Source organism: Xyrauchen texanus, chromosome 8, assembly GCF_025860055.1.
Source record: "Xyrauchen texanus isolate HMW12.3.18 chromosome 8, RBS_HiC_50CHRs, whole genome shotgun sequence".
In the NCBI taxonomy this organism is placed as follows: Eukaryota; Metazoa; Chordata; class Actinopteri; order Cypriniformes; family Catostomidae; genus Xyrauchen; species Xyrauchen texanus.
Genome location: NC_068283.1, coordinates 29855345 through 29927433, shown reverse-complemented (window position 1 = coordinate 29927433; position 72089 = coordinate 29855345). Strand labels below are relative to the sequence as shown.

The 72089-nt window shown below is 40.3% G+C and overlaps 1 long non-coding RNA gene across 1 annotated transcript; it reads left to right on the top strand.

Moving 5' to 3' along the window:
- The first annotated feature begins 44105 nt into the window (after positions 1-44105).
- LOC127647877 (uncharacterized) lies at positions 44106-47404 on the top strand. The gene is made up of 2 exons (XR_007971113.1): positions 44106-44272; positions 44569-47404. It is a non-coding gene; the product is annotated as an uncharacterized LOC127647877 (long non-coding RNA).
- Positions 47405-72089: the final 24685 nt, after the last annotated feature.

The window sequence follows — 72089 nt, the reverse complement described above, 5'->3', positions numbered from 1 at the left end:
CATTACTTTGAAATGTGTTTGCTAGTTTCCAATGACAGTCTATGAAAGTAATTTGTGTTTGACTACTTTTAAGCTGGATTTTATAAAATAATCAAAAACACGTTGTTGCCGGGTCATGTGTAATAGTTACACAGAGAGGATACCCAGTGGGGGGTTTTTTGTGCTTTTTTAAATAATCTTTTAAAACAAAATCTGGAGAAGAGCATGTTATGGATTAAACTGTGTCAGCCCTCATTCCCAAATGAACATATAACATCTGTAACAACACCTATATCTGCTCCAAGATAAATTAAAGCTAATAAATGAACGTTATTTAATTTATGTTTTGACTGAAGTCACAGTTAAAGCTAAGGTAAATAAACAGTTCACAACATCAAAATGATTGTGTTATGAGATGTTATAAACAGCTCTGTTCACTTATGCTAATATTATTTGATGTGTAATCGCTATTAATTTATTTTCCAGTGACTGTAATAATCTTTTGCTTTAATACTGATTCACCGTCTCCACAGTTGTTTATCAAATTTCTGTGTAATTGAACCATTTATTTTACAAAAAACTCACTTACAATGTCACTCTTCAAGTGAACATTCATGGACAAATATTATCTATTCCGTTTCTGAGAATATTTAGCCAAAAAACGTGTTGTTCACGTCAACCTCACATTTATTCCAATGGGGAGTTCTGCAGAGCTTGTCAGAGAGAGCAACATTAACTTAGGGGGGCAGAACTTAGCAAAGGGTCAATTTAATGTCTTTAATTGGCCTAACATGACGTAATTGTTAAGATCATAAGGCCAAATATAACTATATTTAGCACGTATTACCCATATAAAAAAATATATATAGAAATAAATAAAATTATAAACAATATAATCATAAGATTGAAATGGTCCATCACAACCATATTCTTGCTATACTTCCTCCATTACTGAGAAACAAAAGCAATACAGTTTCAGAGTAATTAAAATTACAGCCTTAAAGCAAATTACAAAGACAAAAATCCCCACGATGGAGTGGAGAGAAATAATATCAAGGAGGAAAATAAGGATGGATTAAAAGGAAATATATTAGATACACCTAAAATTTGACACAGATGGGATTGCTGAAGTAATATTATATAATATTAAAAGATGACTATTCTTTCTGTATAACTTTTCTCTTTGGCAATGTAATAATCATTGATATGCCCTGCAAAGTCAATGGTGCGAATTGTAAAAAAAAAATGCCCTATGATAACGGAGCGGACAGAATCTTACGGGAGCGGAACTGAAAAATATGCGCAGACCTCTGCTTGTAGGCTTTTGCGGGCGGGGGCGGGACAAAACACGAAAGTTGTGAGTGGGATCGGTACATGACATCAGGCCCGGATTACCCAATGGGCATTATGGGCACGGGCCCAGGGGCCCATGCGCACTTGGGGCCCAAGCGAGGGGAAGATTTATTTATTTTTTTTTATTTATTTTTTTTTTCATTTCCGAAAACGGAGCGTATATTTGCACTACGTGCTGGCCCGGTGCCTGTCTTTTTAGCAAAAAGACGCTCGACACAAAATAATTACTGTAGCGTAAGGCGTGAGGTGCATGATGGCTTTTGACGCGTTCGGCCAGAGTTCGAATCCGCCTTTTGCCGAACTCGCTCTTCTCCCTTTTCCCAACACATGCAGGTACTTACTGCTGGTGGTGACATACGCGTGCATTTGAGCAACACTGGCAACAAAACTAGCACTAGTGTAATTGCTAAATAAGTTAATGGCCATTATGCAACGTTTTAGAAAAGTATGAATTAGCAGAATATCCAGTGTTATGAAAACAGTAGGTCAACATAACTACAATGCATTCTTTAATTCCCTGTCTTATTCTGCCCTCTGGCATATTGAAATTAATACAAACCTTAACATAAAGAGACGGACAGTGTTATTAACAGACAGTAAAAATCATACTAATAATACTATGTAAAAAAATCTGATGAGCCCAGAATATAAACTCAACGTGTTTAATTACACGTTATAAGCATTGCCGAATACACTCAAATGAGATCGACTCAGAAAAGACGTCAATAAATGCACGCGTCACCTGCTACATCCTCTTTGTTGCATGCGCAAATTATGATCACTAATACAAAATACAACATTTTATTCACAAAAATGTCTCTATTTGTAGAAATTGCTGCACATTCGTGCACTGTCACTGATGGCCATTGAATCTCAGCTGGTCATGGACTTGGATTTTGATGACATTGTAACTGAGTTTGCTAACAGGAAAGCCAGGAAGAAGTCTTTTTAAGGGCAGCCGGAGAGAGGAGAGGAGGAGAGACAGACAGACAGACAAAAAAGTGAGGAGAGGAGGAGAAAGACAGACAGACAGACAAAAAAGTGAGGAAAGGAGGAGAAAGACAGACAGACAGACAGACCCTGAGGAGAGGAGGAGAAAGACAGACAGACAGACAGCCCCTGAGGAGAGGAGGAGAGCATGAGACAGACAGACAGCCCCTGAGGAGAGGAGGAGAGGATGAGACAGACAGCGCCTGAGGAGAGGAGGAGAAAGACAGACAGACAGACAGCCCCTGAGGAGAGGAGGAGAGCATGAGACAGACAGACAGACCCTGAGGAGAGGAGGAGAGGATGAGACAGACAGCCCCTGAGGAGAGGAGGAGAGGATGAGACAGACAGCCCCTGAGGAGAGGAGGAGAAAGACAGACCCTGAGACTGAGGAGAGGAGGAGAAAGACAGACAGATAGACAGACAGCCCCTGAGGAGAGGAGTAGAGCATGAGACAGACAGACAGACCCTGAGGAGAGGAGGAGGTATTGTGTGGGTGTGTGGGTGTGTGTGTGTGTGTGTGTGTGTGCGTGTGTGTGTGTGTGTGTGTGTGTGTGTGTGTGTGTGTGTGTGTGTGTGTGTGTGTGTGTGTGTGTGTGTGTGTGTGAGAGAGAGAGAGAACAACTTACATGAAATATAGTATTATCAAAAAAAAAAAAAAACAAGCTGCTTTATTTTACATTTGATTTACATTTACATTTAGGGCATTTGGCAGATGCTTTTATCCAAAGCGACTTACATGTAGTACATTTGTCAATAGTTGGACAGGTCATACACCAGCAATTGTAATTTGTATTGTAAGCAACCAATATTATACCATAATACTTACAGCATCTTGTAATGTGTCTACTACCATTTCACTATCATTCAATCATCAAACAAAGTGCCATTAGGGGCCATGAATAATAAAGTGCTAAATACATAAGTGCAGAATTTTTTTAGTATAAAGAAGAGAGAGTATAGAGAAGAGTAAAAAAGTTGAGTTAAGATGACCTATACTGTTTGCATCCTTTTCATCACAGGAAGAGGAGAGGGGGAGAGAGACAAAGAGCGGCAGCCCCTGTAGAGCCGAGGACTAGAGGACAGGAGAGGAAGAGAGAGACAGACAGGAAAGCTACATTAATGGGTGTGTGTACGTGTTTGTGTGTTAATTATGGAAGAATTTGATTCATATAACTGGACTGGTAAAGGTGAGGCACTATGTGCTTGCATATGCCAGCTAGTTGCTCGCTATGTGTTACCAGCAAATAGTATCCAAAAATTCAAAAGCTTGATTGTGTGGGTGGGGTGGGGTGGGGTGGGGGGCCCTACAAGACATTGTGCCCAGGGGCCTCTGAATTCTTAATCCGGGCCTGCATTACATGACATATTTTTTGCGGAACAGGACAGGATCTCGTGGGTCTGAAAAATCCATCCCGTGCAGACCTCTAGGCTACATTATAATTCAGGTCCAGTATTTCACGAACACCCGCAGCTTGAATTTGGGGGGCTGATTTGGAGGGAGATGGAGATATTTGATAAGAGAGAGCCTGTTGTACATTAATAGTGGCCATATGGTCACTGCTAGAGACTCCACCAGGCTTCTTTATGGGCACTAAAAACCTATAAATTGCACAAAAATATATATCTTCTTACCGTTCTCGCTCACGTGCTTGAGTGTGTTGTTGCAATGACGAAAATAGAAAACACTACACATTTCTGGTAGGCCTAATGTTTTGTGATTTGTTGGGTGGTCTACAATCCACCCTCAATGTTTGCAATACACAACCTGCCCCCATATTGCTTTTAACCAATGCAGAAATTGGAAAAAATTTAATCATTTTAGTTAAAACCGTGTTTCCCAAATGTTTAATTGGGTGGGCAAGACTCACGTTTGGGTGGGCACAGCCCACCCTTGCCCATGCCTACACTCGGCCCCGCATTGAAAATTATGAGTGTATTGTTTTCCATGTTAAAGGGGTCAGGACATGAGGAATACAATTTTCCTTGATCTTTTGACATTTAAGAGGTCATTGTTCTATAAAAACTTACTGTAAGTTTCAGAACTCAAAACGTCTTCTCTGCAAAAAAAGCATTTGTAGAAACCAATCTGCCAAAACACTCATTCTCTACTTCCTCCACATTGTGATGTCACACGGTGGTATACGTTTGCATCTGACCTCCTCCACAACAACACATCAATGCTTACTTTACATTATCACTTCAGTAGCCTGCCCAGATGCCAAGAAGAGAGAAGGTCAGTCAAGAGCAGAGAGCCAATCATAACAGTGGGTGTTTACTGTAAAGTCTTAAACGAGAAGCAGCACTAAAACTAAAAGAGTGTTTCTGACAGAGGGTCAGAATGAGGGTGGAAAATGTTTCAAAAATATTGTGCAAAAAACTTAAATTATTGAAATTAACCTACAAAGTTATTTGTAGGTTAATTTCACCTAAAAGTGTAAAACTGTGGTCCTGTGGTGCTATCAAACATTCCTTGGTTTGTTTGAGAGGCCTATCCATCCCAACAATTCAACTTTGACTTGACCAATGTTTTGAGTTTGGGGTGGGAATATCTATTTGGGCAACCAATGGTAGATGGAGAAAATAACTGATATTTTTGCTATTCGGTTTGTTGACGCTAGTGGCACAGAGATTACACACAAATAAATAACTTGACTTGCTTGAACTATCCCTTTAAGCAGCAATAGCAATGTGCACCTGTAGCAATAGCATTTGGAAAGTGCAGGATTTTAAACTGTGTGCTTCCTGACAGAGGCGGACCAGCCATTGGTAGAAACATGATGATAAGCTGAAGGGAGCCACAAAATGGTGTCGTGATATGCAGAAGGTGACAGTTAAACTTTTCCTGAGGTGGCATTACTGTGGGTCTTAGTAAAAGGGTCAATTATGCCTCTTTTCTAGTATATGAAAATGCTTCTACAGCTGATTTGAAAGAAGTTTACTTGAAGAGTTTATGAGAGGTCAATCACATTAGCCTTCCCTTTAGTTACGAGTATATGCTAAGAGAAAAACAGTACATTAATAGCAACCAAGCATAGCAAAAATGTAGAGCTGCCTTTCCTGAACCGGTAATGAAAGCAAGAGATGAGAAGCCTTAATTAAAGGTGTAGTAATTGAAATGAGGGTGAACCAGAGACAGCACTTTAAAATGCTTCGTTTACAATTTTAAAGAAGAGGTTGCTCTTTTATAATTGCACAGTTAATGGATCTGAGATTATTAACATGCGAATAATGCCAAAGGGAACCATATTTATAGTAAATAATAATAAACTACAAAATACCATGTCTTAATGTTTAAGTCAGGAGGGAATGAGGGCGATAGACACTGGAGTTTCCAAATGCATGTCTGTGAATAATCTGCCACAGAATGTCATCCATTCCTGCATGGCACACTGCCTGTGCGAGTGAGATGTTGATGTGATTTGATTATCTGCACATGTAGGAAACAGCGGGGGCTGGATGAAAAAGTTGGAAATGAAATATTGGCTGCTTCCACATACATGGCACAGGTCGTGATCCAATCAGAGGTAAGACAGAAAAATGCTTTTTGTTGGTCACACTGTTCCTTGCTTTAGAAAGGAAGGAATCTGTTAGCTTGTTGCTAATTCAACTTTCAAAAACTAGGAAGAATTTGTGACTTCTTGTGACTTGGGGTCATTTTTGACCTGTTTGTGTAAAATACAGTATACACTTTAAATGCCATATGATTTGTGGCACTTAAGCAAAACTTTGTATCATTTCCTTTAAACTTATTTACATTTTTTATAGAATTCTTTATAGATATAAACTTTATACTTTATACTTTTTTTAAAGCCAAGTTACATCAGTTAACATATGTATACATAAAACATGATATTAGATATAATTGTGATATGCATAATATAACTGATATTATTATAGAATATATATACATTATATTATATACATTTTAATTATATATATTTATATACATTTAGTTTTGCCCCTTATACAAAATGTTCTCTTAGTGTCTTTTAATGTTCTATTAAAATCTTAATACCTTAATTAAATTGGTTTATTTTTTTAAATCCCTTGTTTTTAAAAGAGAAGAGTTGAGAAAATATGAAAATGGCGGAAACAATAACAGATCTGTTTAAAAATGCACCAAACTTGGTAATGTATGATGACTATATTTGCCCTTTTGCTTCGTTATTATTCTATGTGTGATAAACCCACATTTTTTAAGCATGTTTTACATCAGCTAAATCTTACCATAACTGAATAAACATGTTACAGCAATGGATTACTGCAGCATGCATATAGTATGTGAAAGGCCAAAAGGTTTAGAGTAGTCTGCTACAGCAAATTTAATGTTTGTGCTTACGTAGCCTCTGTATAGGCTATTAAAATGCAAGGCTTTTCATTAAAATTCCTCTGCTCCCCCAGTGTTACCTGAAACAGTCATCAGGGATTTCAGTCGAAGGATTGGCCCTTGTTTGCTAGGGAAAGTCTATGAGCTAATTTTAACTGTAGCAACAATTTACGAATCTCAATTTTCAAGCTTAGCTTGTGAAAAAGGACACACAATGACTGCCTCTGAGTGTCCACATATGGTACTACCATTTCACAGTATGCAATTAGCTCATGCCCTCGGCTAATTAATAGTCAAATTGAGTTGAAATCAAGTACATCTTACTGTTTAAGTACTTTCCATCTGCCTTTCTTCCAGTTTGTAATAGTTGGAATATCTATTATGATGTTGTGGTTATTGTCATGTAGACATTTTCTCACAGCATATCATAGAATTAATGTGGTAAATGGAAAAGATAAGAAAAAATTAATGACATGATGAATGGATAAAATATAAATGCAACTTAAAAGAGAGAAAAGGTAAAGACAAACCAACCACCGACCGACACAACTTCAAATAGAGTTCAATCTTAATCTCTTTAAGTAGGCAAGGGAATTGTATTAATATAGCACATTTCATGTTAAATGTGCTTTACATAAGCATAATAATGAAAAAAGAAAAGTTTCATGTGATCTAAGAACACACAAATTCAATAATACAAGAAATTAAGTAAAATTAAAATAGGAAATCAGTTTAATTTCAAAATGGATTAAAACAAATAATGAGGAAATGAATAATAAAAGTACGTACATAAAAATAAATAAATGTAGTACAGGAGACCGGGACCTGGGTTGCTCACCGAGTATTGATGCTGACTACCACACCTGGAGTTGTGTGTTTGAATCCACGGTGTGCTTAGTAACTCCAGCCAGGTCTCCTTAGCAACCAAATTTACCCCGTTGCTAGGGAGGGTAGAGTCACATGGGGTAACATCCTCGTGGTCGCGATTAGTGGTTCTTGCTCTCAAGGGGGCATGTGAAAAGTTGTGTGTGGATCGCGTAGAGTAGCATAATCCTCCACATGCTGGGAGTATCCGCGGTGTCATGCACAACGAGCCACGTGATAAGATAAGCGGATTGACTGTCTCAGAAGCAGAGGCAACTGAGATTTGTCCTCCGCCATCCAGATTGAGGTGAGTAACCATGCCACTACGAGGACCTACTAAATAGTGCGAATTGGGCATTCCAAATTGGGGAGGAACAAAATATAATAATAATAATAATAATGCTGGAGCTGCTGCCCCCGTGACCCGACTTTGGATAAGCGGTTGAAGATGGATGGATAATTATAATAATAATAAATAAATTAATACATTTAGTTCAATAAAAGTTAAGTAGAACAGTGCTTAGTCAGAAAATATAGCAAATTTAATGGATCAGTTCAAACATCTGTTTTTGCTTTAATCTGCTTATACAGTATTACTCCAGCAAATATCCAGCATCCTGCATTTTTCAATATATTTCTGAGACTGACAGTGCTGATAAGGTGTGACTGTGACAGCCTTTTGCCTTTACACCTAGCTAACTCAAACCTGACAATGTGCCATGACTCAACCAGCTCTATATTTCTTTGTGAAGGATATTGTAGTGTTTCCTTTGCACCAATGCAGCAGCCAGTTGACTCCTAATATTTTTTGATTCTGACCTTGACATTTCACAATAACAGATTCTAAGATTTTGCCAGAGGGCAAAAGTTAGATAAGGATGTGTGCTAGGTGAATGGGGTCAAGAGTGATTTTACCAGCTCTTTTTGTTACTCTGGATGTGTGCGGTTCTAGTAGGTTTGGTAGGGGAGTGCCAATAATCCTCTCAACAGTCCAAACTATCCTTTGAAGAGGCAACTGAGACTTGTCCTCTGCCACCCGGATTGAGGTGAGTAACCATGCCACCACGAGTACCTTGCAAGTAGTGGGATTTGGGCATGCCAAATTGGGGAGAAAAGGGGATAAAGCAGGCAACTTCACTCTGCTCCAGTGATCTGTTGTAGATCTGTGTAAAGATGGGGGCCAGCACAGGATTTTAGACAAACGGGGGAAACACCATCTGGGTCCTGTGCTTTCCTTGTCTTCCAGAAGACCTGGAACACATCCTCTTCACAGATCCAAAGTGCAGGTTGAGTAGCAGGAGAGGGGTGGAGAGGGGTGGCAGGAGGTGTAAATGTTTGTGATACAGTATGTGAATGGAGGAGCAGGTGTCGGTTGTGAGACCAGGCTTGTCATATCTACAGTTAAATACATTCAGATCATCAGCCAGTTGTTGATTCCTTACAGAGTTGGGGGATAGTGTCTTGTAGTTGGTAATGTCCTTCAGGATTCTCCACACTGATGCAGGGTCGTTAGCTAAGAACTTGTTTTTCAGCTTTTCAGAATAGCTTCTTTTAGCCACTCTAATCTCCTTTGTCAATCTGTTTTTGGCCTGATTGTACAAGATTTTATCCTCACTTCCGTAAGCATCCTCTTTGGCCTGACAAAGCTGCCTGAGTCCTTATGTAAACCATGGTTTGTCATTGTTATATGTTAAATAAGTCCTTGTAGGAATGCACATAACCTCACAGAAACTGATGTATGATGTCAGAGTATCTGTAAGAGTAACAGAGTAACTGATGTAAGATTCAGGTCGGAAGAAGATGAACCAGACAGTGATGAGAGTCCTAAATCTACTCGAGGGACAGAGCAATATGCATCCTTTATCGTTGTGTAGCAGTGATCCGTGTATTGCTGTCTCTGTTGGGACATGTGTTGCGCTGTCTGTATTTGGGCAGTTCACGTGTGAGATTTGCCTTATTAAAATCTCCAAGAATAATAATAAGAGAGTCCGGGTGTTTTTGCTCCGTATCTGTGATCTGATCAGCCATCTGTTGCAGCACTGCACTCACAAACAAGAGGACACCTACTACTAATAGTACTACTAATAGTAATTGTAGGACTACTAATATTAGCTAATACAACTCTTGATTTAAAAATGTATTAGTAAATGTTGAAATTAACATTAATTAAGATAAAAAAAATGCTTAATAAGTATTGTTCAGTGTTAGTTAATGTTAATTCATTTTGTTAACTGTTAACAAATGAAACCTTATTGTAAATAGTCACTGTATTTATTAAGTTTCAAATTATGTTTAACTTGACACAGCGCCCAAAAAATGCTGTTTATGAGACAATGCTAACAAAGTGTAAACAGATGTGTTCTTAGAAATGCCCTTATAATATCAAGCAAATTTAATTTAATACAAAGAACAGCATCTCGCCTAAAAAGGTTGCAGACACCTGCTATACATCATTTAATTATTATTTTAATGTATTTGCAATGTAAACATAATAAAGTATGTACATGCATACACATTATTAATAGCAAAAACACAACATCAGTAAATTTGATGCAGTGTTAAACAGCGGGTCCCTGCTCTGTCTCTCTATCCATATTGGCCTGTAAAAGGTTCAAAACTACTGATATAAATGCATTTGTTTTTTCAAAATTTTTATAGGTGAGTTTAATAAGCCTTCCAGTGTCCAGTACAGTGAGACAATTGATCTTTTCCTGGAGTGACAGTGAGCAATCTTTCTTTCTCATCTGAATGTGGAGCTGATCAGCAATTATCAGCTACACTCATTTTCAACTCTGATTGCCATGTTTTCATGCAAGTGATTTGCTGTTGCAGATTACAGCGTTAATCATGTAGGTAAAGGTGACCTGGCTTTCAATGAACTGTTAAAAAAGAGTTCCCTGGTGGGACAGCGGTTAAGATTTTAAATTGAACAGCAAGAAAGTCCCATATAGAACCTTATATTTCTGCTAAATCATGAATTACTTAATAATGTCATAGCCGGCAAACCTTAATGCAAGTCATGTGATGACCCTATCATCTGATTTTCATTTCTTTTATGGATATTAAGTCCACAGTCACCATTATTCACTATTATGTTCATCATTCACATTCAATACATCCCAATAGTCCCATTTCAGTAATTTATGTCCCGCCTCTATTTCAACGTACTGACATCGCCCGACACGCTCCGCAGAACACAGCTGACCCCTGTCACTTTGTTCTGCAGATTACAATAGAGGATGGATGATTTGACTTCAAAGTAGCTCTGAGAAAGCAGAATGATGGCTAAGACATTTATTTATTTTGCTTGGTGTGCAAGTAAACACAAGGGTCTTAGAAGCTACTCATTCAGAAATTTCTCTGTACTATATATATATATATTTTTTTTTTATTTTTTTTATTTTTTTATTTTTTTTATTTTAGATATAAAACGTTTGGATAGGACTTTTAAAAATATTTTTAAAAGTATGAACCATGATTTTGTACTTGCTTCATGGATGCATGTGGTATTAGTGGAGAGGTCATTCTCCTTCTAGACACCATTTGACTGAGCAAAAATCTGTTTAGTGCAATATGTGTCATCAAGATTTCTGGTTCAATTTTCTCAGAAAAAAAAAGTCTGTAAACTTTAAATGTGTATATCTCCTAAAGGTTAATTAATTCAACTTTCAAGAGTATACTAGAATATATATATGGCTTTAGAGGTAATAAACATGGACAATAAGCATGGACCAAATCCCCATTGCTGCAAAGAATATTGCACCTGAAAGAACCATTTACCGGATCATCAAGAACTTCAAGGAGAGAGGTTCTACTGCAGTGAAGAAGGCTTCAGGATGTCCCAGAGTGTCCAGCAAGCGCCAGGACCATCTCCTCCTCAGGAGTCAGTTACGAAATCGTGTCACCACCAGTGCAGAGCTTTCTCAATATTGGCAGCAGATTGGTGTGAGTGCATCTGCACGCACAGTGAGGCAAAGACTTTTGGACAATAACCTGGTGTCAAGAAGGGCAGCAAAGAAGCCACTTATCTCCAAGAAAAACTTCAAAGACAGACTGAAATTCTACAGGAAGTACAAGGATTGGACAGCAGAAGATTGGTGCATAGTTATTTTCTCTGATGAAGCCCCCTTCCGACTGTTTGGGACATCTGGAAAATCGATAGTCCAGAGAAGAAAAGGTGAACACTACCATGAGTCCTGTGTTGTGCCAACAGTGAAGCATCCTGAGACCATCCATGTGTGGGGTTGCTTTTAATCCAAGGGAGTGGGCTCTCTCACAATTCTGCCCAAAAACACTGACATGAATAAAGAATGGTATCAAAAAGTCCTGCAAGAGCAATGTCTCCCAAAGATCCGGGAGCAATTTGGTGATGATCCGTGCATTTTCCAGCATGATGGAGCACCATGTCTCAAGACAAGATTGATAATGAAGTGGCTTGGAGATCATTACATTGAAATTTTGGATCTGTGTCCAGGCAACTCCCCGGATCTTAATCCCATAGAGAACCTGTGGTCAGTCCTCAAAAGGCGAGTGGACAAGCAGAAGCCCATAAATTGTGATCAACTCTAAGCACCAAAAAGGCAAGAATGGCTCGCCATCAGTCAGGATTTGGCCCAGAAGCTGATATCCAGCATGCCAGCGCGAATTGCAGAGGTTATGAAGAACAAGGGTCAACACTGTAAATATTGACTCTTTGCATAAATTGAATGTTTTTGCCAATAAAAGCCTTTAAAACTCATGAAATGCTTATCATTGTTTTCCAGTATACCATAGAAACATGTGAAAAAATTATCTACAAATACTGAAGCAGCAAACTTTGCAAAACACAAAATTTATGTCGCTGCCAATTATTTTTGGCCACAGCTGTAGAAGTTCATGTGTCCGCTTTAATCTAAAATATCACGCCTCATAGGTGGAGCCATTAAATAGAAATAATCCATTTGTATATCACTGACCTCTGGCAGTATGTTTCATAGTAGAGAAATCACTGTAAAGCCATGACTGTATGTATGTACAACTGTTTAAAGCTTATGATTAATTCCTTAAATTAATGGTTGAGCATAATATTTGTCACTATCAAAACAATGACGTCGCTACAGAAACTATCGGTATAACTTTTGTAGTGACAAATTTAGCTAATTTTTAGATTAACTCAAAAATGATAGCCAGCACATGGCTGGCAAATACAGCTATAAACAGTTGTAGCCTACCTACATACAATAATATTTTAGATTAAACCCCATAAGTTGATTAAGTTGATTTGATTGCAGATAATATGTGTTTAGTAGTGACAATTCTTACATTTACACACTGATTTTCAGACTTTGGAGCATATTTTTTCAAAATTATGGGATCTAACTACTCACTATACGACCTTTGTGGACAGAGATGCTATACGACCTTTGTGGACAGAGATGCAGTCTCACTTCCTGGTCAGAAATACAGGGTTGTGGTTAAAGTCAGGTTCAGGCAATGGACACATTTTGTGTTACAGTAGTGAGATGAAGATTTGGGACAGTGTTTTACAATAACATTTAATTATTAATCACTTAAACACAATAGAATTTTCCGTTCACTTTAAAATCTTTAAAAAAAAAAAAAACGCTGAAATAAAAAACTTTAATTAAGTACTACTTAATAAATTGAGATTTAGGGGTTAGAGTTTGGTTCACTATTATTAATTAAAATTAAAAGTTCACTATAAATTATGATTTTGTATATATTAATTTATATCTCAATGCCTTGGGTTTAAATAGATTATAACATATTCTAATGAAATATCCAATATCTGAATACTTGGTTGTTTTTTAATAGTTCTTTTTATTGCGTGACCACAGTTTGAGCTAATTTGGTAGCATGGTCCTATATTCTTAAAGTGCCAATCTATCAATTACTATGTAATGGTAAGCAGGTATCTGGCATGGTATATATAGTTCATTTTAGCACAGCTGGAATGTCATATAAACCAATTAGCATCCAGGACCACAAATAAACAGGCACCAAGACCGAAGCAGCCGAACCCCAGCACAACATGACAACGAATGTTGTGCAGCATAATCGGGCACAACGTGAAGCGCGCCCGAGGTCGCAAGAGACAAACAAAAAATATTTACACAACTGTATGCTGCAAGAATGACATAAGCAATGAGCAATGCACTTATGCCAATAAACAAGTCAAGAGAATGCATGACAGCACCAAAAGGACAAGCCATGCAATCTCACATAGACTAGACAAGACACTAAACAAGAGTGTCAGAGTCCAGCTACAAAGACAACAAAACACAATTAACATAAGTATCTGGCCTCTGACAGCAACACACATGTAACAATAATAGGCTACTGTGTTTCAGCACAGACAGATATAAGGTGAGATGATGTCAGTTTTTACAGTAATGTGACTGTAGGGGAGAAGAGATCCACATTAAGGTGCACTGAATTAAAGCTGCCAGATGTTGTAATTAGCATTGCACTGTGCAATCACTGTTTCGCTCAGCTCAGCAAATTTCATTTTGTTTTCCCTTTTACTCACTCCCTTTGTATTATTGTGTTAGACACAGAATCTTTGCTGCAGTTCGCTCACAGCTGTGGTCTCATTTCGGAAGCTTTCCACTGCTTAGACCCTGAAGAATAAGACTGAACTGAAGCTAATCTGATTTGCTATTCCTGAAGCTGGGATTCAACAACAGCTGTTTTATTGTCTGGCTGCATGCTGGGATTGATTGACGTTCATGAGCCTGTCTAGCATGTCATTTAGCTTTCATTTTGTTTCGTGTCAGATGTGAGGCTATACAGGCTTTTGATTAATTTAATGTGTCTGGTCTTTCTATTGAGCTCATAACAGAAGTTTGATTCCCACAGCTAGCAACTGAATGTGTAACATGCTTTTGTATTACTTTATGAAACACTCTGGACTCATGGTTTAATGTTTAAACGTATTAAAATTAGCAAACACATTAAGATTAGGAGTCAAGGCTTCGCTTGATCACTGGAATGCAAAATAATATTGATGTTCCTGTTCCTGTATGCCTATGTGATCTTAAAGATTGCTGTCTCCCCCCCAATATTTCTAACAGTACAGTACAGAGTTGTTGTTTTTTAAAGCAGAGGGCATGGGCTATATTTTAAAGTCTTCATTTTGTCCCAGTGTCTAAAGGGAGTTCACAAACAAGTGCCAGACTCTCATTGTTACGTAAGTGATTGTATTTTCAGCCGTCCAATAGAGGCTTTTTATGTTCAAGCTAGCAGTTCTTGGTAAACATAATTGAATTCCTGGTTTTATGTCATTTAGTGGCTCCAAATAATAATGGACACTTTTAGACCCTTATTGTAAGACCAAACTTAAAATGTATGAATTTAAATGTGTCATCTACATTTAAATGAATCTAGACATTTTCTCAGAACTAACTTTTCTGAACCATTTTTGCAATTACTTTTAAAAGAATGTTCCAGATTCAATAAAAGTTAAGCTCAATCAACAGCATTTGTGGCATAATACTGATTATACAACAAAAATACATTTTGACTTGCCCCTCCTTTTCTTTTAAAGAAAAGAAATCTTGTTTACAGTTAGGCACTTACAATGGAAGTGAATGGGGACCAATGTTTGAATGTTAAATTAAATTTTTTTTTTAAGTATAGCCATAAGACCTAAACATTATATGTATAAACATGATTTTAGTGTCAAAAAATGACTTACTAACTTTGTTGCTATGACGATGTAATGTCAACCTAAAATGACTGTAAAATTACAATTTAACAATTTTACAGCTCAAATAATACATGAGTTTTAACAGAAGAATTAATGTAAGTGCTTTTATAAAATTGCCACCCCAATTCAGAAAAAGTTGGGACAGTATGAAAAATGCTTATAAAAAGAAACATGGGTGATTTGTAAATTATATTCACCCTTTGCTGAATTGAAAGCACTAAAACTACACATAATTTCAAGTCAGATTATTGCAACACACTCCAAAAAATTTTGTTCCCAGTCAAAAAGCTACACTTTGATGCTGCGCTGATTTAGCGCTTTGGAAACAACTTTAGGTGTGACCAGCTGTGAATATGTGTGCAAGACATCAATTAAATTTACCAGAATTTATAGCCTCTGCTGGTGACATCATTGGATGCACCTGTAGCAGGGCGAAAAATAGATGCGTCACAGGTGTATCGTCAGATCTTTTGTCTTCAGATCATTCTGTGTGTGTTGTGCTTCTTGACTGTTAGAACTTTCTACTTTCCTCTGTTAGGAGTTAGAATTGTTAGGCAGTGCGCGGAAACCTTTCTCTTTCTCTTTTCTTTAAAAAAAAGAAGAAGAAAAAGAATGACAGAATGAAAGCAAGCGGTGTGTTTTCCCATGTTTACGCTCTATGGCTGTAATGGACACACATCAGTTTTGTTTTGTGTGTTTGGGGGAAGAGCTTCGTCGAGCCACTGATCTGTCTCTCTGCCTGATCAAGCAGACGGCCCACGCCATTGGCCTATGTCTGGTCTATGTCTGTGTAAAACTCTCCGCGAAGGATGACACTGGCAACAGGGTTTCCAATTCAAAGGTAAGACTTTTAATTAACACTTTTAGCCTTTATACAGCTTTATATACAGTGTACAGCTTTAGTATGGCTTTTCTTCCTTGCTGACTCTCTCTCTCCACTGGAGGTTCTGCGGCTGCTTTTATGCTCACTGAAATTAGAGACAGGTGTTAGACATAATTTAGCTCAGCTTACCGCTTTCTCTCCCGGACGGGCGCTTGACCACGCCCCCGCTGCCACAGTCTGCTTTAGTCAACACGGAGAGACACTTATGGCTCAACCTGTCGGGCATCGGAGACAAGGACCAAGTTTTCCTTTTCAATGTCCCAGTTTCGCCTTCTGGCTTATTAGGTGATGCTATGAATGTAGTTATCACCAGGTTCCAGGAGGCAAAGAGTCTCGAGGTAGCCTTTGGGCATTTCCTTCCTCGCCGCACTCAGGGGGATGGGCCATCGGCCACCCAGCCCCGCCCCGGTCCTTCTAGACGAGGCGAGTCGTGCTCCCCCTCGTAGAGACTGGGGGCCGGCTCGTCGCCCTCAGCAGCCCCCGAAGCAAGACCTCAGGGCAGTCATTTCTAAGAAGATAAAAACCCTGATGGTCTTGCGCCAAGCCTTGGTGGGGTAGCTCCCCTCGGGTCGGGGCGCGTGAAGCATTCACCTGTACCTTCCCGATACCCCCACGAAACCTCTTCATTCCCGCCGCCTCTGGTGTTTCGGGATTTAGAGGTTTCAATTCGATTGCCATCCAGCATTTTCATTAATGCTATGAATAAGTGTGTCTTTTTCCATCAGGTCTTTCTCAGTTCAGACACTTTTTCATTTAAATTATTGTTGTCTTTTAGGAGATTTTTTATTTTCATCTCCAGCAGACCTATTGTGGTGTGGTATTCTTCTTTGAAAGCCTTTTACTCCTCTCTTAGATGTTGAGAAGAGTCAGTTTCTTGGAGTTTGCTTTCTTTGAATTCAGTGAGTTCCATTTCCAGTTGGAAAAGGCACTCCCGAATGCACTGAATAGAAACTGTTGATCTGGGCATGTGTGGGTAGAGAGGGGCAGTTTGTGTGTGTGATGGTGAAGCTGTGACCTCCTCTGCTGCTGTTGTTGGGGGGATTTTCCTTCTCAACTAGGACTTTTAGTCCAGCAAAGTCTCTCTCAAATTGCTCAAGTCTGTCCTCTGAGCCTTGGACCATTACATTGCCATTGTGATACAGGTTGATGATGAACTTTGGCATAGTGTCCAGATACAGTTGTCTCATGGCTCTATTTCCACCCATTTTTAGGTCTTTAAAATTGGAGCAGAGTGCCAGGCATTGTGGTACTCTGTATAAAAGAGCAGGTCTGTTTTTACTCTTCTGTCATTTATTTCCATGAAATCTGCTCTGAGAGTTTCTTGGAATTCTCTGATTAATTTAGTTTTTTTTTTTCATTTTATACATTTTACTCTCTCTCTCCCCCTCTCTCTCTTTCTATCCTCCAATCTCTGTCACTCAGGTAGTATGAATACTGGTTTTGTATACATATTTCATACATCCAATTTGTAACTATTTTATCTAAATTGTAACCATCTGATGTAACCTTATAAGACTTTACTGTTATTAAACATGTTCAACTTAATCTATGTCTAATTTCTAGCACTCTGTAAACTATATACTTTTGAGTGCTCCATAATGCATAATAATATGGTCATAGTACGGTTCTAAACAATGCTCTCCCACATTATAAGCTATTATGACTGTGCTTATTTCTGTCATTGGTATAAGAAGCAGAAGATAGTAATAGACAAGGATTGCAGTTTAATTCCATCTTGATATTAACATTTCTTCAGTCTCCTCTGCATTCCTACAGCTTGAACCACTGTAGTTGAAAAAAGCCACCTTACACAGTGCTATCTGCTCAATATCGTCCATGTCAAATGACTAAAGTGATGGAATATGCTGGAGCTGAATCGATATCACTGGTTTGTTGAGTGGCAATGTTTGATGCCATTTTTGTGGCTCTGTCTTTGATACTTTTTGCTGAGAGAGGCATATCTTTAATTTTCAAAATAATTTCATTTTTATTTTTAAAGTCTGCAAACATCTGCTCTGATTCTTTCACGAATCTTTCATATACTCCCCGTCCGTGAACTGCTTTCCGTGCTTTATTATATACCGAGCTGCAATGAAATTTGAAGCAGTAGTTGAATTTGAACTACCTCTACTCTGCTCTTCATTGTATTTATGCAAATGCTCTATTCCTGTCATCCCCGGTCAGATTCATGTCAGCAAATGTGGAGTGTCTGCTCTCAAAATGTCTTTTGACATTGCATTTTTTGTTGTTTGAGCATTTTTCAGCACAGTTCAAGCATACTGGCAAGCTAACAGCACTAACTGTGAAAGCATATAAATCTGTGCATGCAGGATTAAAATCTCATAATTAATAGTTAAGTGAACTGCACTAGCTGTCATTTTCTGCCAAATTCAACAATTTCAAACAGGTGCCAATTGGCAATGCATCCTAGCAATTACTAATGTACATTTTAAAAGTCAAAATATTTTCTCATTTTTGTTTTGTTTGGTTGAACGTACATGATTATATGAATGAGAAATTACTACATTATTACAAATTACAAAATGTAAATAATGATTATAATTTTACTAATTTGGTGTGAAAGACTGGAGAGCTACTATGGAGGAGTCAAAGAGCAACATGTGGCTCTCAATGAGAGAAAGTTGTCATGGTCAAACTCTGAAACATTTGATATCTCTTCAAAGCCGAAGGAGTCCTCTTAAAATATCCCTAGATTTACTTTACTTTAGTGGTATGTATGGACTAAGAGAAACATAAATAGCAAAAGTCATATACAAAAATGAATTGCTGGATCTCAGGAGGATGATGACCTTTAAAATCAAATCACAGAATTTTCCTACTGTTATTTCAAATGTCAGGCTTTATAGGGTTACTATTTTTATCAGACGTTTGTACACAAAAATTATAATGTGATACTTTCCAGAATAAACGCTCTTAAACAGACATCTTGGAGGTGTGTGCCCTATCTGGATTTAGTCTTAATTTTGAACAATGTAGATTTTGTTTATAATTTCAAGCACAAGAAACATCTTTTTGTGAAATGTTTTTATGAAGTGTGTTTGTGCTATATTTCTTTACAATAAATGCCCCTTGGTTTGATGTTTTGTGTCCAAATACTCAATGGACACATACATATTCTTTCCAATTGTATTTTTGTGACCATTACAATTGTTTTGAATTAAATTAATAAAAGAAAGGAAATGAGAGTTTCATAAACTTTCTAATGCTTCTTAGAAGTTGGTAAACTGTCTTTCAGCAAAAATAGAAATACTGCATATTGTAGTTTTGCATCACTGATTCCATAGCTGCTTACTCTTTAAAGTTGGTTACCTCATTAACTAAATTCGTTTTATTGCTTCATTAGAGTACAGCTTATTTTTCTTATCTCACATTAGATCTAATCAAGCAGGTAAAGAACATCACTAAATAAGAGAAATTACTTTGAAAAGCATAACCTCTACAGACATCCTTCAGGTCACCAGATTTAGTACTGTATATTATAGTATGGTAAAACTGCTTCCAGTTAATAATATTTTAAAGATCATGTATCATCTATGCCTCATTGCACTAATTTACATGGCAGTCTATTAGACTAACACTTACTTTTCTAATTGAGAGTTTCAGAGCCATATTCACTTCCATACAGCTACCACCATCTAATAACTCAAGAAAACGTTTCATAATGAAGACGCTGCAGCCAACACAGACTTATTTGTGCAAAATAAGTCATACATAATTTTGAGATCACCTTTTTGAAGTGAATCATTAAAGGCCCTCTAACAGGGAAATTCTCCCAGTGTGACTCTCTGATCTTTGTGAGTTTTCTCTGTAATTGGATGGGCCAAATAAAATCCACCACCACCCTGGAGATAATGAGCGCTGCGAAAACAAACATCATATGTGAAGCCTCATCAGCAAGTCTTCTAGTTCTCCTGAAAAATATTTGGAGTCAATTAAGTTCCTGGGATTTTGCTCTTCACCAGAAACATTGCTTTTTTCATGCAGTTAACACAGAGGTACAGAAATATACGACCAGTTTCCTGTTTGTGGAAAATGGGACAGTCTCCTCCCAGCAAAAATGAAATTGACGCATCCTTAACTAGGCGAGGATCAATGCGAAGTAGAGGGTGCCTACTCATCTGTAACGTCCAGGACGTAAGTTTACTTCCATAACCTCTGTTCCCTGATGGAGGTGTCAATGTAGTGACACTAGGAGTCACCCTTGGGAGCCCGAGACACCTCTGATCTTCAATAAAAGGCCAATGGGATTTGGCGAGTGGTATTTGCATGCCACTCTCCTGGACATACGTGTATAAAGGAGGGGGCGTGCATACCGCTCATTCAGGTTTTGTGCTGAGGAGCTGAGAATAAGGTCCCGGCCATTTCAGCGGGTAGTTTAGCGTTGTGGCAGGACCACCTGATCCCTGAATGGGGTCGTGGGAACCTTGGGCACATAGCCCGGTCGGGGTTTCAGGATCACATGTGAGTAACCTGGACTGAACTCCAGGCACGTTTCTTTTTAAACTGTTTTGAAGGAGTTCCCATCTATATTCTTGGCACTTAGTGGCTTCTTTTCTTAATTATTCAGTCATACATTTCAAAATCATTTGTTTGAAATTTTTCATTTTGGAATTAAATAAATGTATATGTTGGTACAATTATAGTTCCCCGTCTGTCGTTCACTTCGACGTTGTGTCAAAGAAGCGACACTAGGGGTTTCTCTTGAGAGCCTTGCGCATCTCTGAACTTGAGAAAAAGCCAATGAGAAATTGGCAGACAGAATTTGCATGTCCCGCCCCAGGACATACGGGTACAAAGGGAGGGAAATGCGTCTGTTCATTCAGAAATTTTCTTGATGTTCATCTCATCTCTCAGACCATATGCTGTTGGATCCGCGCATATCAGCGGCTTTCTCCTTCTCTGCATGGCAGTGCAGCTTTGCCCCTGGGCGCTTTGACAGCGCTCTCTAAGAGAGAATTTTTGTAAAAGAGTTGAATTCTCTAAAAGAGCAATACCCCGCGGCGTTGAACGTCCTTTTTAGGACGTATCTTTATAAAGATGCCCTTCCACCCTTGTGTAGTTCCTGGATGCGGTCGAGTGCTCTCCGCTCCTGGTGGTCACAGGCGCTGCCTCGTGTGTCTGGGCCGCGATCACAATGAGGCAGCATTTGTGCATGGTTCGTGTTCACACTGCGAGAATCTTACCATGGCAACGTTGCGATCGCGGCTTTCCTTCCTAAAAAGGAACGCCACTCCAGCCGCCCCGTGTCGCTCCTTCTTCCCACGGGATTGAGGATGACCCGGCTGGCGATGGAGGCGATTTGGGTATGGCAGCAGGCTCGGTTTCGCCAGGTATATCCCCACAAAACACGCGGCTAACGCGGAAGACTCGACTGGGCTGCCACCCTCGTGTCAGCACGCCCAGTCAGAGGCTGACGCCCAGATGGCCGACATGCTTGCCCGGGCTGCCGTCAGCGTGGGGTTGGATTGGAACCCTCCGTCCTCCCACAGCCTTCGCGGCTGGATGATTGGTTCCTCGGGTCTGCGCGCCACTCACAGCCACGCCCCACCTGGTTCCTTTCTTCCCGTAAGTGCATGATGAGCTGACAAGGTCGTGGAGGGCACCTTTTACTGCCCGTAATCGAACACCTCACTCATCCGCTTTCACTACAGAGTTGCGATCCACCTGTGTCCCGAGTCTTTGGGTAAGCACGACTTGGTTATCAGGTTCCTTAGAGGCACCCGGAGGTTGAACCCTTCCCGGCCAAGCCTGTTCCCCTCCTGGGATCACTCAGTGGTCCTCTCGGGCCTTCAGAGACCCCTTTCGAGCCACTAGAATCAGTTGAACTCAAGGCCCTTTCGCTGAAGATGGCCCTCCTGATCACGCTGGCCTCCATCAAGAGGGTCGAGGACCTGCAAGCATACTCTGTCAGCGACACCTGCCTGGAGTTCGGTCCGGCAGACACTCGTGTCATCCTAAGACTGCGACCGGGATACGTGCCCAAGGTTCCTCCCTTCAGAGACCAGGTAGTGAACCTGCAAGCACTGCCCCTTTGTTTCTGTGTCCGGTACGTGCTTTGCATATCTATTTGGACTGCACACAGAGCTTTAGACGTTCTGAGCTGCTGTTTGTCTGCTTTGGCGGACAGCGGAAAGGGAACGCTGTCTCCAAACAAAGGCTTTCCCACTGGGTGTTTGATGCCATAGCATTGGCCTATCAGACCCAACGCACACTCGACGAGAAGTGTCAAAGTGCCAAAGGCACCTCCTTAGCAGACATATGCAGAGCAGCAGGGTAGGCAACACCCAACACCTTTACGAGATTTTACAATCTCAGGGATGAGTCGGTTTCATCCAATGTTTTCTCAGGTCTGAGCCGGTAGAACGCGGTAACTCGGTAACAACTGACCGGGTGTACCGCTTGCACATAGATTTCAGATCAAAAGGTTTTTAAGATCATGAGAAGCATTTCAGCCAAGTGAACCCAAACTTTTGAACGGTAGTGTACATGCACGCTTCCTTGACATTTTTCCAGCCACAGTTTCATCTATATGCTCTTTCTGACTCTTCAATCAGTTCACTAACTGGACGTCTATTGATAGGGGATTGCAAATGGATAGTTTAATCCAGTCATGTACTTCAAATAACAAGGGGCATGATTTGTAGTTTTATCCTTGGCTACCTTTGATTAGAATACTTATGTGACTGAGAAAACCGCTTAGGCGAAATTTTAGGAGAGGGTAAATACGGGACAAAACACAATTCTTTTCAGAATAAGTGGGGACACTAGAAAAAGTGCTTGAATAAGGGACTGTCCCGGGAAAAACAGGACATCTGGCAACCCTATGTATGATGAATGATGCAAGATTCAGCAAACTACAGGTTATAGATTTATTCAGGGAATAATGTGATTGTAATGAGTTCATGTGGCTCAACTGGTAGAGCATGGCACTATATTTGTCATGGATATATGATGGTCACAAGCAAATATAAACTTAGCCCTAGGCAAAGAACATGAAACCTGGACTTAAACTGAGGATTTGAGATCAGAACCTTCCATCCATATGCTGACTTTGTCCGCAAGCACAGTGAAAAAAATCACAATTAGAAAGAATGGATGGAATTCCTAATGAAGGTTGATGCACACTCATTGAAAAACTGTTGGCACCTCTGGCTAAAAATGTGCTCCCTGTCCTTTTCCACATATGCCCTGACTGACATCAGCTAAACATCAGCCTAAATTGTTTTAGAAAGCTGTCTCAACACCACAGTGGACAGCACTAAATTAGAAAAAAACTGCAGTCCATGACACAGCTGCACCCTTAATAGGCCTTGAGGCAATTCAAGCCGAAAGGTTCTTAATCTTTTATTTTATTTTTCACTAAATACAAAGTAAACTGTACCACAAAGGTGTAATCATAATGCATTTTTCATCAGCTCCGCTATTTACTGGAGTGGAAAATTAACAACACAAAACCCGGTTAGAGTTAGAACAAAAATAACCTAATTTATATGCATTTCATACATGTAGAACTGTATTTCAAATCCTCTTCTTTTGACTGTACCACTCTGATTATCTTCATTATTCTCAGGGGGTCCAGAACTAAAGAATAAATGTAATATTTCCAGAACCTACTTAGCTCCGTTAATAAGAATGTCCATGTTATTCCAAGCAGGTACTGTATGGAACCAAATATTCAAGATTGCCAGGACCAAATGTAAAAGTTTGATAATCAAAACTGTAAAAACTCATATTGGTCAATCACTATTCTGAATATTGGGATTAAGTTTAATGTGAGGAAGACACAACATTTAATTAATGAAAAATTTAATTAATGAAATTCTAATTGTGTTATTCAAATGTATTGTATTCAGTACAGGAATATTCTCATGTAATATCAGAACTTCTGATTCAGAAGTCATCCCAAAGGACAGTCATTATGAAGCTTGACTCAGGCCCGCCATCAGGGGGATCAAAGGGTAAAGGCCCAGGGGGGCCATGCAAAGGTCTATAGTTGACCCTTAATGGGATCAAGTACAACAATTTACTTACTGACTTATATCACCGAAAATAGAATGCATATGTATTTACATGATAAATAAATTACATTTTTATCATTAAAACACAGTTAATCTTGTCATCTGATTCTGATACCCCATCCCCCCGCTGTTATTGTGAAAATGGTTCGGTCGAAACACCTGGCCAATCAGATGTGCGGAACAAACACGATGTGCATTGTGTAAAGCGGGGACTGACTAGAGAGTCAAAATGGCTCACCAAAGGCTAAAATCAGGGGAACAAATAAGAAATGCGAGCAAAGAGAGCAAAAGTGAACGAAAGAAGCTGAGAGGCGATGGCCAAATTTCTTGCCAAGCATGAAATACTAGGTATGACAGGCGAAGCTGAACATGGCAAAAGCAAGGAGCTAGTGTAGACTAGCAAATACAACTGCAGCTAGCTAGCTTAACCTTTAAATAACATTAGCATGTTCACTTAACTAGATAAGATATCAATGTAATAGATAGATATAAATGCCATTATAAGTAGGGATAGGTACCAAAAAACCCAACTAAAACAGGCCCAGGTGCTAAATTATTAATGACAGTAGCTCCGACATTACGGTTCTTTTTAACATTTTGGTGTAATTTATAATCACGCTGCTGCAGCCTCTCTGCTCTGTTTCGGAGCTGCGCTACACACAAACACACACACACACTCTCTCTCTCTCTCTCTCTCTTCTCTCTCTCTCTCTCTCTCTCTCTCTGGGTGACAAGATCCCAACAAAACAATTGTGGGACACGTTACCAATGCTGAGAAGTAAATAAACATCGCACTTTTCCCCAGCGCTATGTAGGCAGCACCTGCACTCTCCCACCTGCACTTGACCCACATCTGCACAGTTTGTTTGACCTCAAACACAGGCTGATGACAGCCTTCCCTGCTTTCTTCACAGCCATTGGATACAATTATTTTATTGACATTGCTGTTGTAAACATTACTGTTGCTACTCTAACATTCTTTTAAAAAATTATATATTTTTATCAATTATTGAATAATTGATAAAAAACAAACCAATAAGGAGTATCAATCAGAGTAATAGTATTGATAAAATCCTAACGATAACCATCCCTACTTATGAGGCAATTATATTGCAACCTGCTGGAATTACTAAAGCTTGCAATTAGCTCATTTTTAGGCCTGAAGTCAGCAAGAAACTAATCAGACTATTCCTATGATGTTACCCTCAGAAACAGAGGGAGAGACGAGCATCCCTACCATGCAGAGCCGGTCAACTGAGGGTGAGACTAGCATCCCTAAACAGTGAGCAGAGGCGGAGCCAGAGGTGTGTCCGGGGTGGCACTAGACACCCCTAACATCTGATTGGCCACCCCAACTTTTTATTCACTACTGGCAGTTGCTGATGCTGATTGACATCTCATTTAACCGCTTGTCAAAAGAAGAGTTTTTTTTTTTTTTTTTTCATTCGCCGGCAGCGCTCGCAGTTTTCAAATGGAGAACGAGCCGAGGACAAGAGAATATAGTTTCAAGATACAGAAGAATAAGAAAACGTCATATTTGACGTAAGTTAAGGTTTAGCATCATGTTTGTTTGCTGAATACATTTTATGAGATGCTGTGTGAGTTAATAAGGCTCCAATAGGCTACAGGTTAATCAGATTAGAGAGATCGTTTTGCAATTTAGCATAACAATCCTTACGATTACATCTGCGCTAGTAATACATGCATATATCGTGCAGTATGGAAGTTACAGTATACAAATGTTTAGCTAATGTGGGGAAGTAGGATACAGCTTCAGCGAGTAAACATTTAGCAGTTTGAAATCGATTAGCTAGTTCAGTTACTTCAGTTCAGAGGAGGGCTAGCAATGATCAAACTGGTAATTTAGACAGGTAGTTGATTTAATGTACAGTTTTGAAAATGAGGATTTGTAATTAAGAAAACATTTTGGTAATTGGATGATTAGATGTAACCATAGGCTGTCATATTTTTGCACAGGATCAATTAAACATGAAAAGAAAGGGAGAGATATATTTTTAAAGGGAGAGTTCTTTTTAAAGAAGCACAAACAGGCAGATCAGGTACAAACAGACCCCAGCCCTTGCATCACCACTGGACCCCAGAGCAGCTCCCTAGCTGAGGCTAGTCAGAGTCAGTGTGGTCAGACTTCAGGACCACCAACAGGTCAGAGCATCTACCAGACACAGGCAGTCAGTCACATTCCAAGTTCAGGAATTTACGTTGAGATGATTTTGTCAGATTAAAAAGATAGTTCACCCAAAAATAATATAATAATCGTTTACTCACCCTCATGCCATTCCAAACCTGTATGACCTTCTTCTGCAGAACACAAAAGAAGATATTTTGAAGCATGTTGGTAACCAAATAGTTTTGGGTTCCCGTCGACTTCCATTGTATTTTTTTTTTTCTATATTATGGAAGTGATTGGGAACCAAAACTGTTTGGTTACCAGCATGCTTCAAAATATAATATTTTGTGTTCAGCAGAAGAAAGTCAGTCATACAGGTTTGGACGTTTAAAATGTTGGTTCATGTGTGTTCTTGTTGTTGATGGCTGTGGCATTTATATTGTGATTATACACATTGTTCTTGTGTTATAAAAGATGTAACAAGGGATGACACAGAGACCTCTTGTTCTGAGAAAGACAGTGTGCCAGAGCCGCCAGGAGATGTTCAACACTTATAAACACTTGTAAATTCTTTCCTCTCTGTAAGTACTGTGTAAAATTATTTTATGTCTTTTTTTTGTAAATGTGAGTTTTTTTGTAACTAATCTTATCTTGTCTCCTTGGTACTTACGCTTTATTTTCTGAAAATATTTAGGATGTTTAACACTTGTAGACACAAACAGAGTGACCCAATACTTTCCTCTATGTGAGTAGAGAGTGTGTGTGTGTGTGTGTGTGTGTTATTACTGTATTATACCAGAAAAACAGCTTGTAAATAATACATACCACATTTTTGTACATTTAGATATTTAAGTGATGGATAGGTTTAGGGGATAGAAAATACAGTTTGTACAGTATAAAAATCATTATGGAAATTCCCCCAAAAAACAACATTGCGTGTGTGCGTGCGTGCCTGTGTGTGGACCCCCGAAAGTAGCAGTGGCCACCCCAAATATAAAACTCTAGTTCTGTCACTGACAGTGAGTGAGTGAGTAACACAAGGATGGGTGGGTGGTGGTGGACGATGCTGGAGTGGGTGTAGAGTTGGAGGTAAGTAGGGGTTGCTGTTTTTTTTTTTTTTTTTTATAAATAAAACAAAAATAAGTAAGAGTAAGAAAACGGTCTTTATTAGAATATTAGTTTTTCATATTCAGGTTGGCAATGAGCATTTACAAGCAGCGTACAAGCACTCCGCACAGTCAAAGTTGGGATGGGGGGCCCAATTTGGAAAATGTTGTCCCCCTGTCCATAAATCCTGGCTTGACTACAGAGCATTAAACTTACATCATGATTACACCAACACTGTATAAACTACAATGTTTCTCAAATGCCCTCTGAATAACCTCCCAGATGTAACTTAAATTATCTAGAGTTTGCTGGATGTTGAATGGTACAGGAATGGAGCTGTTCAGGTTGTAGTCCAAAAACCCAGAAGAGAATTGGCATTTTTGAGCCATGTGTTCCTTCTGGATTTTCCTTATTTTTATTTCTTTTTTCTTTTTTGGACAATTTTGGATTTCCGAGTAAAATAAGGTCTGTGGTAACATTTCTTGCAGATACTTGGAATGTATATCTTGAAGCCGCTTTAACAACGATTTCGCTGAGATGCAGGTGCGATAATCACACAGACATGTCATCACCCAGGGAGATTTACTCAATGATAAACATTCACTTTTATGAAATAATATCCGTTAATGTGTCAAAGTTTATAAAAGGTTGTTTAACAAATGTATGCAGAAACAGGTGTTCAAACACAGTACACACTCTTTAGCACCTGTAGCACAAATGCTAGCATTGCAGCACTGTTTATCAATTGAGATGCTAGGAGACGTCTCTGGTGACTGTTGAACCTCTGCTAAGCTAACAGGAGCATTGCAGTTTTGTTACCTTACATGTCATCTTCCAAGCATCTGGCAATGGAATATCTTTATGGTCGGACGGAGATCGAAGATATGAATTAGGAAAATTCCACATCCGACTTTAAATGGAAACCAACATTAGCTTTGCTTCAGACAATGTGTTCATTAAATCCCTAAAGGTAAAGTGTGCAATTTGTGTGATGTTAAAATAATTTGGATAGGCAACTATACTCACAAAGTTCAAACAGTCAGTGTTTGGGATTGACAGACAACTGAATTTAATTACAGGTGTGAGTCTCAAAATGCCCTGTTCTTTTATTTTATTTATTTTTATTTATATATTTAAACAGGAAAAGTTTAAAGAAAATCGGGCCTGACTCAGTATAAAACTGATTTTCAGCAGGTTCCTGTTCTGCAACAGCTTACAGTAGCAGCTCAATTACTGTCTGTATGAATGAGCAACCAAAGTCTAGCACGTGTTCTAACAACTGTAACAAAAGTGAATCAAAGGTGGGGGAGTCAATACCACCAGAAAGTCTTATCACAATTGACAATGCATTATTAAATAAACAAGTCTAATCGATGCGTGTGTTCATGCGTCACATCACAATTAACCGACAGCAGCTTTGAATTATTTTTAAGTGAGTGTAGAGCAAAGCATTTGAGTTGCACGCCTTGCACCAATACCATAAAATTGATGAGCTCTGGTGGAATACAGAGGTTGGATCTTTGGATGACACACAGTTTATTTCTCTGTCTTTGTGAATGAATTCCCACATGAAAAAACACTAGACAAGCATGTGTACAGTGCACTGTGGCTTTCACATTTGATGCTACTGATAACAGTTGTCAAGTATGGTTCTATTCACACAGCATAGTTTTTCAGAAAATGCGGTTGTGGGTCCTGAAAATTTCTCAGACGTGTGTTACAGTGTGTTAACCAAAGTTATTATCGTAAACCAAAACGAAACCTAATAGTTAAAAAAAAAAATTCATTAACTGAGATAAAAATTTAAATAAACATAATTAGAAAAACTGAAATTAAACAAAAATACAATTTCATGGCTCTGAAAAAAACTAAATTAAAAATCGTTAAAAATATTTTGTTTTCATTTTTGTTGCAATAGGTTTTTTAATCACTATGACCTTAACATGAAGATACCACTAGGTGGCGATAGCACTGATAAAAAAAATATTTAGCTGCTTTTTGACCCCCTTAGCGAGTAAAAAGCCATTTTTTGTAGTCTGCTTTATCAACATTCTTCCACATCTGGCAACATAAAAAAAACATCAGCTCTATCGTGAATGATGTCTCATTTTTCTCTGTGTTCTAGCTCCCCCCTTGTTTCAATAAATATGACTGACCAGCGTACCATTAGGAGTTCAATTTAAGCGCATAGGATGTTCTATAAATCGAATGACTGATGAGTTTACGTGTTGTTGGTATTTGTTGCAACAATCTCAACCTCAATTCACATTCCTGCTCTCTGTTTAGAAAAGAAAAGTCAGCTTAAAGTAATAGAGAGTATTGAGAAATTATTTAGAAGGGTCGAGAGAAAGAGAGAGAATGGAATGGATATGAACCCCTGATCTATAATAAAGTGTAGAGATAAGTGATATGAACAGATGTTTTCACTGTCAAAAATGTATTGTGACAAAGTAACAATGGCACATGTAATACACACTGATGGTTCAGCATCACACAACAGATATGTTAAAAAAAATAAGATATTACATATTATCTCCAAAACAGCGCCACTTGAGGCATTATAAGGCATATTGATGTTTAAAAATAAATAAATAAAAACATCCCCAACACTACACCGCTGCCTACCAGTGGTTGCTATTGCTAGGATAATTTTGGACTTTAACATTGTTCAATAATGCAGTTTAATTACAAAACAAAAGAAAGAAAGAAAAATCCCCCACTTGTATGTTTTACCAGTTCGATTTGTGTTAGCTAAATGATTAATTGTTAAATACTAACTGTTAAATCATTAGTTCAATAAAAAAGGTTTTTAAACAAAAACTTGGTTCTACATATTTAAAGAATTGCCATAGCTCTTTCCACCAATTAATTTACATGTGCATTTGACGCCATAAGTAATCACATCATCACGTGATTGAGCTACTTTTAGCGGCATTTCAGCGAGCCTTTGGCAACTTCCCATGAGAAATAGTTGGCAACACTGATTACATTAACAAAGACAGAGTGGGAGGGAATCACGACAGTACATAATGGAAAGAAGCAAAGCAGGTAGAAAGCAGGGTGACCAGAAGTCTGTCATAGTTTTATGAGGTGTGTTCCGGTGTCCCGTCCTTTCTCTAAAAAATTGTATAATGTTTTTTTATTTTGTATTAAATATCATCATTATCCTTCTTGGTGTCATGTCTGGTATCGATTGCAGGGAACAGAAGATATTTTATTGCAATGCACGATGATTTGACTATACTTTCGTTCTATCAATCGGCAGCAATCTGCTCAGACAATCTGCTTTTTCACATCTGTTTTACCATGACAACGATTCACACTTGGCGCTCTCTTTCTCTGTCATCATCCAATGCAAATTAGAAATGCCCAAATGAAAATGCGTGTTCAACAAGCTGAAAGAAGCCAATCTATTTCTTTGCACAACACATGGAAATGGAATTGAAATGTTTTGCTGTCACTGTAAATGTTAACTTTCCCATGGTCACAGTGTTAAATAAGTGATTGCAAGTCATATTCATTCAGCAGTATTTAAATATAAATATATTAGTACAAGCATTTTAATGTAGACATGTGGAATTGTAATTTAAATTTTAAGTTCCAATGATGCAAATTTTGTGTAAAAATGTTTTCATTTCAAGCACTTACAAGACAATATCATTATTACACATGCAATATGACATCATATGGATAGAACAGGCTATATGGAATTTGTAAAATTGTACAAATATGAATTATTGAACTGTCTTCCAAGTTAGATATTTCTCCCTGGAGACTGTGGGGCTTCAAGATGAAAGGCATGTAAATGGAAGCAGAACTGAAACCAGGACAGGTGTGTTCCTCCGTGAGCTTCAACAAGCTGCTAGAGCCACTTGGTGTTTTCTTTTTTCTTTTTCCATGCACGTCGAAAGTTTGTGATGACTGTGACAGTGAGTAACATAGAAGGATGGTTTGTCAACATCTTATCATGTTCAGCCCGGAAAATTATCTGGGTTGTATAGATTCATTTCAGTAAGTAGAATCACTTGTCCTTTGAAGCAGCACATGCTTATGATAGAGGAAATTTGAACTCTTCTACAGCTGAGAGCTCATGCTATCTAACATATTATATGGGGTTGATATCCGCTCAGTCCTTTACCAGCTCTTCTAGCTATAGGAGGTAAAAAAAAAGGGGGAAAACTGCCATCATCATACATCAAATAGAAAGGAAATATGTTAAATCAACGCATGTGAAGATTATCCAGTTAAGTCAAAAGATAATTTAAAGCAAAAGAGTGTAATTTTTGTGCCAATAGCAGCACAAAACAGAATTGCAAAAATAATGATTGTTTCCACTCTTGCCACCCCTTAAGCCCCATGTTTGGACAATCAAGTCAATTCCCCTTTAAATAGTGTTTTACAGACAGTACTGCCCCAAACTTAACCCATTAGTTGAGCCAGAAGTTGAAATATTGGACTGCTCAAACAGAGCACGTTTTTTAAACTGCCAAAGATCTTCAAGGAAGTCAACTTACAAAATGGCTTACTTAGTTGTCCACAGTATAAAAAGTGTTAACCTTCAATTGCTACAGTATGAAGCTCTGCCTGATATAACCTTTGAAAAACATTTTGTTGGTGTTACTCAATATAATCAGGTTGATCCAGTGATGTTAAATAATATTTCTGACTTGATTCAAAGCATATATTGATGGCAAATATTTTTAGATTATTACATTGTCAGTTCAGATTAGATAACCAAAAAATTTATACAGTGTATTTTACTGTATATTCTGCTGTGTGTTCTGTTTTCTTAATGTTGAATTAATCTTAGTGCGTTATTGGCTGTGTGCTGAAACAGCACTATGACATGACTGGACCATTTCTATGAGCTGCCCTTCAAAACCAATAATCAAATCAGTCAAGCTAATCTTTTCTAAAAATCCAGCATAGCATGTGTGAATACAGGGTCTCTGGGTTTTAAATAGGTTAGATGCCCTCATGTGATCCAGTCAGTTCATCAGCTTTTTGAGGAACAGTTCCACAGATTTACATATCACTGTGGCTAGAAGATAAACAGCACAGGTGAACAAGACTATCAAACTGAATGACTCTGTATGTGATGCCAAATGTCAAATATGGGAATGTATTGTATATGTAATAGAATGATTGAAAATTTAAGATTATTCACCCTTTTGTCTGTTTTCCTCAGTATTCTCAGCCTTGAACCCAATGCCACTACCACATTGCCTTCAAACACTGAAAAAAACAGCAGATAAATCAAACAAAGTGGGCATAAAAAAATCTGAAATGAAAAAAGGAAAAATGAAAGAAAGCAGGGAACACCTCAAGCCCACAAATGTCAATTAAATGTCAGCAAAAACACTAGTCTGTGCAAATCTGCTTGTAGAAATAGCAGAGATATGGAGCAAAATGTGTTAGAAGAACAGCAACAGTCATGTCAGGTAATCTAGAGAAACATATATACACAAGTATAGCTCTGTGCTGGGGTTGTTGTATTTTTGGGGGTGCTTCAAATTCAAAAGCACAGTTGGCCTGTAGGCTGAATTGCAAAATAGATTAGTATCTATGTTTATCAGCACATAACCAAGCAGGTTCACATGACGTTGCCATGGAACAGCAACCTGGGGTTTGCATCTTATGTTGCTACATTTTGGTTTCCAGCCAAGATCTAATTTGCAACACCGCTGAATCCTATCACTTATGGTGAGGTCTGTGCACAGGCACTAAAGGGAAGCATCATGGCTTATATTAAGATGTACACTCTCTTTGGTCAGTGAGTTAGCTATGTTGAGAGCAACAGCCCTATAAGTCCACATCTTGAGACTTCATAGTACACAACATTTAAACCAAGTTCAGCTAATGCAGTCTGACCCCATTGTTAGCTGACCTTTATACATGTATGAAACAACATTGTCATAATTTAAATATGAAAACATGTAGTATGACATATGATTACTAAGTACATAGCTATCTTCCCTCTAAACCTTACCCAAATGATCTTTGTATGACTAATTCTCTTTGACATTATTGGAATGTTTAATTATTCAGAGGCCATAGAGTATGGATAAGTAACGATTGGCATTTGGCTGAACACTGATGACAGGATATCCCACTACCCTATAAACAGGGGTGGACTGGACATCGGGAGAACTGGGACTTTTCCTGAAGGGCCGACTGTGAAACGGGGCCGAATGGGCTGCTGCGCTATGCAGAACACTCCACAAAATCCCAGACCGATTTCACTTCCCAGTCCACCCCTGCCTATAAACCTGTGGTGACATCTAAACTCAGCCTCCATTTTCTAGGCTGCATACAGTAGCAATGTACATTGCCCTGAATAGGAATTAACCAGCATAATGCAGCTTGGACCATGCTGGTCTAAGCTGGTCTTTTCAGCACATTATATACAAACTGTTGTATTGACTGTCAGTGACAAAGTCAAACAATTATGGCACAGAGAATAGAGAGATGATCCTTTTGACACATAGTGAGTGTCAAGTTCCTAATCCACCCTTTAAACAAATGCATGAGAAATCAATCTTGGTAGAATAACTGACAGAATATTTATTATTTGAGGTCTGTGAGACCAGGTTGTTTAAATTCTATATGTGTTCTCACAGAACCTTTTTCTGCATCTTCAGCTCTTTTTGAATTGATGGACTGAGCCAATTTTTAATAGCTTCACTCTTTCTTCAGTCACATAATAAGTTGAAAGGAAAGGTAGAAGCTATATTAGCCCTGAGAGGTCTGTTAACCACAGCACTGCTCCTAAAAGTTCCTGAATCATCATTTACAACTACGTACCATGCACTCAAGAGATTACTTTGGAAACTTAATTTCACTATGAGAACTGTAGGATGACAATCAGTGTAAACAAACTGAATAAAACAACTGGATTATCAAGTTTCATTGGAATTAAAAGGAGATATAAATTTGCCATTTTTCTTAGTGTGTTTAAAGCTAAAGTGTACAACTTCTGTGCCACTAAAAGTAAAACAAATATAATTACTGTTCTCAGACAGGTGACCCTAACACTCAGATAGTCCCATCCCAAATTCTTTATCCGTTGTTTTTCTAAGAAAAGGCTAGACGGACATATTTATTTTGTTTTTTCAGCATCTCGTGCACATTTTTTAGATGTATTTCAGGTAAAAAATAGCATAAACTTTTAAAAGAGCATCTCAGAACACCTGCAATCTTGTATATGCATAGTGCTTTGTCTAGCTTTTTTGTGCAGGAACACATTCGGTCTGAATGGACCCTTATATTTATCTCTGCACATTCACCTTGGATAGAAAAGTATTTTTATATTACAGGCCAAACACTTCAGCTTTAACTTTTTGACATCGATTTTGGGGATTTTTATACAGTCTTACATAATAAGTTTATCTTTGCACTTGCAGCACTATTTTGTGGAGTCAATGGTGTTGTAGCATAGCCTAAGGGATACAATGTTGTTTGCTCTTGCATTTGTACTTGTATTTGAATGGTTTTTAGTTGCCATGATTACCTCAACTTCAAAAACATGTTTTCATTTTTAATCATGCTTTTAAATGGGCATACATCACATTCTCTTGCTCTTGAATTCTCTCTTCCTCCACTCAACCATTTTTAAAGTAATGAAAGATGATTACTCATCTCTCTTTTTACATTCTCTTGTTATGTTTTCAAGAAAACTGGTTCTATAATCCCACTTATGTCTCCAATCTTTTAAAACATTTATCTACATCAAAAGTTTCAGGCTATACAATGCTTTACTTATAAGAGGTAATTCATTTCATAGAAAAATCATCATGGTTACTGTTGTAACCTCCATTCACCGAGGGAAGGAACGAGACGTTGTGTCAAATGAAGTGACACAAGGGGTCTTCCTGGGATTCCAAACGTACCTTTGAACCAGAGAAAAGGCCAATATCAAGTTGGCAGACAGAATTTGCATGCCCCCCCTGGATACGGGTATAAAGGGAAGCGGGGCAGCAAGTGCCAATCAGGATTTTGCACTGAGAAGCCGAAAATGGTCTAGTGCTGTGGCAGGAGGGACACAATGTCTCGTTCCTTCCCTCGGGGAACGGAGGTTACAACAGTAACATGACATTCCCCTTCTGTCACTCACTCAACGTTGTGTCGAATGAAGTGACACAAGGGGTCCCATATAAAAACGGCACGCACTGACCGTGTTACGTGAACTGCCTAGACAGGTGCAAGCAGGCTACTGTGTGCTAGAGGCAACTGTGTCGGCTGCATGTAGCTCTCCCCAATGCCCCCAAAGAAGGGAACAGGCGCTACATGACTAGCATGGGAGCAAGCCCGGCAGCCGCGCCTTTTCTCTCACTATGTCTCTCACATAGGATGTGAAGCTTAACGTTATGAAATGCATCGGGGAAGGCGGTCTTTCCCGGTCCTATTCTTTCAGGGGGAAAAGACCCTGCGGAGGCTACATCCTGCCCAGTCTAGGGGAGGTAACATGTGGCAAATACAACACGAGGTTTGTGAAGCCGTACGTGGGAAATGGCGCAGTGGTAGGTCCAGCCTAATGAGTGGGGACTCTACAAGTATGGTGACCGGGGCAGCAGGGCTGCCCAAGGGAAATGCGGGTCCGCCAACAGGGCGACTGTACCACAGGGAATACATCACGGGGAGTTTGCCTGATGAGGGAACTAAGCCTGGGAGCTCGACCCCAGTACATAGCACCTGTGACTCGTAGTGGGTCTGGTTGCGAATTTCTCCGTTGCCAGCCAAAAGGCTAGGGAGGAGAACATCCAGGGAGCGACACTTAGTGTCTAACCTGGGATAGAAGGTGCACTGGATCAACTTGGTGAAGGGTGCTGTGTGCAAGCGGAACAGTGACGCATTACCGAGTTCTACCGGCTCGGACCTGACAAAACACAGGACGAGACCGACTCAACCCTGAGATTGTAAAATCTGGCAAAGGTATTGGGTGTTGCCTAGCCCGCTGCTCTGCAGATGTCTGCTAAGGAGGTGCCATGAGCCAGAGCCCACGAGGATACCACACTTCTCGTAGAGTATGCTCAAACCTGCAAGGGGGCGGGCACGACCTGTGTGTGATAAGCTAAGGAAATAGCATCAACGACCGAGTGAGATAACCTCTGTTTGGAGACAGCGTTCCCTTTCCGCCCCGAAGCAGACAAAGAACTGCTCAGAACATCTAGAGCTCTGCGTGCGGTCAAATAGATACACAAAGCACGTTCCGGACACAGGAATGAGAAGGCTGGCTCACGACCTGGTCCCTGAAGGGGGTCATAGGTACACTGGGCACGTTGCCCGGTCGCGGTCTCAGGATAACGTGAGAATGTGCCAGACCGAACTCCAGGAAGGTGTCGCTGACAGAGAATGCATGTAGGTCCTTGATGGAGGCTAACATGATCAGGAGGGCCGTCTTTAGAGAGAGGGCCTTGAGCTCAACTGAATCAAGCGGCTCAAAGGGGGGGTCTCTGAAGGCCGAGAGGACCACAGAGAGGTCCCAGGAGGGGAATAGGCTTGGCCGGGGAGGGTTCAGTCTCCGGGTGCCTTTCAGGAACCTGATAATCAAGTCGTGCTTACCTTGGGACTTGCCATCTACTGCGTCGTGGTGGGCTGCGATAGCAGCTACATACACCTTCAAGGTGGTGGGGGACAGCCTCCCCTCCAGCCTCTCCTGCAGGAATGAAAGCACTGACCGAACTGCGCACCTCTACGGGCCTTCGGCTCGAGAAGAACACCAATTTGAGAACAAGCGCCACTTTAGGGCATAAATTTGCCTAGTGGAGGGAGCTCTGGCTTGGTTGTTCGTGTATATGACTGCAGGTGGTAGATCCACTAGATCTTCCACATCCCATCCAGGGGCAAGACGTGGAGGTTCCAGAGGTCTGGGTGCAGGTGCCAGAGGGTTCCCCATCCCTGAGAAAGAAGGTCATTACTCAGGGGAATTTTCCAGGGAGGTGCTGTCATGAGGAGCATAAGATCCGAGAACCAGGCCCGGGTGGGCCAGTAAGGGGCCACCAGGATGACCTGTTCCTCGTCCTCCCTGATCTTGCACAGCACCGGTGCAAGAAGGCTCACTGGGGGAAATGCGTATTTGCACAGCCCCCGGGGCCAGCTGTGTGCAAGCGCGTCTGTCCTGAGAGGAGCGCCTGTCAGGGAGTACCAGAACGGGCTGTGGGAGTTGTCTTGGGAGGCAAAGAGATCTATCAGTGCCTTGCCGAATTGGTCCCAAATCAGCTGGACCACCTAGGGGTGGAGCCTCCACTCTCTGCTGGGCGAAACATGCCACGATAGCACATCCACAGTCATGTTGCGGTTGCCAGGGATGTGAGTGGTGCGCAGCAACCTGAGTCCCAGCTAAGATGATGGCGGGCGAGTTGTGACATATAACGAGTGCACACGCCACCTTGGTGATTTATGTACGCTAACGTCGCAGTGCTGTCTGAATGGATCAAGACGTGCTTGCCCCGGATTAGTGGGAGAAACCTCCGTAGGGCAAGAGATTCAGCCAACAACTCTAGGCAGTTGATGTGCCAACACTGCCGGGGTCCTGTCCAGAGGCCTGCGGCAGCGTGCCCGTTGCACACGGCAACCCAACCCTGTCAAGAGGCATCTGTGTTCACCACGACACGTCTGGACACCTGCTGCAAGGGGACTCCAGACTCGAGTCTGTAGCCAGTGCTGAAGCGGTCTCATATGCATCAACCCGAGTGATGCAGCTGCCGCTGAGGATGCCATATGCCCCAGGAGCCTCTGGAATTGTTTTTTAGAGGAACCGCTTTGCTGGGCTCGAAGAGAGCGAGGCACCTGAGCACTCACTGAGCACGCTCTTTGGTGAGACGTGCTGTCATTGAGGCATGCCGAGAAAAGAGATGCTCTGAACCGGGACGAGCTTGCTCTTTTCCCAGTTGACCTGAAGCCCTAAAGGGCTGAGGTGCCTGAGCACCACAGTAACTCTCGAGAGTGAGCCAGGATGAGCCAGTCGTCGAGGTAGTCAAGTATGTGGATGCCGGCTTCCCTTAGCGGGGCAAGAGCTGCCTCTGTGATCTTCGTGAAGACGCGAGGGGTTAGGGATAGGCCGAAGGGGAGGACCTTTTACTGATACGCCTGGAGTCGAACGCGAACCGTACGAAGGATCGGTGTCGAGGCAGAATGGAGACGTGGAAGTACACGTCCTTCAAGTCTACCGCCGTGAACCAATCTAACTGTCAAACGCAGATAAGAATCTATTTCTGCGTGAGCATTTTGAACGGGAGTCTGTGTAAGGCCCGGTTGAGAACTTGCTGGTCCAAGATTGGTCGCAACCCGCCGTTTTTTTTTGGGTACGATGAAGTAAGGGCTGTAGAAACCCTTCTCCATCTCTGCTCATAAGGCTCTGTCTTTCTCGCCGCGCACGGAAGTGGAGCGAACACTGCTGAAACGAGGCGGGAGCCGGGCAAACTGAATTACCTTTCTCCGCGCACCCGGCAGGGGGTGGGTTAGAGGCTGAGGAAGAGGTCCTAGAGAGGCGTCTTCGGAACTCGTCAGCACTGGCCTGCCGGGGAAGCCGGGACTGTAGAGTTTTGGGGCCTGGGTGCCGTGAGAACGTCTGACTGCCTGGGGCATGCAAATTCTGTCTGCCAACTTGACTTTGGCGTTTTCTCAGGTTCAGAGGTACGTTTGGCATCCCAGGAAGACCCCTTGTGTCACTTCATTCAACACAATGTCGAGTGAGTGACAGAAAGGGAACTAATCTATACATACTCTAATTAGTTTAAAATGTTCCAAATGTCAGTTTATATAAAACAGAAGCACAATCAAATTATAATAAAGTTCTTTAAAGTAGCCACCCAGTTTCTGTTTTCCTATTATACCCTCTTTGCCCTTATTGGCCTCTAAATGAAACATGAGATGTATAAATGATATAATGGAAAAGTATAACAAAGCAACATCAGCCGACACAGTCATTGACAGTTATTTAGCCCTAACAATATTTCATTAACATGCCATAAATATACCATCACACTTCCCAAAATGTGTTGTAGGCTCCTTAAATACCATATTAATCCAGTCTCTTTAAAAGATTATAGACCAAATTCTCTATTGCGAATCTGACTCCATATTTGATGGCAGGATAGCTGTTCTGATCAGGTGTAACTTGCTTTCCTAACAGTGGTTGGTACAAGCTGGTCTCACTCACATGGAGGCGGTGGACTGAATCTCTTAGACTGTCCAGAGCTTTTGCTCAGTGATATGCGCCCTCCCCTCCATCTCCAAACGCTCTCTAGCTCTCATTCTCTCTCCTATACAGACTGTATTTCCCTGCTGTGTGGAGATAAGACAACCCAAGTAAACAGCAATGCATTGGAGTGTGTGGGTGGTGAAGTTATTCACTTTTGAAATGTCCTTCAGATTTGCAGTTCCATCATCTATTTACAGACTCTACCTACATTCTTTGCCACAAAAAAGCTTTGAACATGTTCAACATTCTTGCCCAAGAAAAAAAAGTTACAGTTCACTGTACACATGTTGAACTTTTGTGACAACATGTGATAGTAACGGGGCATTTTGCCATACTAAGTTGTCACAATGGAAGTTGTCACAATGGAATTTACCACTAAAGCAGTGGCGTAGGTTTAATGTGAACATTACGGAGTGACTGGGAAACATAATGGAAAATTGTTTTGGCCAACAAATAATGTAATTAATACATTTTATAAATGTATGACATTTAAAACACATGTTACAACCTGCCCTGATAAAAATGGTACAGAATTCCCTGAACTGACTTACAAGTAAAATACCTTTGTCCTAAGAACACATTTTAACCTTTCTGTAAAATCATCTTTCATCATATAGTTGATCCTTGCCTTAATATATGCCAGTGAGGTTTAATTATGTTTGTTTGTTTAACCAAGAGCTATTAAAAAATAGATGATAGTGAAAATGTAATTTGTAGGAAAAAAAAATCTAATTAAAGGATAAAACTAGTTGTTTTTTTTACTGAGATATAGCCTTTGTGACAACTTCCCTGTGTGACATCTAGCCCATACAGCATACAGTATATAGAGCTACAGTAATGGACAGAAATTCCAAAACCATGAGTGAAGCTTAAATATGTCCAAGCCTAGGCCTTTACCGTTTGATGTCTTCTTTAGCTGGATGAGATTATCTGATTCTGCTTTAGAAGGGACATCCTACGATCAATATCCTGATTGACGTGTCCACATTTGAGAAAGAGAACAATATTCAAGGCTCTGCTGGCTGGGATTACCCTATCTGCAAGCCTCTAAATCAGGCAGCGATAGGGGAGGAAGCCATGTTACCCCCATAACGAGAAGGCCAGTAGAAATAATGAGAAGACTTTGTGCCAAAGGTGCTACTGAGACCCAATCAGGCAATTCATATCACTCCCAGAGATGACAAATGAGGTCTTAACCCCTGCTGTAGCAATTGTAATCCTGAGTTGTTGTTTTTTATATCAAAGCAAATATATGAAGAGTAATGTTTGGGCCATAACTCAATTAAATGTCTGTGGTGAGTTTATCTCAGTTCCAAGTGCCAGTGGCTATAGATGTTTTTGTTTTTTTAATATGCAGAGGTTTTAATGTTCCTGTGAATACAAAGAGAGTTAGAAATGGAACAGAGCTTATATACAGCAATTTTAATATATGTGGTTTAATTTTAGGGTCTGACAGCCTTAGTCTCCATTCACTTTCATTTTATGGACAAATATGTAATTAACATGAATTGTGACTGAGGCTACCGTTCTGTCTTAAATTTCCTTTTGTGTTCCATGAAAGAAAGAAAATCATATGAGCTTGTAACAACATGGGGTGAGAAAATTATGACAGAGTTTTCATTTTGCATGAACTATCCCTTTAAAACACTAATTATTACATAAATAATTTGTGTCTGCTCTCTGAATAAAATTCAGCTCTCTTTATGAACTAACCGCTATCAAAACATTTGCAGTTTCCATTAAACTGATAAAGAATAGCAATAATTATTATCAATAAAAAGTGCTGCTGCACAAATGCATACTAGCTGGACATTCTCAATTGCATTAGAACAGCCAATACATTTGTAATGGATTTTTAAATTGTATTATTATGGTAGATTTAAAATGTCTGAATGAAAGATGGCTCTCATTCATGCAAGAGAGTCTTAAAAATGTCATTTTTTTAAAGGTTTTCAAAGCAAAATACCAAAGGCTGATGCTTGAAACAGCAAGTAAAATCAGCACTGTTAAATTGGAATGAAACTTTTAAAGGAATAATGAATTTTGAAGTTGTTTAATACTGCTGACTGATCCATGGAAATGGTTTTTGTAGAGAAACCGGTTTTAGGTTTCTGAGCCATCTCCTCCTATGTGCATTTAGGCCAGTTTTGTCAGTTCATCATACAGCTATCATTGCAAAACTGATAAAATAAAATAAAAAGCTTATTTCGAATGAAAAGTAAGAACATGTGGCATAATATACTTGATACACCAGAGAACAACAGAGTTGTTAATGCACATGTAACCCATGTTAAAATATGACATAAATATGGAGTTAATTTTGTGCCATAATTAAACAAGCAAATGCAGCATTTTGCAAACAAACTCAATCTGCTTTGCAAAGGAAAAACCGACTCGCAAACAAACGCGATCTGCTTTGCAAAGGAAAACTCGACTCGCAAACAAACAGAAAGCAATGTGCAAATACAAAGGTCAATTTGAGTGAAAATGAGCAGAGGAGTAACAAATATGTATAGTGTTTTACAAATATAAATAAACGAGCCAAGATCATATTTTACAAATAAATACAAACCATCCTACAAATTGCTTGTAACCTTTAAACAAATACCAAACCTATTGCATACAAATGCATACCTGTCTGTTACGACTGTGCAGATGGCTTTTTATGAGATCCCTCGGCTCGATTTTCTCACAAATGCATCCAGGCAGATTTTCTCACAAATGCATCCAGGCAGATTTTCTCACAAATGCAGTAGATCCTCTTCAAAAACAGTAGATGGCGCTAAGCTATGCGATTAATTTAGAGTTAGTCTCCGGGTATGGAAGCATATGGGTAGCAATATTTAATTTGACATTTAATATGCAAAATGACAATGCAATATGTAAAATGGCAATGCATTCTGTATTTAAATTTACATTTTACATTACCATTCTAGCAACATTTGGTGCAAAATGAAAATGAAATTACATAATTTACATTTGCCATTTCATACACTCGTTTTAATATGCATTATTGAAACGCTTTATAAGTTGCAAAATTAAAATGAAAATGTATTACAGAAATGATTAGATATGTGTAACATGTTCAAGCAAAAACTGTGGCAAAATGATCATTCAAATGTTATTTTTCTTAATTGCATTTACACTCACAGTCAAGACACTTGCGATTGCTTTTTCATTAAATGTCCGCAATGAATGTAGCAAAATTCAATGTGCACATTGAAAATGCATTCGAGCGATCACGCCCCTGCCCGCCCTCTCCGCCCTGTCAATCACTGCATCAAGACGGGGCTCGGCAACAGGTAAACATAACATGTTATGGCTATGTTACGTGTTTTGAGCTTACAGTGGGAGAGGGCGGGAGGGAGCGGGCAGGGCGTGATCGGCTTGGAATGCATTTTCAATGTGCACATTGAATTTTGCTACATTCATTGCGGACATTTAATGAAAAGCAATCGCAAGTGTCTTGACTGTGAGTGTAAATGCAATTAAGAAAATAAAATTTGAATGATCATTTTGCCACAGTTTTTGCTTGAACATGTTACACATATCTAATCATTTCTGTAATACATTTTCATTTTAATTTTGCAACTTATAAAGCGTTTCAATAATGCATATTAAAACGAGTGTATGAAATGGCAAATGTAAATTATGTAATTTCATTTTCATTTTGCACCAAACGTTGCTAGAATGGTAATGTAAAATGTAAATTTAAATACAGAATGCATTGCCATTTTACATATTGCATTGTCATTTTGCACATTAAATGTCAAATTGAATATTGCTACCCATATGCTTCCATACCCAGAGACTAACAGTAAATTAATCGCATAGCTTAGCGCCATCTACTGTTTTGGAAGAGGATCTACTGCATTTGTGAGAAAATCTGCCTGGACGCATTTGTGAGAAAATCTGCCTGGATGCATTTGTGAGAAAATCTGCCTGGATGCATTTGTGAGAAAATCGAGCCGAGGGATCTCATAAAAAGCCATCTGCACAGTCATAACAGACAGGTATGCATTTGTATGCAATAGGTTTGGTATTTGTTTAAAGGTTACAAGCAATTTGTAGGATGGTTTGTATTTATTTGTAAAATATGATCTTGGCTCATTTATTTATATTTGTAAAACACTATACATATTTGTTACTCCTCTGCTCATTTTCAATCAAATTGACCTTTGTATTTGCACATTGCTTTCTGTTTGTTTGCGAGTCGAGTTTTCCTTTGCAAAGCAGATCGCGTTTGTTTGCGAGTCGGTTTTTCCTTTGCAAAGCAGATTGAGTTTGTTTGCAAAATGCTACATTTGTTTGTTTAATTATGGCACAAATTTAACTCCATATAAATAGTTTAAAAAGATGCATAAATAAGTTTGGAAGTTAAGTGATTCATTTAATGTAAGTTAATTCGTCAGAGTTAATTAAAAATGTCAATACAACAATTTAATGTTTAAGATTAAAAGTATGCTGAGGAAAATTTACGTCACTGCCCTTTAAGGGATTAGTGACGTCAGACTCAGCACGTCAGTGACGTTGTTAGCAAAGACATGAGGGAGAGAGCAGAGGAGTAAACGAGCTGTGTTTATAATAAGCAGAGAAAAGAGTGAAAAGTTGATTTTGCAGTTGAAAGAAAACATAATTTGCCTGGTCGGGAACTGACGGGGATTTTATGAGAACGAAGTCACACCGGTTTTGGTGAGTTTGTGTATTTTTCTTTCCTTCTTTAGTGGAGAGCTAACACTGAAACGTAGCTGTTTACAAGGAAATACTTAGTATTAAACTGTTTACCAGTTAATATTTTGGGTTCATGTAAACTGTGAATGTTATAAAAGTGAATGTATGCTTTGTAAATGAAAGATGGCGCGCCGCCGCCATTTTGAGGTGGAAAAACATCGTAGCAGTAACGTTACAACTCAGAGACTGTGAAACATTTATTTGTGTAATTTGAGGATTTAAAAAAAGATTTTTTGTGTTTATAACCTGTTGTACAGGTCAGGTTTTTTTGCTTGGTTTGAAGCTTGGTCGGAGCGAAGATTGGTCTGCAGTGTGCAGGCCCGCACGTGCACAGACGAGATTCAAGATGGCGAGCCAGACCCAGATTTTCAACTCATCCTTTACATCGCGTCAGTGAGGAAATCTCCTGCGTATGGTGACTTGCTGCCAGAGTGGTAGGAGTATCAGGAATTGGTTTTGAACTGAACTGGAAATCCATTGAACTATTATTTTGGACTGAATTGAATCTTTCCATTGAACTGAATCTCTTCATTGAACTGAGCAATTTAACTCACATTTGGCCTTGAATTTGAGGTGTTATATTTTTATTTTCATATTGAGTTCATATGTTTGAATGTGATTTGAAATGTTGTGGTCCACTTTGATTTGGTTGTGTAAGTTGATGGTATTTTCTTACCTGTAAAAGAAAGGAAAAGATTTAACTCAGGGAGATAAATAGGAATCCTAAAATAGGTGCAACCTAGGAAAAGACTGGTCTAACTTAGATTAGTTGACTAAAATAATTTAGGTGAACTAAAGAACAAAAAGTGAGAGAAATATCTTTTCATTTATTATACTTACCTCAATATTAAGAACCTGCAGGTAATATTTTTCTTGTTTTTGTTTCTTGAACTGTATGTTATACACTCACCTAAAGGATTATTAGGAACACCTGTTCAGTTTCTCATTAATGCAATTATCTAATCAACCAATCACTTGGCAGTTGCTTTAATGCATTTAGGGGTGTGGTCCTGGTAAAGACAATATCCTGAACTCCAAACTGAATGTCAGAATGGGAAAGAAAGGTGATTTAAGCAATTTTGAGCGTGGCATGGTTGTTGGTGCCAGACGGATCGGTCTGAGTATTTCACAATCTGCTCAGTTACTGGGATTTTCACGCACAACCATTTCTAGGGTTTACAAAGAATGGTGTGAAAAGGGAAAAACATCCAGTATGCGGCAGTCCTGTGGGCGAAAATACCTTGTTGATGCTAGAGGTCAGAGGAGAATGAGCCGACTGATTCAAGCTGATAGAAGAGCAACTTTGACTGAAATAACCACTCGTTACAACCGAGGTATGCGGCAAAGCATTTGTGAAGCCACAACACGCGCAACCTTGAGGCGGATGGGCTACATCAAAAGAAGACCCCACCGGGTACCCATCCTCTGATGGCTACTTCCAGCAGGATAATGCACCATGTCACAAAGCTTGAATCATTTCAAATTGGTTTCTTGAACATGACAATGAGTTCACTGTACTAAAATGCCCCCCACAGTCACCAGATCTCAACCCAATAGAGCATCTTTGGGATGTGGTGGAACAGGAGCTTCGTGCCCTGGATGTGCATCCCACAAATCTCCATCAACTGCAAGATGCTATCCTATCAATATGGGCCAACATTTCATATGCTTTCAGCACATTGTTGAATCAATTAAGGCAGTTCTGAAGGCGAAAGTGGTTCAAACACAGTATTAGTATGGTGTTCCTAATAATCCTTTAGGTGAGTGTATGTGTGTTTTGCATTCAGTAAATTCCCGGCCTTTTATATACAAAGAAACGGTCTCTGGTGTAATAATTGTTTTGGTTTTTTTTGCTCCCCACTCCTTAGAACCTAGAACTGGTCCAGTGGCGCAGTAAGTGGTGTGATACCGGTGATACACACATCCAAGACCAGTCTGAAACAATGTTTCCTAATGGCCCTGAACTAGTAAATAATTGTATGCACGTTATACATTGTAGAACTGTGTTTGTGTTTCGTCACTTAAACAAACTCCTCAGTCTTTCCAGAGTTTGTCATAGAGTTCTTCAGTTAGCCATGGGTTTCCTTAAGAATTTGAAAATGTTTTTTAGAATAATGATTTTCAATTTATGAGTACAATTATGAGTCTTTGTTTAACGTTACTTGAAGAGACTTAAAGCATAAATTAAACACAGTCCCACCTAAAGCATTAATTTTTTTAACGTGTTACTCCAGTCAGGTCTCCTAAGCAATCAAACTGTCCTGGCTGATAGGGAGGGAAGAGTCACATAGGGTAACCTCCTCGTGGCCGCTATAATATGGTTTGCTCTCGGTGGGACACGTAGTGAGTTGTGCATGGATGCAGCGGAGAATAGCGTGAAGCCTCCACTTGCAACAAGTCTTTGCGGTAAAGCGCTCGACAAGACACGTGACGGTCTCAGATTCAGAGGCAACTGAGATTCGTCCTCCGCCACCCAGATTGAGTTGAGTCACTATGCCACCACAAGGATTTAGAGCGCATTGGGATTTGGGTATTCCAAATTGGGGAGAAAATAGGACTACAAATACTACAAGGATGTGAATTTGCATGCTTAACAAATTGGAACTGTTGTCTCTGGAAGTAACTTGGTATTCTATTATTTCATTTGAAACATATTTACCATTTAGTTCATTCATCCAGACCATATTGGAAAGAGTGCCCTTCTGTTGCTGGAGCAGTATTTTGTTTTAATGTGTGTCGTTAATTTTCATGATTGTGTCAATTTTCATTAAAATGTTAAATGATGTTGATAATGATGATGTGGACATTTATGAATGTAAATCATGTTGAACCTTATCTAAAGTGAGTGCAAACAACTGATATATAATATATAACTGGATTGCTCATGACATCAAAAAAGTGATGCCACAGTGCCATATTGCTATACCCAAATATTTCAATGTCCCTATTGACTTAACAGGAAATCATCTAATTTCAGCAAGTGAACATTAGTCATTCAATCACTTTTTTTATCTGAAATCTGCATGTACATCCCTGCAATGCAAACATCCTACACATGTAATTATTTATTTAAAGTCTGGAATTTGTCCTGTTCCTTGAAATCCAGAGTGAGTTATGTATATCTATATCAAACAGTCTTCACCACTAACAAAAATCAGTGACAAACAGATCAGCTGACTGTAAACACGTTCACTGAAACTGAGGTAAGATACAAACAGACATTTTCAGACCTATTTATTGTGAGCATAGAAGTGTTTGTTCAGAGTAACTTGTTTTATGTTTTTGTCAAAAAGAGCACTCTCTCTCTCTCTTTCTCACTATCACACGTGCAGCGGGCATGCAAAGCAAAGGTGGTTAAAATTAAACTGATACGCAAGGCTTAAATGGCAAACAAACACGTATTTATGACATCTATTAATGTATGACTACAGAGAGCACCCGGGCATTTTAGGTGACTTATAAATCCCAGTCTGAAAGGGTAAGCAGGTATTACTGTACTGTTGGTGTAAGTGGCTGTGTCTCATTTCAAAGGCTGTATGCTAGGTAGGACACGTCCTTTGAAGGTTGCAGTATACCTAGCATCCTTTAAACGAGGCGGCCTTCGTAGGATGAACAGAAACAGAACGTAACCGGGTTGCTATGACAGCACGCCACACTTTTAACAGGCGTGGGCGCTTTGAGTGAGATGGGAACAAAGTCCCTTTAGAAAGGAATGGATGAGGTAAATTTTTGAGAGTTATAAAAATGTAAAGAGAAAAGAAAATAGATTTTACAGGTGTACATTTAGTCTAATACATATTTTTTTTATTATATATTAATATAATTGTACATATTAGGCTACTCTACACCCCTCTACTGAAGTACTTCAACTTGGGAATTAGCATTACTTTCGTTTGAACATCATATTTAGTATATTTATAAGTAACCTGTTGGAAAAAAATAAATAAATCTGTCCGCTCGGTTTATAAACTATACTCACGAATTCTCAAACTGTTCCCTCGGTTTAACAAATCGTGCTCACGGATTAATAAACCGTACCCACGAGTTCCTAATCCGCGCTCTCAGATTTGTAAACCGTGCCTTCAGTTTTTGCAATCTGTACCCACAAATTCATAAACCGTGCCCACGCTTTCGCAATCCGTTCCCACGGGTTTGTAAACTGCACTCACGGATTTGTGGCTCCTCCCCCAGTCTGTGCCGACACATTCAACCAGGCCATCTGTTACGGTGCGGGATACATAGTACGGTGTTTATAAACTATATTTTTTTAAAATTGATAATTTTCTAAAAAGCGAAAGGGAGTTGGATGACGCGACTGTGTCAGCGTTTCGAGAGGAGAAGGTAAAAAGCAATACAAAACGAAGAATGACATTCCTTTGCTCTCTGCTGAATGTTAGGGCTATAGGCCTAGTTATTTAATAATTACATAGGATAAGTTAAGCCAGTTACATGCATCTAACCCTGACATTTTGTTGGTGTGACCTAATGAAGTCAGCTTATTTATGACATATTAAGTAACCTTTTTTTTTTTTTTTTAATAAAACCCATTAATTAAAATTTCACATGAAGCAAACTTAGGTTGTCACTTTTTCAGTGGAAACATGCAGTATATTCCTTAATGTCATTTTGATTAAGGACCATACACAGTACACAAGACAGTTCAGCTTCACATTGTAAAGATATTAATAAAAATGTTTTAGTGGCAGAAAATACATATTAATAATTTATGATAATATCCACAAGGAAGCTTGAAAAGCAGGATTCAAAGCGAAATTCCTAATGGTTCTGTTTTCTGTTCCCATATCTGCTCTCAGGATTCGAGGACAGCCACCAAGACTTCTTACTGTCTCAAGGAAGTAACCCCCTATGGCTATAGGGTCACTGCTTGTGCATTGTGCATTCAACCATAGTATTCTCCTTGCAAATCCAACAAAATAAATATCAGTAACAATATAAACGTTATTGTTCATTTCAATTTATCCAAATCAAAAGATTTCACTACACATTATATGATGTTTTACATTGTGAATTTACATTGCCCATACAGACACTGGCTTTTGGACCTGACGCTAATAACAGTTTGGATGGCCCTTTTCTTCTTTTTTTCTTTGTTGCTTTGTTTTTCAATAACGTTTTGAAATGTGGACTTTCAGACCAAAAAACACAGTTCCGCTGTTCTACTTTCCTTTTAAGATGATACAGAGCCCAGAGAAGTCGGCAGTGCTTTTGGAAGTGTTGATTTAGGGCTTCTGCTTTGCATAGTAAACTTGCATCAGTGGATGCATCAGCAAGTGGTGTTGACTAACAAAGGTTTAAAAAAGTAATCCCAAGCCCATGTTCGTGATATCATTACAGATAAATGCTGTTTTTTAAGTCAGTAACACCTGAGGGATCAGAGATCACTCACATTCAGAAGTGTTTTTCATCTTGCCCTTTACGCACCAAGATTTGACCAGATTCCTTGAAACTTTTAACTATATTGTGCACTGTAGAGGATGAAATGCCCAAAATCCTTCCAATTTGTCTTTGGGGAACATTGTTCTCAAAGTGCTGGATTATTTGCTGAAGCATCTGTTGGCAAATTGACAAGTCTTAAATGATCCTTGCTCTTGAAAGAATAGGCTGATTTTGGAGGATCCCTATATACTATGACACGATTGCCTAACCTGTTTAACATCTCTTGTTTCACATCACCTTGTTATTTCAACTGAAATTGTTATTAGTCTTAAATTGCCCCTGTCTCAAATTCTTTTGAGCTTGGAGCGTGCAATCATCTGATTTGAAATTCACAAGGTAAAACATCATATAATGAGTAGTTGTAGTGCTTTCAATATAGCAACGGGTGAAGATAATTTACAAATCACTCTTTTATGTTTTTATTAGCATTTTTGATACTGTCCCACCTTTTTCGGAATTGGGATTATATACATTTTTACAGGTTTTACAGTAAGCAAGAAAGCAAACAAGCAAGAAAGAAAGAAAGGAGAGAGCATCTTAAAGCAGATTAAGGGGCTTGTGTGTAAATTTTGAGAGCTGAAGTTTGAAATTACAAAAATTTTAAAACAGATTTATTGCTCATTTAAACATTCTGTCAATGCAATGTCGTCTACGGGATTTTTGTACACTTTGCAGATGTTAGAATGATAATGGTTGCCCTTGATAGTCATAATCCACCCCTGAGCCAGGTACATTCGAAATGTTTACTGAAACATGTAGAAATGTGAAATGTAGTTAAAGATAATTAAAGAGTTGCTTAAAATTTTTTATTAGAAACAGGAAGGCAAATGGGTCCTATAAGAGGGCTGGGGCCCTCATAGTCACAGGGCCCTGTTGAGGGTGCCTTTTATAAGCTCTAGTGCCCACACATTTAAGCATATATAAAAACAAATTTTAAGGTTGATGTGACACAAGATCTTGCAGCCCATGGCCCCTGGTAGTAAAGGGCCCATGGGCACTGGCCCCATTGGCCCGGTCCGTAATTCACCAATGACTTGGCTACAATGGCTGATAGGATGAATTAAAAATTCTGATTTATAATCAGTTTTATGTAATTTTTTAAGCAAAGTGGGACCCGGGTTGGTCGGTTGCTTGGGGCCTCAGAAATCGTAAACCTGCCCCTGTTGATAAGGACGATCGAAGGCAATAATGGCAGAACAATACTGTGTCTTATAATGGTGTTAGTGCTGAAACTGCAGACAGCAAAAGTTAGATTAAATTATGAAAATATTAAATAATGCATGTTTAATTCAAGGTTGAGGTACATCATATTCTTTCAAATAAAGTCTGACTTAACATGTAATGTAACAAACATTTGATGTAACATTTTTGGAGTTTACTACAAAATTGTAATCAATGCTTTAACTATCAAACATGTTCTAACAGGTAATGAAGGTGGCCATTATTCACGCATCAATTCATATGACTTCAGTCATAGTTAAGGTTAGCTCTTCAGTAGTTCTTGATTAGGCCATGCCTTAACTCATCATTAATTCATGCTCAAGTAAGTATTAATTTAGGTATTCATGATTATTCATGTACCCTTATTGTAAAATGTTACCATTAACTTAGTAACTTATGTTTTTAAAGCACACAATGGTTTTAAAATTCACATTTGAGGTATGACTGTGTTTAATTTATGTTGTAGAACAAAATGGAAAAGTCTCTTTTAGTAATGTTAGCCAAAGACCATATTTTACTCATAAATCGAAAACAATTATTCTAAAAACCTACTGTAAATAAGCCTTTCAGATTGGCCTACAAATTGTCTTCATGACTGACCAGCTCTATAGTGAGGAGAGGCAGGCATGTGGAAGGGCAACAGCCAATTATATTTACTGACATTGGGTTTGCCCTGGGCAAATTGCACTCTGGCCTCTCTCTTTCTTAGCTCTGGCAACAGACTCATTCCCTGCAGGTGCTGTGAAAGGGCAACATGTCCCTTTCACGTCACTCTTTGCTATCCCAAATATCTGTCATCATCCTTATTCTGATGTCTCAGAGCTCACACATTCTCTTCTGAGTTATGTGGCAAAGTAGAGCACTCAGCCCAGAATGTCCGATCACTAGTCTAGAATCTGATTGGCTGGTCTGGTGAATCTGATACGTAACATTTTTGAATAGCCCACCTGAAAACAAAGTTGTATTTAAAAGGTACTGGGTTGATTCAGCAAGTGCTGGGAAGAAGAACCAATCCCTGAATTTACCAAAGTTTGCCAGGTTGGATGTATACATTTTTTGAAAGATATTTAGAATTTAGTTTGAGGCACATTATAGCTGAACTGCATAATCTGCTTCCTTTTTTTTTTTTTTGCAATGAGAAGAAACCAGAGAGAAGGAGGCTAATCAAGTGGCCAAGATCTAATGATGCATGGAGCAGATCTGTGCTCCACCTTGGAGAATGCCCTTACTGGGTGGAGGCCAAGCTTAATATGTTTAGTGATATTGTGTATAAAGAATGCATAGGTAGATTTGGTGAAACAGTAGTAAGGAAAAGTGGTCCCAGGGAGATGGGTCGGAGAGAGAGAGATACTTCAGCTTTTGAAAGAGTGGCGGCAGAGGAGAGGAGGATGAGGGCTTGAAGGTATTGTGTGATGGCATAAGGGCTAGGTTAGCGGTTTTGATAGGGTAGGGTAGAGAGAGTCCGACAGTGAAGAAAAAAGGAGCATGAAAGGGCGAAATTCATCAAGGATCCTTTTAAGTTTGCCAGACACCTGCTGGAAGAAAAGAGGAGTGGGAAGCTGGTGACGGCAACTAGAGGAACACAAGGAACAGTAACTTGGTGACCCCTACAAAGACAGCCACGCCTTAGACTGCAACATGCCATGTCACAGCCACGCCTCAGACTGCTCCATGCCATGTCATAGCCACGCCTCAGACTGCTCCATGCCATGTCATAAGCAAGCCACTGCTCCACGGTCCAGGCCCGCCTCATGAAACAAGACTCCGCCTTGATCCCTCCTGTGATATGACATGTTTGGATGTGTTTTTGTTCATGTCTTGATTCCATGTCGTTTATTTTGAAAAGTTTAGCTCTTGTTCATGTCATGTGTTCCCCTTGTCATGTGATGTTCTTTTTTTCCCTCCATTTTCATTTGTCTTGTTTTCATTGGTTTATTGTTTAATTAGCTTGTTTGGAGTTGTGTTTTATCATTGGTTTATGTTACCCCATGTACTGTATTTGAGCCCTCATGTTTGCCATTGTCCCTTGTCGTGTATTGCTAATGTAACACTGTTGTTTTGTTCAAGTCATATTCAAGTCATATTCACGTTTTAGTCTATTCATGTTTTGTCCAGTCAAGCCAAGTTTTGTCAAGTCAAGTTTATGTTCATTGTTCATGTTAATGTTTTATTTAGTTCACGTTTAATATTAGGTTTACTTGATATCACGTTTGGAAAAATAAACTGCACTTGGGTTCTACACTTCATGTCATCGTCTTCATCCTTGACAGCAACGTTACACCTGCACCAGCTGACTTCATGACAGTTTCTTCCCCCAAGCAATCTGACTTTTGAACTCTTGAATGCTCACGATACATACATCAGCACTGCACTTTATTAGCCTCAGACTGGACTCACATTTTAGACTTTTCTTAATAACGCACTGGCAACTGACTATCAAATGACAGCTGAATGTCAAAACAATGCTTCATTTATTTCCACTGATTACATGGGGGTGGGGATACAGTGTATTTACATTTTTATTGTATACTGTATATTGTATATTATTAGGTGTATATTGTGTTGTGTAACAATTTCTGTAAACTGTGTTATGTGTAAATCAGATGTTTATTGTAATTGTCATACTGCGATGTTGCTTGGAACTGCACCCAAGACATTAATCACAGTTGCACATGTGTATATGGTTGTGTCAATAAAGGGATTTGATTTGAATTAAATTTTATATGCAAATCTATTATTGTGGTTACTGTCGTCATGATACCACAATTACAGTAGTTGGTACTGATACCTGTGAAATGTCAGTTCTCGATACCAATTTCACTGCAAAATATGCTAACATGGTAATGTGACATTGAACACACTCCTTTAGCCTATTGAAAAAGTTACATTTCAATGTAAATAACAAATAAAAAAAATGTATATTTCCTTCATTGTTTATCAATTTAGTGTTGCTTTAATGTTTTTAAGTAGGGTCCTACTGAAATCTGTTTTTTTTTCTATTAAAGTTTAATTTAAATTAAACTAAATTAAAGTGTCTAATCAAATTAATTCTTAAAACTTTTAACAAGTGAAAATGGAACGATTACTTTTCATCGTTCCATTGCATATGTTTAACAAACGTTAAACGTTTTTATGTGTGTTTTTGACGAAAGCTTCACTTGTCCCAGATAAACAGTTCGCTACATGGCTGGGTGTAATTGTTAAAGCACAAATGCTGTGAATATATATCCTACATGTGCTCCGTGCTTGTCAGTGGATTAGTGCTCTGCTCTGTCATCTCATTCAATGCAAAAGACCCTCACATTGTCTATGAAGTTTCCAGTGTATGAGCGGTCAGCTTCACAAATTCATTTAAAATACACAGCTCATATGGACTGGCTACATTCACACAGTCATTGTTTGGGATTAACAACCATATACTTACAGGTGTGAGTCTTGATATGTCCCGTTCATACAACAGCTTATATAGCGACTCGAATACTCCTTTACAAAAAATATAAACTTTAATATAAATATAAAAGCAGCATATTTGCAGCTCATTATTTTCACATGCAAATGAGCTTGTGATTCGCCGCAAATGTTTGCCAGAAGTTTGCAGTTCTTCACCGGTAAAGGTGAACCTCAGCCAAACCATTGGCAATTTGCCACAAGTTTGCCACAAATCTCATTTGCATGTGAAAATTATCTGTGGCAAATTTGCGGCAAATTTGTTTTTGTTAGGGCTGTCTGTATAAACGAACAACATTCAAACAAGTCACAAATTATTCTAACAGCTGTAACCATAGTGACATTTTCTTTTCAACCATGTGCAGAGTACAGCTTTTGTGTTTCGTGGCTCATGCCCATGAGCAGCCGGTGGAAAACAGTTGTACATTTTTGGATGACAAGCAGCTAATATCTCCATCTCCATGAGTTAACGAAACCCCACATGAAACACAAGAGACACATTCATGTACAGTGCATCGTGGCTCTCTCACATTAAATTATGTGACAGACAAATAGCTATCCAGTACGGTTCCATTCACAGAGCACAGGTTTGCTGAGAATGCGGTTGTGAGTCCTGAAAATGTGTGGGTGTCTGTTCAGTCATATAATGAGAAATAACCATATAAAGCACTCAAAACAGGACTGACTGTATTCTGCTGCTGTCTGAATGTGGCCACTAAGATTATATCATTTAGCAGTTTAATAATAACACTACGACATCATTTGATTAATTGTACATTTCAGTGTAGAAGAGTAACCGAGCAAGTGCTCATAAGCGTGTGAGCTTTTGAAAGCAGTTATGTGTCAGTCAGACACCACGCTGGGACTGAATTGAGTCAGGGCTTGGTATACCGGTACTGCAGAAACACAAATATTGTGATTCTTTTTTTATTTTAGTATTGACTTGTGTGGCAGGATGAGCAAGATACAGTCAAGCCTCAGAGAAGTATTTATTGAAAATAATAATAAACATAAAATATTTATAATATGAAAATATAGTGGCCAAGGGGGAGAAGTATCTCAAATAAAAGGGGGGGGTCTGGCATCCTCGGGGTAAAACGGGGCGCCATGTAGATCGGGGGAGTGTCCATGGTATGGCCCAGGCATGAGCAGGGTCCGAATGGCTCCTAGGTCCGTGGCTCGTGGGGTGGCGTGCGTCTTTGGCAGCTTCTCTTCCTAGGCCCTCAGCAGGTATGAGGGGAAGGTGGCCCAGCCTTCTAGCTCATCGGCCGCTATGCATGCTGTCCTCCCTGGGGATGCATCTAACTTGCGCTAAGGGTCCGAGGAGTGGGTCCAGTGACGCATCTAACTCGGCCGAACCCTGTCCACTCTACACCTGAGCTTGTTAGGATGCCAGTGTGTGCACACATGGAGAAAAGAAGCCAGCTCCCCAAGAAGAGGTGTGCTCTGTGTTTATTTGGCAGCAGTAATGAGGCTAAACACATAATCAGTTGTGCCTCATTCCCCCGCTGCCCACATGAGGCTTATTAATTATGCGCCTCTTCTTTTTTCCTGCCCAACTCCTGACGTGAGCCTGGCTGAAGGATGGCCCTCAGAGGCGGGGTAATGATGAAGAGATGGAGGGGCAGGTCATTCCGCCACACTTGGTACTGAAGTATTGGTACTTTTGAAATTACTAACTGTTGGATAATCTTTTTAAATAACCCACATCGTAATCTAAACACCACACAAAAGCTAAATGAAAGCTCTCCTGTCTAAGTGGGCAGATGTTAGTTAGAATAAGGTGAAATGAGGACTAGACTACTTGTTTCAAGTCAAAAAGTCAGGACTATCTGATTGTCACGTTCCTGTGTTGTCTGGCCTATGTTCTCCGTTTCACCTATCACATTCCATGTCACATTCCATGTCACATTCCATGTCACATTCCTTTTGGTCCGGTCCGTGTTTTCTGTTTCACTCAGCACGTCAAATTCCATGTCACATTTTCCTTGTTGTCCGCCCCGTGTTTCACTGTCTGTGTATAAAACTACAATTCCCACAATTCCTGGCCTCTCTCACTGCCTGCACTCTTCATTGGTCTCACCTGTGTCTTGTTTAGTCGTCATTGTGTTTGTGTATTTAACCCGGTTTGTTTCACCATTCCCCTGTCGGTCTTTGATGTTTGTGGATGCCTGTCTCCGTGCTCCCCCTGATGTTTATCCTGCCTGTTCTACCTTTCATGTTTTCCGTGTTTCCAGGTTTTAGTGTTGTTTTACCCATCGTGGTCATTTCCTTTGTTCCTGTTTGTTTTGTCTCACTTTGATTTACAATAAAGTACACTGCATTTGGATCCAACCCATTGTCTGCCTCCTCCTGCATCGTGACAGAAAGACCGACCCAATAATGGATCCAGCAGCGGTTTTCACCGAACTGGCCCAGGCTGATCTGACCGTTTGCGAGTACTCACGTCTCTTCTCCACGGTCGCCATCTACTCCGGGTTCGACGACGCTTCCCTGAAGACCATCTACTGGATCGGGTTACCATCAGCCCAGTGGTGGGAAGCGCCAGAACCCGGAGACCACACGTGGAGGGAGTACGTGAGTCTCGTCCTAAAGAAACTCACGCCCGACGAACCACCCCTCAAGATACCGGTTTTCGAGCCTGAGCCCATGCCTGCCACGGCCAGCGAGCCAGAGCCCACGCCTGCCACGGCCAGCGAACCGTTAGCCCCCGATGTCAGCGAGCCAGCGCCAGTAGCCTCCGACGTCAGCGAGCCAGCGCCAGTAGCCTCCGACGTCAGCGAGCCAGCGCCTGTAGCCTCCGACGTCAGCGAGCCAGCGCCTGTAGCCTCCGGCGTCCAGCTGAGCCTAGCGCCTGGCTAGCCTCCGACGTCCCTGAGCCAGCGCCTGTAGCCTCCGACGTCCCTGAGCCAGCGCCTGTAGCCTCGACCGTCCCTGAGCCAGCGCCTGTAGCCTCGACCGTCCTTGAGCCAGCGCCTGTGGTCTTGTCCGTCCAAGAGCCAACACCAGTAGCCGTGACCGTCCAAGAGCCAACACCAGTAGCCGTGACCGTCCAAGAGCCAGTGCCAGTAGCCGTGACCGTCCAAGAGCCAGTGCCAGTAGCCGTGTCTGTCCAAGAGCCAGTGCCAGTATCCGAGCTTTCCAGAGCTCCGCCTTCCGAGCTTTCCAGAGCTCCGCCTTCTGAGCCTTCCGAGCTTTCCAGAGCTCCACCTTCCAAGCTTTCCAGAGCTCCGCCTTCCGAGCCTCCCGAGCTTTCCAGAGCTCTGCCTTCCGAGCCTCCCGAGCTTTCCAGAGCTCCGCCTCCCGAGCTTTCCAGAGCTCCGCCTCCCAGGCTTCCTAGAGCTCAGCCTCCCGAGCTTTCCAGAGCTCCGCCCTCAGAGCTTTCCAGAGCTCCGCCTTCCGAGCTTCCCGAGCTTTCCAGAGCTCCGCCTTCCGAGCTTCCCGAGCTTTCCAGAGCTCCGCCCTCCAGGCTTTCCAGAGCTCCGCCCTCTGAGCTTTCCAGAGCTCCGCCCTCTGAGCTTTCCAGAGCTCCGCCTCCTGAGCTTTCCAGAGCTCCGCCTCCCGAGCTTTCCAGAGCTCAGTCTCTCGAGCCTTCCAGGGCTCCTTCCCCCGAGCCTCCCAGGGCTCCGTCTCCCAAGTCTCTCGAGCCTCCCAGGGCTCCGTCTCCCAAGTCTCTCGAGCCTCCCAGGGCTCCGTCTCCCAAGTCTCTCGAGCCTCCCAGGGCTCCGTCTCCCAAGTCTTTCCAGCCTTCCAGGGCTCTGCCTCTCGAGCTTCCCGAGCCTCCCAGGGCTCCGCCTCTCCAGTCTCTCGAATCTTCCAGGGCTCCTCCTCCCGAACCTCCCAGGGCTCCGCCTCTCAAGCCTCTCGAGCCTCCCAGGGCTCCACCTCTCAAGCCTCTCGAGCCTCCCAGGGCTCCGCCTCTCAAGCCTCTCGAGCCTTCCAGGGCTCCGCCTCTCAAGCCTCTCTAGGGCTCCGCCCCTCAAGTCTCTCGAGCCTCCCCGAGCTCCACCCCTCAAGTCTCTCAAGTCTTCCAGGGCTCCGCCCCTCGAGCCTCCTACGGCTCTGCCTCCAGAGCCTCCTGAGCCTTCCACGGCTCCACCTCCCGAGCCTCCCAGGGCTCTTCTCCCCGAGCCTCCTACGGCTCCGCCTCCAGAGCCTCTGCTCCCAGGGACTCCAGAACCTTCTAGAGCTCCGCCTCCCGAGCCTCCTACAGCTCTGCCCCAAGAGACTCCAGAGCCTCCCTCGGCTCCGCCTCCTACGGCTCTACTCCCCGAGCCTCCTATGGCTCCGTCTCCACAGCCTCCTATGGCTCTGCCCCAAGAGACTCCAGAGCCTCCCTCGGCTCCGCCTCCTACGGCTCTACTCCCCGAGCCTCCTATGGCTCCGTCTCCACAGCCTCCTATGGCTCTGCTCCCAGAGACTCCAGAACCTTCTAGAGCTCCGCCTCCCGAGCCTCCTACAGCTCTGCACCCTGAGACTCCAGAGTCTCCCGAGCCTCCCTCGGCTCCGCCTCCTAGGCCTTCCTCGGCTCCGTCTCCTACGGCTCTACTCCCAGAGACTCCAGAGCCTTCTAGGGCTCTGCCTCCTGAGTCTCCTACGGCTCCGCCTCCCGAGCCTCCTACTGCTCTGCCCCCAGGGACTCCAGAGCCTCCCAGGCCTCCTAGACCTGCCCCTGTCTTGAGGCTGCCTCCCGAGCCTCCTACGGCTCTGCCCCCAGGGACTCCAGAGCCTCCCAGGCCTCCTAGACCTGCCCCTGTCTTGAGGCTGCCTCCCAGGCCTCCTAGACCTGTCCCCATCTTGAGGCCGCCTCCCAGGCCTCCTAGACCTGTCCCTGTCTTGAGGCCACCTCCCAGGCCTCCTAGACCTGTCCCTGTCTTATGGCCGCCTCCCAGGCCTCCTGAACCTGTCCCTGTCCTGTGGCCACCTCCTGGGCCTGGACCTGTCCCTGTCTTGAGGCTGCCTCCCAGGCCTCCTAGACCTGTCCCCGTCTTGAGGCCGCCTCCCAGGCCTCCTAGACCTGTCCCTGTCTTGAGGCCGCCTCCCAGGCCTCCTAGACCTGTCCCTGTCTTATGGCCGCCTCCCAGGCCTCCTGAACCTGTCCCTGTCCTGTGGCCACCTCCTGGGCCTGGACCTGTCCCTGTCCGATGGCTGCCTCCCAGGCCACCTAGACCTGTCCCGGTCTTGTGGCCGCCTCCCAGGCCTCCTAGACCTGTCTCTGTCCTGTGGCCACCTCCCAGGCCTCCTGGATCTGTCCCTGCCCCTTGGAGTGCCCTCTTGCCCTTGTGCCTCCGTGGACTGCCTAATTGCCCCTTGTGCCTCCTTGGTCTGTCTCCGTGTCCCTTGTGCCTCCTTGGTCTATCTCTGTGTCCCTTGTGCCTCCTTGGTCTGTCTCTGTGTCCCTTGTGCCTCCTTGGTCTGTCTCTGTGTTCCTTTGTGCCTCCTTAGTCTGTCTTTGTGTCCCTTGTGCCCCTCTGGTCTGTCTGTTTTCACCCTTGTCCAGCCCCCCTCTCCTTTAACCTCTGTTTATTTTTCCTATTCTGTTGTTTCTTAGGACCGTCTGGAATCCGGTCCTTTTGACGGGGGGCTATGTCACGTTCCTGTGTTGTCTGGCCTATGTTCTCCGTTTCACCTATCACATTCCATGTCACATTCCATGTCACATTCCATGTCACATTCCATGTCACATTCCATGTCACATTCATTTTGGTCTGGTCCGTGTTTTCTGTTTCACTCAGCACGTCAAATTCCATGTCACGTTTTCCTTGTTGTCCGCCCCGTGTTTCACTGTCTGTGTATAAAACTACAATTCCCACAATTCCTGGCCTCTCTCACTGCCTGCACTCTTCATTGGTCTCACCTGTGTCTCGTTTAGTCGTCATTGTGTTTGTGTATTTAACCCGGTTTGTTTCACCATTCCCCTGTCGGTCTTTGATGTTTGTGGATGCCTGTCTCCGTGCTCCCCCTGATGTTTATCCTGCCTGTTCTACATTTCATGTTTTCCGTGTTTCCAGGTTTTAGTGTTGTTTTACCCATCGTGGTCATTTCCTTTGTTCCTGTTTGTTTTGTCTCACTTTGATTTACAATAAAGTACACTGCATTTGGATCCAACCCATTGTCTGCCTCCTCCTGCATCGTGACACTGATAATAGATTAGTGATCGGAAGACAACCATGTCTTTGATAGTCCCTACAGACCAGGCTTGTCTAGGACATATAGAGGACAGATTGTTTCCCCTTTCCTTCCACATCCATGGTAAATGTAATATGGCTGCATAACTGATATGCATTTCTAATTTGATATTAAACAATTAATTATGCATAGGAGAGTGAATGTGCACTTTGACTTTCAAAAAACGCTCAAGGCTCAAGCCAATCAAGATTAGAAAAAAATATTCAAAAGTAAGAAAAGTGGAACAGGCTAAAAAAGGGGTTTAGTTAAAAAAAAAAAAAATACAATCCACACTTTTCACAAATAATTTGCTTTATCTAAACAGTGATGCTACCAAAAGGCTAATTCAAATTATTTTTAACATATGTGTTGAAAACTCAGTGTTTGTTTTATATGTGTGCACTTCACAGTTAAATTAGAGCTCTGCAGCCAAACTAGATTTTAAATAACTGAAAGTTTATCTCTAAAGAGCGTTTTGACTCTTGTCATTTTCACAGTATAAGTGATTAAGAATATAAGAGATTAGCCTTGAAAGACATGAGGGGTAAACGAGGGTCCCCATTCTTCAAAGCACTTTGCCTCTGTTCAGATAGTAGACACACTAATGACCATTAAGAACTAAATCTGTTCAATTAAGTGATTCTTCCTTCTTTTAAGAATTTTTAAATGAATGATGTTATAGAGCCAATTATACTCAAGCTTTGTAGACTGGTCACTTTGAGGTTATTTCCACAGAGCAACACAAATCACAAACTTAAGAAATGGAGTATATGGAGTCTGTCTGTCTGTCCTTTTTATTTGTTGCTGGCCTCTGATGTGCTACATATGCAAATCCTGTTTCGTAGGGGAAAAATCTATTTCAGTTTATACCTTTCATGCTTTCACTTGCATGCCTTTTATAATAATACAATTCATTTAGTCAACAACTCTGTGCTTTGGATCCAATCAGTTGGTACTTCACATTACCCCACATCATAAACAGTTTGGCTAAAGATATATTTTTCTTTCTTTCTAGTGTTAAGCCTTAGCTAAGAGATGTATGTTTGTGGTTTGTGTGTTTGTACATGAAAGTGCACCACTGCCACCTACAGAGCACACAGCTTTTTCTAACAGCCAACAAGGTTGACTTTCTCCCTTTGGGCCTTATTAAAGCCTTATTTCCACCCATGAGAGGGAGATTCAGTTCCCCTCTTAATGATACTTTTGCAGATTTTTTCAAAAAGATAAAGACGAAGGCAGGAACAAGGGCAGGAAACTTTCTTAGTGGTTTGTTTTATTGATTGAGATGCTGAAAGCCGATGGGCCATTTCATTGGTCTGGGTGGTTTGGACGAGGGTATTATGTCATGCCTGTTAAATCTCTAATCAAATATTAATTAAACGGCGAGGTTCACAAGATATTTTTCAGCAAGGAAGACTGAGAGAATGAACGATTCATCTCATTACCTGCTTTATATGGGCTATGACAGCAGTGATAAAGAGTTCACTTCACTCCATAATTAGTTGCACACAAGCTGAAGCAAGACAGCATTGATTTAAAGTAGATGTGCGGCATTGTGCTGGTGAATCACTTTTTAATAAGACACAGCAGAATGTGATTAAAAGAGTGTGTTTCTATGGTTCTAAATGCCAGTTACCTGCACACAGTTTCACACTCTCCGTTTTCTCCAACCATTCAAGAAAACCATAGAATATAACCCACATCTGTGTTGCTTATAAATAGCATACAGAGAGCTCACTCATCATGCCACACAAACAAACAGCTATGTGTTCTCATTAAAGCAGTAAGGCTGCAGCTCCAATGAGATTTACCTTCCAGTTACCTAATTTCATGGCTCAGCATATAGTGTACCTCAGAGTAAACTTTGGCTGCTTGTTAAGCCCTTGAAGAAGTCAACACTTCACTGGATATTTAACTTATGATCCTCTTCAACTTATTATATTGACTCGTTCATTGGAGAACTTTAATAGACTTTGATAGAAAAGTGTTCTTACACTGTTTTATGTATTACTGTAATATGGGTCAATATGGTGATATTATTTTGTACTGACAGTTTCTGGATATATTATAGGGCTACAGATGAATATTCAGTGCTCAATTGTAAGATGACACATGCAATATTCTGTGGTGAATAAACATATACTTCATGCATATTTCATATAAGCCTTAAAGGCTATTATGCAAAATTCACTTTTACATGGTGTTTGTACATAAATGTGAGTCAGCAGTGTGTGTACACAACCACCCTATAATGTTAAAAGCCCACCCAATCCTTTTCTTTATATATCTATTAATCAAAAACAGTGTGTCAAAATGAATGGTTTTTGTTTCTGTTCTAAAGTGACGTCACGTTAGAGCAGACCTCGACCACGACTGGTGACGGACTCCAACCTATTATCATAGATCCTCCCCTGAGTGATCTTCACACAGTCCCCCATTGTTTCCCGAGCTGGAGCAGATACAGATACAGCTTCATAAGCATCATAAGTGTTCTGTTGATGGCTGTAAAACACAAGACTCTTCATGTACTACCAGCTTCAGAGCCACTGAAGACGCAGTGGACAAGTTTTGTTTTTGAAGGAAATGTGCCCCAAAACATACCAAAATGTGTGTATGTTTGTGCAAATAATTTTACACTGGACTGCTTTGAGAATGAGTGTCAATATAAAGCAGCAACAACTGTCCGTGTTCCAGCTTTATATCCTGAAGTATTGCACTTTATATATATTTTTATGTGAATATTTGCAAATCGCCTTTCCGAATGTGCTTGTTCTGCTTGTATTTGCAAATTTTCCGAACTTTCCGAACCGTGGAGCAGTCTGGGGCTTAGCTGTGACATGGCATGAAGCAGTATGGGACTTGGTTGTGACATGGTATGGAGCAGGCTGAGGCGTGGCTGTGACATGGCATGGAGCAGGCTGAGGCATGGCTGTGACATGGCATGGAGCAGGCTGAGGTGTGGCTGTGACATGGCATGAAGCAGGCTGAGCTGTGACATGGCCTGGAGCTGACTCTGGCCTGGCTGTGAAATGGCCTGGAGCTGACTCCGGCGTGGCTGGGGCATGGCCTGGAGCTGACTCTAACATGGCTGTGACATGGCCTGGAGCTTACTCTGGCGTGGCTGTGGCATGGCCTGGAGCTGACTCTGGCATGGCTGCCATGATGTGGAACTCAGGCTTGGCGGCCAAGATGTGGAACTCGGGCTTGGCGGCCATGACGTGGGGCCAAGTCATGCAAGGCGGAGCTGTGGGTGGCTCGAAACGAAGTCATGCCTAGATGACTGGATTCCTAGAGTGGTCGTGAACATGAGCAGAGTCTTGGACGCGATCTCTGTGGTCATGGGCATAGACGGAGTCTCGGAGGTGACCTCTGCAGTTGTGAACATGGACAGAGAATTGGAAACGACCTCCGTGGTCGTATACATGGGCAGAGACTTGGAAACGACCTCCGTGGTCAAGTAAATTGGCAGAGACTTGGAAACGACCTCCGTGGTCATATAAATAGGCAGAGATTTGGAAACGACCTCCGTGGTCGTGTACATGGGCAGAGATTTGGAAACGACCTCCGTGGTCGTGTACATGGGCAGAGACTTGGAAACAAAAGTCTTTCTCCTCCTCCTCCTCCGGGAGGCCAAAGTTGGCAGCGTAGGCTCTAGGACGTACAAGGCTGGCAACGCTGGCTCTGGGAAGGACGTGATTGATAATGCTGGCCCTGGGATGGACAAAGCTTTGTGCTCGTTGGCCATGGCAGGCTTGGACCTCACATATCATCCCCGTCTACCTGGATGAGGGAGGGGACAAGGGGAGGGAAACAAAAGAAAATGCACCTACACACTTTAATGGCGATCATGTCAAATTAACAAAACATATTAAAAAGAGAGGGGAAAGGCCAACACAGAGCGGTGGGGAGAGAGAGGAGAGAGAGAGAAAAAAAAACACTTACTCACCGGTTCTCCAATACGCCGTAGCTTGATCCTCGGCCACTCCTCCACCCTTTAATGGACAACAGCCTCCCTGGGCAGATCGGAGGCAGTCTTCCGGCCCCTGGCAGACGGAACCCCCCACCGCATTCTCAGGAAGCAGAAGGGGTCTCCCCCACCCCTGGCAGTGGTTCTCACGCTCCAGGCAGTCGGCTAGGAGCCCCTTCTCCCTTCGCGGTCGGCGGCCGTTTGTCCACTCTCAGGTGGTCGGGCTCCTCTGTCCCTTCTAAAAACATAGTGATACACTAAAACCAAGGCCGTAACTATGTCTGGAACATTGGAGGGGACCAAACTATTTTGGAGGTGGGGGGGTCACGTGTGTTGAGGTCACAAATAAAACGGTCCTCTTAGGTCCTTTAATATAGTAAAGGTGCTGAATGCAATAATTTTCTGAAAAAAGGCTTGAAATGCGAGAAAGGCACAAAATGTTATAAATTTTTAAAGTTCACACATTACAAGACAAACACTGTGTCTGCATTGTTTCAGTCATCTTTTCTTTCTTTTTTGTTCTGTCTCAAAGAAAATATTTCATCATTGATGTATCTGTAAAATGACATGACTGTGTCAGCTTGTTTGCAAAAAGAAAATACCCAAAATTATTTACTGCCCTTAAGTTGTCCCTCATTGTTTTTTCCTCCCAGTAGAATCTTAACACAATATTTTCTTCAAGAATCCTTACGCTGCTCTTTTCCATACAAATACAGTTCATACTGGCCACTGCTGTCAATGTCCAAAGAGAGAAAAAACATAATTATAAAAATACCATAAAAGTAGTCCATACACACATAGCTGTTGTATGGACCCAGAGAGCTTGGAATATAGTGCACTTCTCACATAGACTACTATTATGACAAGACATACTCAAAATTAAATGGTCTCTTTTAAAAGTTGACTCTTAGGAGATACTGTACAAAATTCAAAATTAATTAAAGAATAAGAATATATAACACTGTCCTTGCCAAAAACCTAAAAGCACAACAGAAGTCACAAGTCACAGGTCTTACCATATTCTAGTTGTAATTTGAGGGTGATAACACTCTACTTTGTGTTTTTTAATATAGATAATTTTCTTAGACACTATCAAGAGAATTTTCTAAAAAGCTACTTCAAAATCCTGCCAGATTACCACATCCATTCAATTCCTTTACAATATATGTATTTTTATTTAAGCTTGATTCCCTGAAAACTGCTCAATTAATGTTTTCACATTCACAGTTATGAATGGCATGCAAATCACGTACTGTTCATTACATATTTTAAATTCAAAACGGTGAATTTCACCAAATGGTGTATTTAATGACAGTAGGTACAACATTTCAATCATAAAACAGTGGTCAAATATTGCATGTTTAGTTAGATACTTGCATCTCACATGACAAACACTCTTAACCTGAACTGCTTGCTGATGCGTGGCGCTGGAATAACCCATGAGGTTCACGTTTAGCGTCTTAAACTTGAGTGGTGCATGAACCTCAATGAACTGCAGTAAAACAGCAACAAGTATACTAAATATTGGGGGGACTTGTCCCCATCAAAGTGTATTGTGGTTATGGCCCTGGCTAAAACAGTGAGATGTGGCACATCACAGGTGCCCGTCTAGTGCATGTTTACATATGTACAAAGATTAATAAAAACAAGGCAGATGTGCGAACGGCACCTTAAAATCTTAATGTTTATATTTCATTTTTATAGTAAGGTGATTTAATATGAGAGTGCTGCAAAATGCTCACCCCTGCATGTGATAAACAGAGCATGGATAAAAGCATCACCTTTCCTTTTGGTCCCTTTGTCAGTTGAGTGACCACATGGATGTTTTCACCTCTGACATGATGTCACTTCTTAACCCGTCCCATCAAGTATGCCGTCAAGCTGCAACCTGCAAAACACAGACAATGTGGTAACTGACTTGCTTCAAAATTGGTGAGTGCAAAGCCAGTATTCAGCTTTCAGTTTGTGTTGCTCACAAAGATGGGCCCTCAAGATCATCCAGAGGCTACCTCTAACTCTTTGAGCACATGGTCAAAGCCCTGAGATGGCCGCAGAAGCAATGGGTGGTATATCTTCTGCCACTGCTGACTGGGGAAGACCAGACTGAGGCACAAAAACTTCCAGTCGCCGACATCCTGGACTATGAATTGTTGAAGAAGTCCATCCTGCAACAGGTCGGCCACAGCCCAGAAGAACACCGACAGTGCTTCCGCTCTTTAATGCTGAGTGAGGTCAGCTGCACATTTGACTTTGCTCAACAGCTCCGTGACACCTGCCGGCAATGGGTGTTGGCTTGGGAGAACAGCAGAGTTTAAATATTGTAAGAAGCACAGCCAAACACAACTCTTTTTATACCCTAAAGGGGCAGCATATCCTGGGGGATACAATTATTACAATCAAATATATTATCAATATTAAACAAAATAATTAAATAAATAATAAATAAACATTTAATTGTGTTATTTGGGCCCTAATATGTCAGAAAATAGCAATGTATTAATGTCTTGCCCTTTTTAGGGTTAAATATTTAAGTATGATATAGTAGATTTTTGTCTTAAAAGTGTAAAAGCAAGCAGGCAGTTTCCCAATAAAGTGAGCCAGACTATAAAGAATATTTACATTTATGCATTTGGCAGACACTTTTATCCAAAGAAACGTACAGAGCCCTTATTACAGGGACAATCCCCCCAGAGCAACCTGGAGTTAATTGCCTTGCTCAAGGACACAATGGTGGTGACCATGGGGATCGAACCAGTGATGTTCTGATTAACAGTTATGTGCTTTAGCCCACTATGCCACCACCACTCCCTATTTTCATACTATTTACAAAGTAACCAATAAAACCAACCAATGCTCAGAGGATCTATGAGAACACAACCAAAATGTCAGATGGGGAAAGCATTTTAGGAAATAAAGCCAACTTCTTACGTACTGTAGATACACTCCATGGTCTTGCACTAATCTTTGTCCAAATAAAAGACAAGCCCATTAATTACAAACAAATATGTGGTGTCTGTTTGACTGCAGAAAGTGCCTCTTCTTTGATTGAAGCAACTCTCTTGTGAGTCTGTTAATGATAATCAGTGTCTGGGGAGACAATTGTTGGCCTTCATTTTACACTGATGGGCCCTCAAGTATTGTAATCATACATAATAATGCAGGAAATGCTGAGACAGAGGAAGTGTTGTTTATGAAAATTGCTTTAAGGAGATTTCTTTAACACCCTATGAGAACAAATATATTTCTGCTTTTTACCTCTCCAGGGAAATAAGTAGGCTTTATTGTATCCTATAATGTTTGATGTGGGACAGACGTATGCAGCTAAAATAGTCTCAAGTGTTAATCCTTTTCCCATTAACATGTTCAGTTCAGTGCAATGTGTTTTATAGTGATGACTTATGTTTCATTATTCTTATAATGAATCACTGTTTGTAATGACATGTTTGGTTTATCATCATGTGTCAAATGCCAATAAAAGCACAGCAGACTTTCAAATATGTTAGCTGTAAACAAACAAACGCACGCCACTATTTTGGCATTCATCCAACATTTTAAAGTCAATACAGAATAATCAGTAACAGTACAGTAATCAGACAGCACAAATGTTTGCAAAATGTAAACTCCAGCTGAATGAAAAAGAGTACCTAATTAATATAAAAGTGATATAACAGGAAATACAATCACAGTGACAACAGACTCTGACATTAATAATCGTGAGAGAGAGCTAGGAATCATATAGATAATATAGGAAAATGAATTACAAGGTAATTGCATTTTGAGAGATATGCAGGTTTAGTTTACTGGACAGCAATTTTAGCTTCTTAGGTATGATAGAGTTCAAGAGAGACACATTTTTAATTCTAAATATATTTTATTTCAATAAACACGAGGAGCATATTTAAATGTTTTTGTGGGAAATTTCAAAACTTTAAATTGGGCTTTAGAAAATATAAATATGCATGTGAAAGGTAATATCAAAACATCCAGTACTGGCTCTTTCAAGATGCATAAAGATAGAAGTCAGCTCTCAGTTACAGATGCCTTGGGCAGATTTAATTTAGACTTTGTATGTTTGCCTATTTCATTTCAGGGGACTTTAATATGTTCCAATGGATACAATTTTGTCCCTGCTATGACCTCTGAGAAATGAAAATGCACATATTAAGAGCTGGCTTGACCTCTCTCAGAATCACATTCAAAGTGTAGGTTTTTCCATGGCCACATTGATACAGTAAAACAACGATAAAGCAGAAAATGATTAACGAAGCAGCAAAAATGAAAGGAAAGATTTAAAAATATACATTTTTTGATATTTTTTTGGCCAAAGAAATTTTGTATTTAATAAATTAAACAAATTTATCATATTTCTTTTTATTTATTTTTTTTACTAAAAATGTGTTAGCTTGCCCCAGCCAAAAATATATGAAAAACCCCTGTCTTGAGAATACTTAACTTTCAGTAAAAATCTACCTACATAACAGCTATAGCAGACATATGTTGATACTGGAATTTTAGTTTGGAGGAACTAAGTCACACACAAAAAATGATAATAATAACTATTGTAATTATATACTACTAAATTATTAGTTTTACATTTTGTGTTACATTAGATTGAAACCAACATACAAATCTACTGTTAGATTAAACGTAATTTTTTGTAATTTGACTCAAAACGTTTGTTAATACCATATGTGGGTGAAGTTAATAAAAGTGAACCATTTTGCAACGAGAACCATTCGGCCCGATGGTGGAAAAAGTGGCTTTTGAAACCAAACAAATAAAGTGTGCTTTGGAGACAAAAATTGTGTGCTTGTGTTGTCCTTGAATATATTGCATTGTAGGAAGATGAGCTGTATTTGACCTCTGGGGAATGGGAACCAAATACAAATTACAGGTCAAGGTTTAAAGCTTTTGTAATTCACATCAAGTATGGCTCAAAAAGAACTGAGGGCTCTTTGACCCACTTTGCTTTTGTTTAAAACACATTTCATTAGTATGAGAATTACCAAGGGAAGTCATTCCCTCACTCACAAAGTGCACCCAAGACACGATTCCTGCATTTTAATAACCCTCCTACTTAAATTCTGGGACCTTGTTATCCAACAAAATTTTCAGTTGTGAATATGAAAATGACTCATCGTGGCAAAGTCTCTCTCGCTGTGTTGTTATCAGAACACTCCTCTGAGCCTTCATGCTTTGCTAGTCTTCTGCAAGTGATGGCCTCTTCTCCATTAATTACACCCTCAAATAATTGGTGTTCGCAACAGTCTCGATGGCATGCAAAATGTAGTCTTGCTTGGGTAATTTCTGCTGACTAATGGATACATACAATATTACCAGTTCACTTGGGCTGACCAATCCAGTGCTCTCTGCTTGCCTCTTGAGGTGGACTCACTTTGGACATCATTCATTTTAAATGAAAGCGACTCTGTCCAATTTAGAAGTTGTGTAATAAAATGGAGACTTACTGTAAATAATAATAGTACACCTGATGAATGCAATGGTCAGCCTCACTGAAAGAGGGAACAAATATTGTACAATATTTTAAGGTTTATCACTACATCTGTATCAGTTCATCTGTCTCACACTTGTAATTTTTCTTGTCTCACTGACAAGCACATGATTTAAAATTGAATAACCAATACCAGTGAATGCTCTAATTAGCCACATTGAAACTTTCTGCTGAAGTGTTACCCAGGGGTTTTCATTTCAAACAATAACAGGCCACTTTCAATGCTGGTGTCATACAGAGGTGCGTATTTATACAGCCTAAAAGTATGCCCCCCTAGACTTTCCATGCCCCCTCAGTTCCAGTTCAATGATGAAACGATCAAGGAAGCAACCATTCAAATGCCCCTTCAAAGATTGCATCATACCACCCCTGCGTAAAAGTGAAGTGTGCCATTTATGCAGCACTAGCATCACTAAACGGAATTGCAAAAAATTACAAATGTTTTCAAACAGTTTCCAAATACTCTACACTTTTGCCACATGTTGAGCCAATGTTGCTATCAGGCTGGTCAAGATGCTCAAACAATCAGTTTTAATAGTGCCACAGTATTTACACTTTTTTGGGTTCATATTAAAGAACTCCAGCTGACTCTAAAATTGTTATGCATTATTCTATTTTGCTCATATCTCTTATAAAATGCCTCTGAAACAGTCAAATAAATTAATAAAGCACACAACTTCCCTTCAGTTAATGCTTTTTAATAATAAAATCCCAATTTTCTTTAATCCCTTACCATGGGAGGCAATGCATTTGTTTAATTTTTAAACCATTAGATTAGAGCTACAACCTGGTGAATCAATAATTTAGACATTTCAGAAGGCAAACAACCGCTCTTAGTGGTTTGGACGAGCTTTAACATAGTGTTTTCCATTAGAGAGGGCACAGAACATGCACTGAACTCTGGAGTGACAGCTTTTCAAAAATGGCCAACTGCAAGCTGTAGCTATTATACAGTATGCTGGCTTTAGAATGTAGATATAATATGTAATAGGGGTAGATGACAAGAAATACTTTTGGAATGTTGACATGCCCTTTTGTGTAGCATGCTATACTCTATCTAAAATCTAAATAATTTTAAACTGAATTTTGCTATTTCTTTTATAATATTATACATGTTTCTGACCTCAATTTAATTAAAACTACATAAAATATTGTATGCTTCTGTAAAAAAACAACTTACAAGTACTAAATTCCTTCTAAAACTATTTAAACAGAATTTTGCTAATTTTATTATCATATTTATGCATGCAGCTTTAATTAGCTCATATAAGGAATATTCCAGGTTCAATACAAGCTCATTCGACAGCATTTGTGACATAATGTTGATTACCACAAAACATTTTTTTTATTCATCCTTCCTTTTCTTTAAAGGTTACAGTGAGGCACTTGTCAAATGGGCCAATTTTTTTAGGGTTTAAAGGCAGAAATTTGAATGCTTTTACTTACATTAAGTACTTACATTCATTCTTTTTTAAAACTTGTGTATTATTTCAGCTGTAAATTTATTTAAATCATTGTTTACCGGGATTACAGGTTTTACGATGTTATGTAACTAAGTTGTAACGTTTAAAACAACTTAACACAGAAAAGGTTAGTAAGCATTTTTTTCACACTAAAATCATGTTAACACACATATTGTTTATGTCTTGTGGCTATACTTTTGAAACATTGAGTATTTGAATGTTTACAGATTGGCCCCATTCACTTCAATTGTAAGTGCTACTGAAAACCAGATTTTTTTCTTTTTTTTCTTTTTTGTGGCTTTTTTTTCTTTTTTCTTTTTTGTGGCAGTCAACCTTATGTCACAAATTGAGCTTAAAGGAATAATTCAACCCATTTACACACCATCAGATGTGTATGACTTTCTTTCCTTTGTTAAACTCAAATGACAATTTTTAGAAGAATATCTCAGCCCTGTTGGTCCTCACTATACAAGTGAATGACGACCAAAACTTTGAAGTTCTAACAAGCACATAAAGGCAGCACTACTTCAGTGGTTTAATCAA